Below are 72,089 nucleotides of genomic sequence, written 5' to 3'. Positions count from 1 at the left end.
ACTCAGTTAATGCATAAAAATGTCCAAACGAACACCGAAAAATCACAAAAATTGACACAACACTCCTGTTGTTCTATGTTGACATCAGAATTTTTTTGGAACCAATAAGAGGCAATGGATATTGTTTTGTCCCCAAAGGTTGGATGTTCCCTACCAAAACGATCATGCTTGTTGTGAGAAGCTGTGGTTTGCGAGAAGCATATACCCAAACCGGCCCCAAATGGGACAAAATTTTTACCATGACATGTTGACACTGCTCCATGATAGGATGCCAAGTTTCATGAATTTCAGACGAGTTTTGGATTTACTAGAATTTGAAAACCAGGCATCTCAACGTTTTGCCGGCAATCAACGGTGCCCTGGTGTTTGAAATTCATTCCCATTTCTTGCATGGGACCTAAGCATGCACCCGCGGACACAGATTTGATTTGTCAACCAATTTATATGCATTGGAGCATGTGCATGTAGTTCAAATTTGAATTATGCACATAAATGCATTGAAAACTCATTTAATGCATAAAAAATGCAAACAAACCCCGAAAAATCACAAAAATTGACACAACACTCCTGTTGTTCTATGTTGACACGAGAAAATTTTTTGGATGCAATAAGAGGCAATGAATATCGTTTCGTCCCCAAAGGTGGGAAGTTCCCTACCAAAACCATCATGCTTGTTGTGCGAAGCTCTGGTTTGTGAGAAGCATATACCCAAACCTGCCCCAAATGGGCAAAATTTTTATCATGGCATTTTGATGCCGCTCCACGATAGCATGCCAAGTTTCATGAATTTTAGACGAGTTTTGGATTTACTAGAATTTAAAAATCACGCATCTCAATGTTTTGCCAGCAATCAATGGTGCCCTGGTGTTTGAAATTCATTCCCATTTCTTGCTTGGGACCTAAGCATGCACCCAAGGACACATATTTGTTTTTAACCAATTTATATGCACTGGAGCATGTGCATGTCGTTCAAATTTGAATTATGCACATAAATGCATTGAAAACTCACTTAATGCATAAAAATGTCCAAACGAACCCCAAAAAATCACAAAAAATAACACAACACTCCTGTTGTTCGATGTTGACACGAGAATTTTTTTGAAAGCAATAAGAGGCAATGGATATTGTTTCATCCCCAAAGGTGGGGTGTTCCCTACCGAAACCATCATGCTTGTTGTGAGAAGCTCTGTTTTGTGAGAAGCATATACCCAAACCTGCCCCAAATGGGACAAACAATTTACCACGATATGTTAATGCCGCTCCATGATAGCATGCCAAGTTTCATGAATTTCAGATGATTTTTGGATTTACTAGAATTTTAAAACCATGCATCTCAATGTTTTGCCGGCAATCAACGGTGCCCTGGTGTTTGAAATTCATTCCCATTTCTTGCATGGGACCTAAGCATGCACCCAAGGACACATATTTGATTTTTCAACCAATTTATGTGCACTGGAGCATGTGCGTGTAGTTCAAATTTGAATTATGCACATAAATGCATTGAAAATTCACTTAATGCATAAAAATGTCCAAACGAACCCCGAAAAATCACAAAAAATAACACAACACACCTGTTGTTCTATGTTGACACGAGAAATTTTTGAAGCCAATAAGATGCAATGGATATCGCTTCATCCCCATAGGTGGGGCGTTCCCTACCGAAACAATCATGCTTGTTGTGAGAAGCTCTAGTTTGTGAGAAACATATACCCAAACCTGCCCCAAATGGGACAAAAAATTTACCACGACATGTTGATGCCGCTCCATGATAGCATGCCAAGTTTCATGAATTTCAGACAAGTTTTGGATTTACTAGAATTTTAAAACCAGGTATCTCAATGTTTGCGGCCGTGTGACGATGGCAGGGTGTTTCACATTCATTCCCATTTCTTGCATGGGACCTAAGCATGCACCCAAGGACAAAGATTTGATTTTTCAACCAATTTATATGCACTGGAGCATGTGCATGTAGTTCAAATTTGAATTATGCATGTAAATGCATTGAAAGCTCACTTAATGGAAAAAAATGTCCAAAGGAACCTTGAATAATTCCAATTCTTTGGGTGGAAGGTTTCGCGCTCGCGCCAGCGGTCGGGGCATGTGGGATGTGGAAGGAGGAGGAGGAGGATGGGGGTCGGGTGTGGATTACCTACCTAGATAGGCGAGGCCGAGCAGCGTGAAGGAGGGGCGCCGGCGATGAGGCGGCGCTACAAGCAAGGAGTGAAGGATTCAACTTGGAAAGAAAGGCAGAAATAGGGGAAATGTGGCTTTTGGTAAGGGGGAGGGGTGGGGAGGTAGATATTTCTGCGGAAGCCAAAAATTTGGAATCGCTTCAGCGAAAAAACTGGCGTGCGAAGTGTCATCACACACGGTCCCTTATTCAGAGCGGGCTGTGGACTATAGCCGTCGCACCAAGATATTTTGTGCTGCATCTCACACGGTTGGTTATAATAAACTATGTGGGATCTACTTGATTTTTCGTCTCTATTTGAATTACATAATGGGAGTTAGTTAGATGTAAGATGGCTCCCACCCCCTCCCTGGCGATCGCCACCACCTCCGGTGATCTCCTCCCCTAGCCACCAAAATTCCCCTTCTCTCCACTATATCTCTTCGGTGTCCTAAGATCTACGTCCTAATACCCATCTCCATGGGTTCTGATGATGGATCCACCCTTGGCTTGGACTTCTCCAAGGGTCTGGTTTTTGCAGATAAGGTGTTCCAATCTACAGGTTCCATGGTGCACCCCATGGATGACACAGACTTTTTCACCATGGTAATTTCTTTTGGACGACGTAATTTTTGTTTGAATGAGGACTCAGTGGCGGCAGCAATTGAGGCGGCCATTGGGGGCTCTGCCATTGAGTTTATGGTTTTCCTGGTCAAGGATAAAGTTTTTGGCTTTCAAGTTTCTTGTAAGGCTGTGGCTATGATCATTCTCAAGCTCCGTTCATTCTCTTGTGATCATTTTAAGTGTTTCTTTCATCTTTGGGGTAAGGAGGCCCGAATTGGGGCCGTGAGTTTAAACTTTGGAAGTTGGAATGTGATGCTGAATGGATAATCGTTAGTCCTTCCAAACGTTGAGCTGCTCTTGGCATGTTGGCCATGCATTCCAAACCCCCAAAGTCCTCGGTAAGATCATCACATGCCCAAGCCAAGAAGCTCTCATTTTCAAAGTTTCAGAATTATCCTGTTTGTCGGGGTTATTGTTATCCGGCCACACAGAATTGCATTCAAACTATTGAAGATGCGGGGTATACGCTTTCGGCACATGAGAGGGTGGTCATCCATCCCCCGCCGCCGGCTGAACTCCGGTGGACGTCAACCACCCCTCCATATCTTTTGGTACGGTTAGGAATCTTCCTCCTGCGGTGGCTTGGACGCCGTCTATCTCGGGCGGGAATTTTGGCTCTTTGAATGTAGACGTTCCCTCCCATGCTGGGCCGTCTTCTACACGTGCCACGGATGAAGTTGGGCCGGGGTCCTCTTCTGGGCCTCTTATTATTCCTTCCTCTCAGCAAGCTGCAGTTGAGTTTGATAATTTGGTTCAAGATATGGTGGACGAAATTTTAACTTGTCAGACATGTTTGCGAAAAGGCCATTTTGCTGCGGCGTGCACGTCCAGGTTGCATTGTAACTATTGTCTGTGGGTGGGGCATACTAGAAAAGATTGCAAAAGGTTTGCACGGATCTTGGGTTTGGTTTGGCAACCAAAACCCGGTAACGTTGCAACTTCCGAGGATCCCTCATCTCCTCCCGAGAATATCTCCCTGACACAACCTTTGCCAAACTTGGACTCCTCTTGCACTTCCGCATTAACTCTTTCGCCCTGTTCCATCAGTCCTGGTCCCAAAACACCATCGACTGCGCCGCCTGAAACCCCGCCTCCGTCGGAGTCTCCGCCGTCTGCTTCAATCCTGGGTTGTGCCCCTCCGATGGACAACTTTCACCTTGACCCTCTGCGCTATGTGCCGGCAGGGCACCACATTGTGGATGGCGGTGATGCTCGTGTGCCTCGGACCTATGTGACGCCACATACCCCAATTGTGCGTTGCCATGAGGAGTTCATGTTAGCCGAGGTAATGCCCATCCCTCCTCCTGATCAGATGGGTGTTGCTAGGGAGGAAGTTGTCCAGTGGCTGCAAGCTCATGGGGTTTTAGTGCGGTCTCCTCAACCTTGGATTAGATTGGTGGGTCTTTTTGAGCTCCGGGATGCTGTTGTCAGATTTTCTCTTCTTCAGATGCCGCCCCAACCTCTGGGTAATGATCGTTTTGTTCGATTTATGAAGCATGATGAGGGTTAATCTTTTAGAGGTGTTCAGGGTTTCCGTCAGGGTTTGCTTATGTTTTGGGGGATTCCGCTTGATCTTCGCAATGAGGATGGTCTTCGGGCAGCAGTTAACACCTTCGGGAAATTTCATCATTGGGTCAGTGAAGATCCATATCTTGTGCGTTCTTTAGTATTTGCCTCCTTTCCAGAAGATATTCTTGTGCCCAGAGATGTGGTGTTCATGGAGTTTGCAGCCTGGGGTGGTGCCAGGGTATCTTGGACGGCGCCACTGTATATTCTGGGTGCCAATTTTGCTGAACAGATGCCTCAAGATGAAGACTGGATGCCCATCAATGGCAATCCTCATCCTCTTCCTGGAGTGCCTTTTCTGGAGATGCCACCTTTTAATCTGCCTCCATTCCCTGCTTTGGGGTGGAACGATGTGCCGCCTCCTCCGCCTGCTCCAGCACATAATGAGGTTCAAGAGGACAATTGGGGCAACTGGGACGAGCCTACTGCGGAACCAGCTGTGGAAGATCAAGAATCCATGGTGTTGGCTGCCTCTGCACAACAAAGCTCTGCCCAACCAAGCTCCGATGTGCAGCCTCAGGAGCCCCCTGCAACTATTCTAATTGATGGATCTGAGTCTGAAAACCGAAATGATCTGGTGGACATTGCCCCGGACCTGGAAGATGCTAGCAATTGGGCAATTGTGGTTTATCAACCCCCAGTCATTGATGTTCAAGCCCTTGATCAACCTGCAATTCTCGTCCCTTTTGGGCCCCCTCTGCCCCCTGAAATGATATGGTGGCGATCTTTTGAGAATTTGCTAAATGCACCCATGGTGTTTGACATGCCCAAACCTTTGCTGCCTAAACCTATGTCGCCTGTCATTCTGCCAAAGAGAAGCTGGGACTTTGCTTTTCAGATTGATGATCTTCCTTTGCTGACGTGGAAAGAGCCCAAACCTGTTCGACCCGTGGCAAGAGCTCTCTTTGTGGATGACGCAGATAGGGCTACGCTTGATGTTGTCCCTTCTCCACCTGCGCGCGCAAGATCAAGGAGGCTTCGCAAAACTCTGGCGCCAACACCTCTGGTTGAAACATCTGTTCGTAGATGTACCAGAAGTTCGGCCTAGCGTGATGGGTTTAAGACCACTTTCCATGAGTTGGTTTTGCATCCCAAGAAGAAGAAGCCCAAGGCCAAGCCCATTTCTGCTGAGATGCCTAGCGATCCTGCATATGAAGATGTCCCTCCTCCCACTCCCGTCGGTCATCTGCAAGCTATTGGCAAGGAGCTGGAAATTGATGCAGCTCTGCTTACTGAGGATGCACTTATGGTGGACCCTACTGCTGCTGCCAACCAAGCCTCCAATGATTAGTGTGCTCCTCAAATGCTGGGTTTTGCAAGCCCCTAAATTTGCTTCCTGCATGTCTTTATTTTCTGAACTTTGGTTATGTAATAATGTTGGATCAGACCTTAATGTGGGTTTTGGACATATGGCATTGTGTGCCATGTGGTTTGGGGACTTATTTATGATCTTTATTTATGAATTATCAATGTAGAAACTGGAATGTCCTGTGCTAGAATGTCAGGGGTTTAAACTCTGAAACTAGGCAAAGAGCTGTCAGACAAAAGATCGACGAGAGTCATTGTGCAATTGCTTGTTTGCAAGAAACTAAATGTGCTTGTTTTGATTCCAGAACAATTAAAAGTTTTTGCCCTAAGAGATTTGACAGTTTTGCCTTTTCTCCTTCTTTGGGGGCCTCTGGTGGAATCATAGTTGTTTGGAACTCCTCTGTTTTTGAGGGGACCTTATTGGAAATCCAACAATTTGCTGTGGTGATTGAATTTGTTTCCAGGCAAAATAATGGGAGGTGGACTCTTGTTGTTGTTTATGGTCCTTGTCAGAGGGAAGCTAGGGATAACTTTGTTAATTGGCTATACCACCTGAATATTCCAGTGGATGAAAATTGGCTGCTTCTGGGGGACTTTAATTTCCTGCGTTCTGTCGATAACAGAAACTTGCCTGGTGGAGACCTGAATGACATGTTCATCTTTAATGAGATTATAGGGCACCTAGGCCTTTTGGAATTGCCCATCAAAGGAAGATCTTACACTTGGTCCAATATGCAAGATAATCCTCTCCTTGAGCAGCTAGACTGTTTTTTCACTTCTGTTGATTGGATATCTAACTATCCCATGACTGAGGTGCCGCCTCTGGCAAAAACTGCATCTGACCATGTGCCTTGTGTGGTTACAATTAAAACTTCTATTCCCAAGTCTAATATTTTTAGATTTGAGAATTTTTGGTTGGAGCTAGAGGGTTTTATGGATTTTGTTGACTCCTCATGGCAAAAACAATCCAGAAAGGGACACGTTACTGCTAGAATAGCTGACAAATTCAAATCCCTGAGGATGTGTCTCAAGAGATGGCATAAGAACATCTCCAAACTGAAAATTCTTGTCTGTAAATGTAATAAGGTTCTTCTGCTATTGGATGAGCTTGAGGAGCTCAGACCATTATACAGACATGAATCCAATTTTAGAAAAGTGGTCAAAAATCATGTGGAGAAGTTGCTCCACCTTCAATGTCTTTATTGGAAGAAAAGATGTACTATCAGATATATAAAAGTGGGTGGTGAAAACACCAAGTTCTTTCATGCTATGGCAACTGAGAGGCATCGAAGGAATTCTATTGCCAGCTTAAAACTACCTGATGGCACTGTGGTGACTGACCACTCTCAAATGGAGGGCATTATATGGAATTGTTTTAAAAATAGAATGGGCTCTTCAAGGGGAATCCACATGGGTTTTGACCTCTCCTCCTTAATTGTTCCAGTGGAGGGATTAGATATTCTTACAAAACCCTTTGAGAAGGAGGAAATGGACAAGATTGTCAAGCATATGCCAGTTGATAAAGCTCCAGGCCTAGATGGTTTTAATGGTCTTTTCTTCAAAAGGTGCTGGCACATTATCTCTCAAGATTTTTATGAACTGGCCCAGGCTTTATATGATGGTACTGCTCATCTGGAGAATATCAATGATTCATATATCACTCTAGTGCCTAAGAAGCCTTCACCTGAAGAGGTGGGAGACTTCAGTCCTATTTCTTTAACAGGAATGGGTCTTAAGTTCCTTTCCAAGATGGCAGCCAATAGGTTTCAAGAGGTGATAATGCAGTGTGTTCACAAGAATCAGTATGGGTTCATAAAAAGCAGAACTATTCAGGACTGTATTGGGTGGACTTTTGAGTATTTGCACCAGTGTCATCAGTCCAAAAGGCCAATTGTCATACTTAAATTGGATTTTGAGAAGGCTTTTGATTCTCTTGAGCATGAGGCAATTGTCCAAATCTTGAGATATAAGGGCTTCAATGAAGAGTGGATTCTTTGGATGAAACAGCTTTTGTCTACAGGTACCTCATCTGTTCTGCTTAATGGAGTTCCTGGTAGGAAATTCATATGTAAAAAGGGTGTTAGACAAGGTGATCCAGTCTCTCCCCTACTTTTTGTCCTAGCTACTGACCTCCTGCAGACTGTAATTAATGACATGTTCAGAAGGGGCATCCTTCATCTCCCAATACCCTGTCATGACCAAGACTATCTTGTGATTCAGTATGCTAATGATACTTTGATCATCTTGCCTGCTGACAAGGACCAACTAATTGCTCTGAAAGACATGCTCAAGGTTTTCTCTGTGTCTACTGGCCTTGATGTGAATTATCATAAATCATTTATCATTCCCATCAATGTAGACACTGCTGTCATGACAGAATTAGCTGCTGCTTTTGGATGCCAGATTGGGAAAATGCCTTTTACCTACCTTGGGTTGCCAGTAGGTACTACTAGGCCCAAAATGGTGGACTTTATGCCTCTGGTGGACTGCATGGAGAGAAGAATGATAGCTAGCTCCTCTTTTTTAAATCAGGGGAGAGATTGCAGTTTCTGAACTCTGCCTTGTCTTCTATGCCCATCTTCTTTCTTTGCAATTTGGCTGTCCCTGCTGGCATTTTAAAGCATTTGGAGAGAATTCAGAGACAATGCCTCTGGAGGAAGAATAGGGGTGAGCCTGCCCCTTCTCTTGCTGCTTGGGACCTTATTTGCAGGCCAAAAAACAAGGGAGGCCTTGGTATTCTTAACTTGGGCATTCAGAATATGGCTCTTCTGCTCAAGCATGCAAATAACTTCCTCAATAAAAAGGATCTCCCATGGGTGTCCTTAATTTGGGACTCATACTATCATGGCAGAGTGCCCCAAGGAACTTCTGATTGTGGCTCTTTCTGGTGGAAGGATATATGCAAGGTCATGCAGAACTTTAGAGACTGTGCTTGGATTCAGGTCAATGAAGGAGACACTGCCCTCATGTGGTCAGACAATTGGCAGCTTGATGATCAAGTCTCTAGTCTCCAATTCAGATTTCCTAGGCTTTTTTCTTATCTTAAGGACCCCTGGATTACTGTTAAAGAGTTTATGGACTCTCAGGACATGTATCAGCACTTCCATCTTCCTTTGTCCAGTCAGGCCTTTGATGATCTGATCACTCTTCAATCTTTGTTGGAGAGCCATGATAGAGTAACTGGATCCAAGGATATTTGGTTTTGGAGTGGCACTGCCAAGGGATATTCTCCAAAGCTGTTTTACTCACATGCTTTTGCATCATAGTCCTTCAACCCCTTGACAGCTTGGATCTGGAAGTCCTCATGCACAATGAAAATAAAAGTTTTTGCTTGGATGATTATTATGGATAGGCTGAATACCAAGGATATGGTGGAAAGAAGGCATTGGCATTTGGAGGATGGAGTAAATTGTGTTCTTTGCCCTTTGCAGACTAGGGAAACAAGAGATCATCTGTTCTTCAATTGCAATTTTAGTGTCAGAGTTTGGAACTATTTGCAAATTGACTGGTCTTCAGGTGACTCTATGGCTGAGCTGGTTATCAATGCTAACAGGAGCTTCAGGAAACCTTTCTTCACTGAAGTGGTCTTTATAGCTTGCTGGAATATCTGGATTGTCAGAAATGCTAAGGTCTTCAGACATGAGAGATCCGGATTTAATAAATGGAGAATAGCATTCATCCATGATATTGCTTTAATGCAATATAGGGTTAAGCCTACTTATAAGGATGATCTCCTTAGATGGATCTCATTTCTGCCACCTTGAGGCTTGTATTTTCAACTTCTCACTTACCTAGAGTAGCTTAATTACCCCTTGTAATCCCCCTATGTACTTGTACTTGCTCTCCCTATTAATAAAGTTTTGATATGCTGTGGGGGTTTTCCCCTACAGTTCCCAGTCAAAAAAAATTACATAATGGGGTGACAGTGGCCATGGACAGTGTTTGAATTGCTATACCTTTTATCTGCAGCGAACATGCAACTATATTTGTGTCATAAAAGAATTGGAATTATTCAAGGTTCGTTTGGACATTTTTATGCATTAACTGAGTTTTCAATGCATTTATGTGCATAATTAAAATTTGAACTACATGCACATGCCCCAGTGCATATAAATTGGTTGAAAAATCAAATCTTTTGTCGTTGGATGCATGCTTAGGTCCCATGCAAGAAATGAGAATGAATGTCAAACACCTTGCCACCGTCACTCGGCCGCAAACATTGAGATACCTGGTTTTTAAATTCTAGTAAATCCAAAACTCGTTTGAAATTCATGAAACTTGGCATGCTATCATGGAGCGGCATCAACATGCCGTGGTAATTTTTTTGTCCCATTTGGGGCACGTTTGGGTATATGCTTCTCACAAACCAGAGTTTCTCACAACAAGCATGATGGTTGCGGTAGGGAACGCCCCACCTTTGGGGACGAAACGTTATCCATTGCCTCTTATTGATTTCAAAAAAATTCTCGTGTCAACATAGAACAACAGGAGTGTTGTGTTATTTTTTTGTTATTTTTCGGGGTTCGTTTGGACATTTTTACGCATTAGGTTAGTTTTTAATGCATTTATGTGCATAATTCAAATTTTAACTACATGCACATGCTCCAGTGCATATAAATTGGTTGAAAAATAAAATCTGTGTCCTTGGGTGCATGCTTAGGTCACATGCAAGAAATGGGAATGAATGTCAAACACCCTGCCACCATCCCTCGGCCACAAACATTGAGATGCCTGGTTTTTAAATTCTAGTAAATTTAAAACTCGTATGAAATTCATGAAACTTGGCATGGTTGAAGGAAATATGCCCTAGAGGCAATAATAAAGTTGTTATTTATATTTCCTTATATCATGATAAATGTTCATTATTCATGCTAGAATTGTATTAACCAGAAACTTAATACATGTGTGCATACAAAGACAAACAGAGTGTCCCTAGTATGCCTCTACTTGACTAGCTTGTTGAATCAATGATGGTTATGTTTCCTAACCATAGACATGAGTTGTCATTTGATTAACGGGATCACATCATTAGAGAATGATGTGATTGACTTGACCCATCCATTAGCTTAGCACGATGATCGTTTAGTTTGTTGCTATTGCTTTCTCCATAACTTATACATGTTCCTATGACTATGAGATTATGCAACTCCCGAATACCATAGGAACACTTAGTGTGTTATCAAATGTCACAACGTAACTGGGTGACTATAAAGATGCTCTACATGTGTCTCCGATGGTGTTTGTTGAGTTGTCATAGATCGAGATTAGGATTTGTCACTCCGAGTATCGGAGAGGTATCTCTCGGCCCTCTCGGTAATGCACATCACTATAAGCCTTGCAAGCAATGTGACTAATGAGTTAGTTGCGGGATGATGCATTACGAAACGAGTAAAGAGACTTGCCGATAACGAGATTGAACTAGGTATTGAGATACCGACGATTGAATCTCGGGCAAATAACATACCGATGACAAAGGGAACAATGTATGTTATTATGCGGTTTGACCGATAAAGATCTTCATAGGATATGTGGGAGCCAATATGAACATCCAGGTTCCGCTATCGGTTATTTACCAGAGACGTGTCTCGATCATGTCTACATAGTTCTCGAACCCGTAGGGTCCGCACGCTTAATGTTCGGTGATGATCGGTATTATGAGTTTATGTGTTTTGATGTACCGAAGGTAGTCCGGAGTCCCGGATATGATCACGTACATGACGAGGAGTCTCGAAATGGTCGAGACATAAAGATTGATATATTGGACGGCTATATTAGGACACCGGAAGTGTTCCAGGTGATTTCGGAGAAAACCGGAGTGCCGGAGGATTACCAGACCCCCCCCCCCCCCCCCCCGGGGAAAGATTAGGCCTACATGGGCCACAGGGAAGAGGGGAGGCAGGCACAAGGGGCAGCCGCACCCCCTCCCTATAGGGAGTCCGAATTGGACTAGGGAGGGGGCGCCCCCCTTTCCCTTCTCCTCTTCCTCTCCTTTCCCTCTTTCCCCTTCTCCTCCTAGTAGGACTAGGAAAGGAGGAATCCTACTCCTACTAGGAGGAGGATTCCTCCTCCCTTGGTGCGCCCCTAGGGACGGCCGGCCTCCCCCTTGATCATTTATATACGGGGTCAAGGGGCACCCTAGGATACACAAGTTGATTACTTTTAGCCATGTGCGGTGCCCTCCTCCACCATAATCCAACTCAGTCATATCGTCGTAGTGCTTAGGCGAACCCCTGCGTCGGTAGCTTCATCATCACCATCATCACGCCGCCGTGCTGACGAAGCTCTCCCTCGACACTCAGCTGGTTCAAGAGTTAGCGGGACGTCACCAAGTTGAACGCGTGCAGATCGCGGAGGTGCTGTACTTTTGCTAGGATCGGTTGGATCGTGAAGACGTTCGACTACATCAACCGCATTGTCATAACGCTTCCGCCTACGGTCTATGAGGGTACATGGACAACACTCTTCCCTCTCGTTGCTATGTATCACCATGATAGATCTTGCGTGTGCGTAGGATTTTTTTTGAAATTACTGCGTTCCCCAACAGTGGCATCCGACCCAGGTCTATGCGTAGATGTTATATGCACGAGTAGAACACAAAGGAGTTGTGGGCGTGGGTATATACATATTGCTTTCTGTCACTAGTTGATTCTTAATTCAGCGGTATTGTTGGATGAAGCGGCTAAGACCGACATTACGCGTACGCTTACGCGAGACTGGTTCTACCGACGTGCTTCGCACACAGGTGGCTAGTGGGTGTCGGTTTCTCCAACTTTAGTTGAATCAGATTCAATGAACAGGGTTCTTTCTCAAGATCAAAAAGCAATCACTATACCACATTGTGGTTTTTTGATGCGTAGGTAAGAACAGTTCTTGCTCAGCCCGTAGCAGCCACGTAAAACTTGCAACAACAAACTAGAGGACATCTAACTTGTTTTTGTAGGGCATGTTGTAATGTGATATGGTCAAGACATGATGCTAAATTTTATTGTATGAGATGATCATGTTTTGTAACATAGTTATCGGCAACTGACAGGAGCCATATGGTTGTCGCTTTATTGTATGAAATGCAATCGCCATGTAATTGGTTTACTTTATCACTAAGTGGTAGCCATAGTCATCGAAGCAATAGTTGGCGAGACAACAACGATGCTTCGATGGAGATCAAGGTGTCAAGCCGGCGACGATGGTGATCATGACAGTGCTTTGGAGATGGAGATCAAAGGCACAAGATGATGATGGCCATATCATATCACTTATATTGAGTGCATGTGGTGTTTATCCTTTATGCATCTTATTTTTCTTAGTTCGACGGTAGCATTATAAGATGATCCCTCACTAAATTTCAAGGTACAAGTGTTCTCCCTGAGGATGCACCGTTGCTACAGTTTGTCGTGCCGAGACACCATGTGATGATCGGGTGTGATAAGCTCTACGTTCACATACAACGGGTGCAAGCCAGTTTTGCACACGCAGAATACTCGGGTTAAACTTGACGAGCCTAGCATATGCAGGTATGGCCTCAGAACACTGAGACCAAAAGGTCGAGCGTGAATCATATAGTAGATATGATCAACATAGTGATGTTCACAATTGAAAACTACTCCATCTCACGTGATGATCGGACATAGTTTAGTTGATATGGATCACATGATCACTTAGATGATTAGAGAGATGCCTATCTAAGTGGGAGTTCTTAAGTAATTTGATTAATTGAACTTTTATTTATCATGAACTTAGTACCTGATAGTATTTTGCATGTCTATGTTGTTGTAGATAGATGGCCCGTGCTGTTGTTCCATTGAATTTTAATGCGTACCTAGAGAAAGCTAAGTTGAAAGATGATGGTAGAAACTACATGGACTGGGTCCGTAACTTGAGGATTATCCTCATTGCTGCACAGAAGAATTACGTCCTAGAAGCACCGCTAGGTGACAAACCCGCTGCAGGAGCAACACCAGATGTTGTGAACACCTGCCAGAGCAAAGCTGATGACTACTCGATAGTTCAGTGCGCCATGCTTTATGGCTTAGAACCGGGACTTCAACTACGTTTTGAACGTCATGGAGCATATGAGATGTTCCAGGAGTTGAAGTTAATATTTCAAGCAAATGCCCGGATTGAGAGATATGAAGTCTCCAATAAGTTCTACAGCTGAAAAATGGAGGAGAATAGTTCTGTCAGTGAACATATACTCAGAATGTTTGGGTACCACAACCACTTGACTCAGCTAGGAGTTAATCTTCCTGATGATATTGTCATTGACAGAGTTCTTAAATCACTGCCACCAAGCTACAAGAGCTTCATGATGAACTATAATATGCATGGGATGGATAAGACTATTCCGAGCTCTTCGCAATGCTAAAGGCTGCGGAGGTAGAAATGGAGAAGGAGCATCAAGTGTTGATGGTCAACAAGACTGCTAGTTTCAAGAAAAAGGGTAAAGGGAAGAAGGGGAACTTCAAGAAGAACAGCAAGCCAGTTGCTGCTCAAGTGAAGAAACCCAAGTCTGGACCTAAGCCTGAAACTGAGTGCTTCTACTACAACGGGACTGGTCAGTGGAAGCGGAACTGTCCCAAGTATTTGGCGGAGAAGAAGGATGGCAAAGTGAAAGGTATATTTTATATACATGTTATTGATGTGTACCTTACTAATGCTCGTAGTAGCGCCTGGGTATTTGATACTGGTTCTATTGCTAATATTTGCAACTTGAAACAGGGGCTACAGATTAAGCGAAGATTGGCTAAGGACGAGGTGACGATGCGTGTGGGAAATGGTTCCAAAGTCGATGTGATCGCCATCGGCATGCTACCTCTACATCTACCTCCGGGATTAGTTTTAGACCTAAATAATTGTTATTTGGTGCCAGCGTTGAGCATGAACATTATATCTGGATCGTGTTTGATGCGAGACGGTTATTCATTTAAATCAGAGAATAATGGTTGTTCAATTTATATGAGTAATATCTTTTATGGTCGTGCACCCTTGATGAGTGGTCTATTTTTACTAAATCTTGATAGTAGTGATACACATGTTCATAGTATTGACGCCAAAATATGCAAAGTTGATAATGATAGTGCAACTTATTTGTGGCACTACCGTTTGGGTCATATTGGTGTAAAGCGCATGAAGAGACTCCATTCTGATGGACTTCCGGAATCACTTGATTATGAATCACTTGGTACTTGCGAACCATGCCTCATGGGCAAGATGACTAAAACTCCATTCTCCCGAACAATGGAGCGAGCAACAGAGTTATTGGAAATCATACATACTGATGTATGTGGTCCAATGAACATTGAGGCTCATGGCGGATATCGTTATTTTCTTACCTTCACAGATGATTTGAGCAGATATGGGTATATCTACTTAATGAAACATACGTTTGAAACATTTGAAAAGTTCAAAGAATTTCAGAGTGAAGTGGAAAATCATCGTAACAAGAAAATAAAGTTTCTACGATCTGATCATGAAGGAGAATATTTGAGCTATGAGTTTGGTCTTCATTTGAAACAATGCAGAATAGTTTCGCAACTCACGCTACCCAGAACACCACAACGTAATGGTGTGTCCGAACGTCATAATCGTACTTTACTAGATATGGTGCGATCTATGATGTCTCTTACTGATTTACCGCTATCGTTTTGGGGTTATGCTTTAGAGACGGCTGCATTCACATTAAATAGGGCACCATCTAAATCCGTTGAGACGACACCTTATGAACGGTGGTTTGGCAAGAAACCCAAGTTGTCGTTTCTTAAAGTTTGGGGCTGCGATGCTTATGTGAAAAAGCTTCAACCTGATAAGCTCGAACACAAATCGGAGAAATGTGTCTTCATAGGATACCCAAAGGAGACTGTTGGGTACACCTTCTATCACCGATCCGAAGGCAAGATATTCGTTGCTAAGAATGGATCCTTTCTAGGGAAGGAGTTTCTCTCAAAAGAAGTGAGTGGGAAGAAAGTAGAACTTGACAAGGTAATTGTACCTTCTCCCTTATTGGAAAGTACTTCATCATTGAAATCAGTTCCAGTGATTCCTACACCAGTAAGTGAGGAAGCTAATGATGATGATCATGAAACTTCTGATCAAGTTATTACCGAACCTCGTAGGTCAATCAGAGTAAGATCCGCACCAGAGTGGTACGGTAATCATGTTCTGGAGGTCATATTACTTGACCATGGCGAACCTACGAACTATGAGGAAGCGATGATGTGCCCAGATTCAGCAAAATGGCTTGAGGCCATGAAATCTGAGATGGGATCCATGTATGAGAACAAAGTGTGGACTTTGGTTGACTTGCCGGTTGATCAGCAGGCCATAGAGAATAAATGGATCTTCAAGAAGAATACTGACGCTGACGGTAATGTTACTGTCTACAAAGCTCGACTTGTTGCAAAAGGTTTTCGACAAGTTCAAGGAGTTGACTATGATGAGACCTTCTCACCCATAGCGATCCTTAAGTCCGTCCGAATCATGTTAGCAATTGCCGCATTTTATGATTACGAAATTTGGCAAATGGATGTCAAAACTACATTCCTTAATGGATACCTAAAAGAAGAGTTGTATATGATGCAACCAAAAGGTTTTGTCGATCCAAAAGGGGCTAACAAAGTGTGCAAGCTCCAGCGATCCATTTATGGACTGGTGCAAGCCTCTCGGAGTTGGAATATATGCTTTGATAGTGTGATCAAAGCATATGGTTTCATACAGACTTTTGGAGAAGCCTGTATTTACAGAAAGTGAGTGGGAGCTCTGTAGCATTTCTTATATTATATGTAGATGAGATATTGCTTGATTGGAAGACCTCGGTGAAGCTGCTTATATATTGGGAATCAAGATCTATAGAGATAGATCAAGACGCTTGATTGGACTTTCATAAAGCACATACCTTGATAAAGTGTTACAACATGTGAAGTTGAGTCAGACTTAATGCCCGACCACTGCAGAAGATAGAGACAAAATTAAAGTCATTCCCTATGCTTCAGCCATAGGTTCTATCATGTATGCATTGCTGTGTACCAGACCTGATCTGTGCCTTGCTATTAGTTTAGAAGGGATGTACCAAAGTAATCTAGGAGTGGATCACTGGACAACGGTCAAGAACATCCCGAAATACCTAAAAAGGACTAAGGATATGTTTCTCTTTTATGGAGGTGACAAAGAGCTCGTTGTAAACGGTTACGTTGATGCAAGCTTTGACACTCTTCCGGATGACTCTAAGTCACAAAGCGGATACATATTTTTATTAAATGGTGGAGCTGTCAGTTAGTGCAGTTCTAAGTAGAGCATCGTGGCAGGATCTACGTGTGAAGCGGACTACATAGCTGCTTCGGAAGCAGCAAATGAAGGAGTTCATATCCGATCTAGGTGCAATACCTAGTGCATCGGGTCCAATGAAAATCTTTTGTGACAATACTGGTGCAATTGCCTCGGCAAAGGAATCCAGATTTCACAAGAGAACCAAGAACATCAAGAGACGCTTCAATTCCATCCGCAATCAAGTCAAGGAGGGAGACGTAGAGATTTGCAAGATACATATGGATCTGAATGTTGCACACCCATTGACTAAGCCTCTCTCACGAGCAAAACATGATCAACACCAAAACTCCATGGGTGTTAGAATGATTACATTGTAATCTAGATTATTGACTCTAGTGTAAGTGGGAGACTGAAGGATATATGCCCTAGAGGTAATAATAAAGTTGTTATTTATATTTCCTTATATCATGATAAATGTTTATTATTCATGCTAGAATTGTATTAACCGGAAACATAGTACATGTGTGAATACATAGTCAAACAGAGTGTCACTAGTATGCCTCTACTTGACTAGCTCGTTGAATCAATGATGGTTATGTTTCCTAACCATAGACATGAGTTGTCATTTGATTAACGGGATCACATCATAAGAGAATGATGTGATTGACTTGACCCATCCATTAGCTTAGCACGATGATGGTTTAGTTTGTTGCTATTGCTTTCTCCATAACTTATACATGTTCCTATGACTATGAGATTATGCAACTCCCGAATATCGGAGGAACACTTAGTGTGCTATCAAACATCACAACGTAACTGGGTGACTATAAAGATGCACTACAGGTGTCTCCGATGGTGTTTGTTGAGTTGGCATAGATTGAGATTAGGATTTGTCACTCCGAGTGTCGGAGAGGTATCTCTAGGCCCTCTCGGTAATGCACATCACAATAAGCCTTGCAAGCAATGTGACAAATGAGTTAGTTGCAGGATGATGCATTACGGAACGAGTAAAGAGGCTTGCCGGTAACGAGACTGAACTAGGTATTGAGATACCGACGATCGAATCTCGGGCAAGTAACATACTGATGACAAAGGGAACAACGTATGTTGTTATGCGGTTTGACCGATAAAGATCTTCGTAGAATATGTCTCGGTCATGTCTACATAGGTTCCGCTATTGGTTATTGACTGGAGACATGTCTCGGTCATGTCTACATAGTTCTCGAACCCGTAGGGTCCGCACGCTTAACGTTCGGTGACGATCGATATTATGAGTTTATGTGTCTTGATGTACTAAAGGTAGTTCGGAGTCCCAGATATGATCACGGACATGATGAGGAGTCTCGAAATGGTCGAGACATAAAGATTGATATATTGGACGGCTATATTCGGACACCGAAAGTGTTCTGGGTGATTTCGGGGAAAACCGGAGTGCCAGAGGGTTACCGGACCCCTCCGGGGAAAGGTTGGTCCTACATGGGCCATAGGGAAGAGGGGAGGCAGCCCACAAGCGGCAGCCACGCCCCTCCCTATAGGGACTCCGAATTGGACTAGGGAGGGGGCGTGCCCCCCTTTCCTTCTCCTCTTCCGCTCCTTTCCCTCTTTCCCCTTCTCCTCCTAGTAGGACTAGGAAAGGAGGAATCCTACTCCTACTAGGAGGAGGATTCCTCCTCCCTTGGTGCACCCCTAGGGTCGGCCGGCCTCCCCCTTTGCTCCTTTATATACGGGGGCAGGGGGCACCCTAGGATACACAAGTTGATTACTTTTAGCCATGTGCGGTGCCCCCCTCCACCATAATCGACCTCGGTCATATCGTCGTAGTGCTTAGGCGAAGCCCTGCGCCGGTAGCTTCATCATCACCATCATCACACCTTCGTGCTGACGAAGCTCTCCCTCGACACTCAGCTGGATCAAGAGTTCGCAGGACATCTCTGAGCAGAACGTGTGCAGATCGCGGAGGTGCCGTACTTTCGGTGCTAGGATCGGTTGGATCGTGAAGACGTTCGACTACATCAACCGCCTTGTCATGACGCTTCCGCTTACGGTCTACGAGGGTACATGGACAACACTCTTCCCTCTCGTTGCTATGCATCACCATGATAGATCTTGCATGTGCGTAGGATTTTTTTGAAATTACTACGTTCCCCAACAATGCTATCATGGAGCAGCATCAACATTCCATGGTAAATTTTTTGTTCCATTTGGGGCTGGTTTGGGTATATGTTTCTCACAAACCAGAGCTTCTCGCAACAAGAATGATGGTTTCAGTAGGGAACGTCCCACCTTTGGGGATGAAACAATATCCATTGCCTCTTATTGCTTTCAAAAAAATTCTCGTGTCAACATCGAACAACAGGAGTGTTGTGTTATTTTTTGTGATTTTTTGGGGTTCGTTTGGACATTTTTATGCATTAAGTGAGTTTTCAATGCATTTATGAAATCGTCTGGAATTCATGAAACTTGGCATGCTATCATGGAAGGGTTCCCAACATGCTGTGGTATTTTTCATGTCCATTTTGAGAGAAGGCGCACTCGAATAATGACAGCCAACAAAAGCATTTTGAAAAAATAGCTGCCACTTCAATATCTCAAACGTTTGTATAATTCAAACCGTGTGCGTTCTGTTAACCATTCACGCGACGCCACGTGTCTTGCTTTTTAATGGTATAGGATGTGCCATGTGGACAGCTGCTTGACTGAGCGGGAGGCATGCGAGCGCAGTCCGGTGCGCAGGCTCACCAGGAAGCGTACAAGCTGTTCAATGCAGGATCTGTGCATCTCTTCAACGCAAACGGTTCAGATTACGGTATGCAAATTAAAGCCAAACTTCAGCGCTAAGATAAGAGACACTGTGATTTGTCAAAATATGCAGCTAAAAATCAATAGCACTATCTATTTTTTGCAACTAAATTCCAGTAATTAAGCATAGATTTCATTCATACTAGAGATTAAGCAGTCGTTCTCACCAGGAAGCGAGACAGCCTTGGACCACCGCCCTCCTCGCTCCCACTGGTCTATATTAATGGCGCCGTCGAGTGGCCGCACCCCCATCCTCGCCACACACACAATTCTTCTCTCTCCGCCCGCATCCTCGACGCCGCTCTGAGTCCTCAAAGCCGTCAGTGTACGAGGATGCCGCCGAAGCACCCCATCGGAGGGAGTGGCGACGCCAGGGCTACTGAAGCACCGGAGCATGGCGTGAATATGGAGATAGAGGTTTCCGTCGCCACTGACGAGGTGGAGAACGAGGCTGCCAACAAGCGGAGGCGGGTCGAGAAAGAACCGCAAGCGACTCCAGCAGGCCTAGACTTCATCAACAACCTCCCCGATGATATGTTGATAGTCATCATATCCCTCCTCCCAATCAAATGTTAGGCGAGGACAGCCGGCCTTTCCCGGCGGTGGAGCCCCCTATGGCTTCGCACCCCTGTAGACCTCCTCGACACCCACAAGCTCTGCTATGGCTATCGCCAAAGCTTGGATGTGTTCTTCCAGATCCTCGCCAGACATGATGGCCCAATCAAAAGCCTCTTCACGGGCAAGTTCCATTCCAATGGCAAGGACCGAGCCAAGCTTGACGAGTGGTTCTGATCCCCCCGCCATAGATCAGCTCGAGAAGCTAAGTTATAATGATGGGCATATGCGCTTGCTGCCAACGTCCGCGCTCCACTTCGCGCCCACATTGTGCCTCGCCAAGTTCATGAACTGCAACTCCTCCCCCCTTAATGATGCTCCCGCTCTTTTTCTACCATGATTGAAGCACCTCGAGCTCGTCGTCGTCCGCATCCCAAAGGATGACATGGAGCACGTGCTCCACGGCTGTACTACACTCGAGCTCCTTCGTCTTCAGGTGATGAATTGGTCGAGTACCTTGCACATCACCTCCAGGACTCTCTGGACTATTTATGTGTGTTGCTGGTGCTGCAACGAGAGATCACAAAAGGTGGACCACAATATGGTCATCCAGGACAAACCTTCACTTGAGAGATTACTTGTAGTTGATCAACAAGGTCCAACAAGAATCAATGTCATTTCTGCGCCGAAATTGAAAGTGGTGGGCTACTCATCTGTCAAATACTACAACTTTCAGGTACAATAGTCGCGTTATATACCTCTCCTTGATATCAACATTATTTCTAGTTTTGAAGATGTATGTTCTTTTGTCATCTAGCGAAGCTCACCCAGGCTCTGGGCACAGTGAAGGTCTTGGGACTAGAATCTGTCGGCCCCAACCTGGACCAAGTTGTCAGTTGCTTGAGATGCTTTCCGTGCCTGAAGAAGCTGTATATCGAGGTGATGTTCCTTTCCTGTTAAATATTAACCATAAGGGAGTTCAATTTTTTGCACCTTTTCCTAAGTTTACAATGACAATGTACTACGACTTCTGAAGGAATTTTGGAGGATTTTAGGACATACACCCCCACCCCATATTGGTTGTTTCATTCATATAGTTACAATCGTCCATAAGCATTTCTCCTTTGGATTCATCTATACTAGTTTTCTTAGGGATTTTTTCATCCAATGCAACCTCTTGTGAAGAAGGCTACATGTTTCTAGATTGTAATCAAATGCCCATGTTAATCATGCCAGATCGAAGATGGCACGTTGGTGCATTTTACAAATCCCGCAAACCAAATGGGCGTGTAGTAGTGTTCAAAACTGCATGTAGGCACTAACACGTTCTCTTCTTTTGCAGATAATAATAGGCCCGGAGGTGGATAATGCTAATAACGACAATCACATCGAATGCCTGGATCTGCATCTCTCAAATATTAATTTGAACTCCTACCGAGGGACCTTACCGGAGATTACACTCGCCAGGTTCTTTCTTGCCAGAGCAAAGGTGCTAAGGGTACTGAGATTGAACACGCATTTAATTAGGAAAGATGAATGGTATGATTATTAGAGCCGGCAGGTACTACGGAATGGAAGAGCCTCCAAAAATGCCAAACTTCGTATTAGAAGAGCATATGGCAAAGCAATTGGAAGTCATTGTTTCAAACCCATAAATGACTTGTCAGCGGCTGATCCCTTTTCAGAACTGACGCAGCTTGAAATCTTTGAATTTGGGCGTTGTAATCTTGGAATTTGAACCTTGCAATATTTATGGTATTTGTTATATTGAACCGTTTCTGTTCTCTTGTCTCGACGCAAACAGTTCATCCGAGTGAACCGCATGTCGTATATCGCACACACCTTGATCTGGCTGATCGTTTCTTTTGTGTTACCTAATCACAAACAGTTCATCTGAGTGAACTGTATGTTGTACATCGCACACACCTTGATCTGGCTGACCGTTTCTTTTGTGTTGCCTAATCACAAACAGTTCATCTGAGTGAATCGTATGTTGTACATCGCACACACCTTCATCTGGTTGCCCATTTCTTTTGTTCCTCCTCATAAAAAATGGTTAATTGAACTGAACCGTATGCCCTGAATCGCACACGCAACTAAAATTTGAACCGTGTTTGATGCATCTGTCATCGCAAACGTTTTGCACCTTTTTTGACGGTTTTTTACACCACTGTTTGCAATTATTGCATCGCACACAGTTTCGTCGAAGGGTCTCTGATCGTAGTGTCACGTTAGCAGCATCATGCAGTAGTGGCTTATGGATTGTAACCATATGAATCAAGCAACCAATATGGTGTGGGGTGTATGTCATGAAATCCTCCAAAATTCCATCAGAAATCGTAGTACATTGTCATTATATACATGGGAAAAGGTGCAAATAATTAAACTCCCTTAAGGTTAACATTTAACAAGAAAGGAACATCACCTCGATATACAGCTTCTTCAGGCACAGAAAGCTCTCAGAGAACCGACAACTTGGTCCAGGTTGGGGCCGACAGATTCTAGTGCCAAGACCTTCACTGTGTCCAGAATCTGGATGAAGCTTTGCTGGCTGCAGACGAACATACATATTCAAAACTATAAATAATGTTGATATCAAGAAGGAGAGGTATAAGGCGACTGTTGTACCTAAAAGTAGTAGTATTTGATAGACGAGTAGCCCACCGCTGTCAACATCGGCGCACAAATGACATTCATTCTTGTTGGACCTTGTTGATCAACTACAAGTAATCTCTCAGGTGAAGGTGTGTCCTCAATGACCATATTGTGGTCCATATTTTGTGATCTCTCGTTGCAGCACCAGCAACACACATAAATAGTCTGGAGAGTCCTGGAGGTGATGTGGAGGGTACTCGACCAATTCATCGCCTGAAGACGAAGGAACTTGATACGTCCATTTTGCATCATGTTTTCCTACTATTATTTTTGATGTTTTTATGCATAGTAATGCTTTTTGGAGTAATTCTAATGCCTTTCTCTCATAATTTGCAAGGTACACTCAAAGAGGGTGAATTCCGGAAGCTGGAAATCTGGACCTGGAAAAGCTACATCACGCTACCTATTCTGCACAACTCCAAACAAGCTGAAACTTCACAGAGAATTTTTATGGAATATTTGAAGAATATTGGAGCAAATAAGTCCCAGAGGGGGCCCACCAGGTGGGCACAACCCACCTGGGCACGCCAGGGAGCCCAAGTGTGCCCTGGCGGGTTGTGCTCACCCAGGCCCACCTCCGGTGCCCAGCTTCTGGTATATAAGTCATTTTGACCTAGAAAAAATAAGGAGAGGACTTGTGGGATGGAGCGCTGCCGTCTCGAGGTAAAACATGGGCAGGAGCACTTTTGCCCTTCGGCGGAGCGATTCTGCCAGGGGAACTTCCCTCCCGGAGGGGGAAATCATCGTCATCATCATCACCAACAACTCTCCCATCTTGGGGAGGGCAATATCCGTCAACATCTTCAACAGCACCATCTCATCTCAAACCCTAGTTCATCTCTTGTGTTCAATCTTGTTACCGGAACTATAGATTGGTGCTTGTGGGTGGCTAGTAGTGTTGATTACATCTTGTAGTTGATTACTATATGGTTCATTTGGTGGAACATTATATGTTCAGATCCATTATTCTATTTAATACCCCTCTGATCTTGAGCATGATTATCATTTTTGAGTAGTAACATTTGTTCTTGAGGTCACGGGAGAAATCATGTTGCAAGTAATCATGTGATCTTGATATGTGTTCGATATTTTGATAGTATGTATGTTGTGATTCCCTTAGTGTTGTCATGTGAACATCGACTACATGACACTTCACCATATTTGGGCCTAAGGGAATGCATTGTGGAGTAGTAATTAGATGATGGGTTCCGAGAGTGACAGAAGCTTATGTGACGCCCGGATAATTAGGCTACAGTGAACCTCTGCTAATGATGCCACGTCACCTCTGTTGCTGTTGCTAATCTCGTGTTAGTTGAAAGCCGATTCAAAATCCAAATACAAAAAACAAGTGAAACAATTAAAGTTTTCAAAAGTCGAAAATAAAATGTTCTTATTGTGGCAAATAATTCATAAGATATATCGGTGGAGAAACCAAGTCTTTATAAAATGTTTAAATGCACTAAACTAATTAAATCAGTAGGTAAAACCATTAATTAAATGCCTTCTATATTTTGTAAAATACTAAAGTATATTATTTTGGGATGAAACTTTTTATGGTTGTGACATAATTGTAACATCAATTCAGGTGCCACTTTTATTTTATTAAAACCAAAATAATTAAAAAAATAGAAAAGAATTGTAAAGAAAAATAAGAAAAAGCAAAACAAAACAAAACAAAAAGGGGACCCCCCTCGCTGGACTTCGGCTCAGCAGGCCACCAGGCCAGCCGGCCAGCGCACTGGCCCGACCGGCCCATCCCCAATCCCCTATCCCCTGAGGTGACCCAAACACTAACCGTCGGCACCCCACTTCCCCCCCCCACTCGCTCTCTCCTCCCCTGATCTGGATCGGGATCGACCCCGATCCCGTCGTCCCGGTTCGTCCCCGCCGCCTCGCCGGCGCTGGCCGCCGGACCACCCCGTCCTCTTCTCCTCTCTGTCGTTCCCCCCGTCACCGGGACGCAACCGCTCATCGTCGCCATGCGGCACCACCCCTGCCCGAAGACGTCGTCGTCGCTGCTCGTCGCCGTAGCCCGGAGCTCCTCCGCCTCGTCCGTCGCCCCGTCCTCGTCTCCCCCTCAACGGCTCCACCGAACCACGCCGACCCCCCTGCCCGCCAACGCCGGTGAGGGCCTCGCCCTCCCCTCTCCCCCTGTCCCGCACGCGCCCCGGCACCGTCCTTCGCCGTGCAAACGCGTGCTCGCCGCACCTTCGGCCTCGCCCAGCGACCCCCATCCTGTGCAGCTCTCCGCACCTCGCCGCACACGCTCCCCACAAGCCCCCGCACGCGGCACTGCACCCTCATCGCGCGTGCCCACAACCGCCCGCGCATGGTCGTCCCTGCCCGACCACGCTCCATGCCACACCGGCCTCGTCCAGCGCTCCCCTGCCCGCGGCTGTTTGCACCTCGCCGTGCCGAACCCCCTCCCCCCCACGGTGGCCTGGCCGCGCTCGCGCCATGGCACTGCTTGGCCGCCCCGCTACCTGCTGTGGTGCTGCTGCCTCCGCCCGTTTCCGGTGGCCGCTACCTCAATGTCCGCCCCTGCCTTGCTTCCTCCCAGTGTGGCCTCGCCGGGGTCCCGTGCCCCTTCCCTGCGTGCCCAGCCGTGGCGCCGGCTGACCTGTTGTCACAGCCCTAGCTCAGCCCCTGTTGCCTTTGCTTGTTTTTCATGTCATCATGTTTATAATTTAAATAAACTTGAAATGGGGATTGATCAAACCCTAGCACCTAAAAGAAAACAAATAGGTTCAAATAAAATATTTTTCGAAGAACCCAAAATGCCTTTGAAAATGTTCATGATTTTTGTTAAGGGTGAAAACCTCTACCAAAAATGATGCAAATATTTTCAGGCCATTCTGGATATTTGAATTAATTCATAAAGTATTTGAATTGGAGCCATTTAAATGCTATATATATTTTAAATGGTCCAAATATTCTGAAGTTATTTGTGGAGCCTGAAATAATTCAGTTAACCACCAAAATAATTTTCAAAATTATCTAAAATGATTTAGTTCCTAAACTAAATCAGAACAAAGAAAACAGAATAGAAAAAGAAAAACAGGAAAAGGAAAGGCTTACCTGGCCTTACCTGCAGCCCAGCTAGGCAAAGCTGGCCCGGCCCATCTGGCCGAGCCAGTCATCACCTACCTCTGCCAGTAGGCAGAGGAGGGACACCGCGATGCCGCCGAGCTCGCCATGCCACCTCCCTGCCTGCCTGCCCTCGCCCGCGCCACCGCAGCGCCTCGAAACGCTTCCTCGGTGCCGCCTCGACCTCACCGACCCCCTCACTTTCCCCCTACCTCCCTCTCGCCCTCTCCCCGCCATGGCCGACGCAGCCGCGTCCACGCCGCCGAGCACCACCGTATCCACTGCCGCCCCCTCGACCTCTCGAGCTTACCAAGAGATCCGCCGCTTCATCCTCGACCTCCACACCGAGCTGCGCGACGTTGGATGCCCCACAACGCCGCCTTTGCCCTCGTCTTCAACCTCGGGCACTGGAGATCGCCATCGTCAATTCACCGTCTCCGACGCATCCCTGAGCCCACTGATCTGCTGGTCGACCTCCCTGTGAGATCCTCTTCCGCTCCCCTCTCTCCCCATGCTCTGTTGCGCCGTGTACCCACCGTTTCCACCGGAGCCGAGAGCCGGCCGCCGCCGTTCTTGTCGCCGTCGTATCAGGAGCTAGCCAAGCTCGTTCCCGAGCACGGCTACGTGCTCAGAAGCTCCACAGCAAGATAACGCCGCCACCAGCTCATCTTCTCGTGCACCATAGCGCTGTGCCGCTCGAGCCCGAGCTCCGGCAACCGCCGCGGGCTCCACTCCAGCGAGCTCCGGCCTCCCCACGACCCAGCACCTGCACTGTTCGACGCGCGGGAGCAAGAGCTTTCCAACGCACCCAAACACGCTTCGAACGAGGCCCCGTAGCGCTTTTTCAAGCCGCACCGCCGTCTCGGCCCTCACCGGCGGCTAAACGCCGGCGGGTTGACCGCTTTGACCGGCAGGGTTTGACCCTGCTGGCCCGGGTAGACCCCGGTTTGACCTCCCCTGGGTCCTGACGTGTGGGCCCAGGCACCTGTTAATTACTGTTAGTTTAATTAGTGTTAATTAACTTAGTTAACCCACTGACTCGCTGACATGTGGGCCCAGCCCTGCTAACATTTTAGTTAGTGTTAGCTTAGGGCTAATTAACTCAGTCAATTAGCTGAGTCACTGACCTGCGGGTCCCAGGGGTCAGTTTGACCTGGACCATCTCAGTTGACCGCTGACGTCACACTGACGCCAGGTTGACGCAGTAAATCCTTTTCTGGATTTATTCTTATATAGGAAAATCCAGAAAATTGCCTAAACTTCTAAAAATCATAGAAATTCAACCGTAGCTCCAAATGAAATAATTTATATATGAAAAATGATCAGAAAAATCCAATCTATCCATCTGTACTAGTTTCATGCATGTTAGAGCAACCTAACCTTGCTGTTTAGGTGAAACATGATAATGCACTTATATGAGTTCATAGTTTAGGTTTGTATTTGAATCCTTGATTCAAATAAGCTCAAAACCTTCTGGTTGTAGTTGCATTAGCCCAACACACTCATTTTACCATGTCATGATCATGCATCATATTGTGCATTGCATTGATTGTGTTCTTTCTCTATGTTGCCGGTATTTGTTCCCTCTCGATAGACGTGGTTTCGACGATGAGATCGATGACACCGATGAAGAGCTATAATATCTTCAGAAGTGCCAGGCAAGCAAAACCCCCTTGTTCATTCCGATACAATCCCACTCTCTCTCGCTCCGGCTCTCTTTTACTGCATTAGGACAACAATGATTCATCTGTTACTTGCTGCGGTAGTTGAACCCCTTATCCTCTGCATGACCTGTCATTGCCACAGTAAATAGATGAAACCCACTAGCATGAGTAGGAGTTGTTTGAGCCCTGATGTGCCTACTCATTCATGCTTGTTTGTCATCCCTGCTATTGCATAGAGTTGTGTCGGGTCTGATTCATCGGGGATGAATCAGAGGTGTGTGAACATGTCCTACTGTGTGGGAGCTAAGTGTGTGAACACGATTTGGTAAAGGTAGCGGTGAGAGGCCATGTAGGAGTACATGGTGGGTTGTCTCATTGCAGCCGTCCTCAGGAACTGAGTTCTGTGTCTGTGATCCATGAACAGCTACTACCACTCATTGGGATCCTTAATTGACCCTCTCGGCTTCTTAATCACCCTAGTACTCTGTCCAGGAGTTGCAACTAGTTTCTGGTGTTTGTAGGTTATGTGTTGGCGGCCGTGCGTAGCGCTGACCCTAGGGGTGGGCTATGTTGTGGTAGATACACCGTGGCACAGTGTACCGGACACCCGTTTGGTGTCTCGGGAATCCTGTTCACATCGTTCGGGGCCGTATGTGGAAACCTCGGCCGGACTCCCTGCGGATGGAACCTGAATAGGCGATAAACCTGGACTAGAGACTTAGGTGTTTAGGTAGGCCGTGGCCGACACCCTCGTTGGGCTTCCGCTTGAAGGTTGCCGAGTACATATCGTGTAAACGACGGTAAGTGGTGGGAGCGTGTGTGAAGAAGTACACCCCTGCAGGGTTATCATTATCTATTCGAATAGCCGGATTCCTCGGATATGGAAACTTGGACCCCTTGCATAGTTCATAGACAATTGAAAGTGGATACTCTAAAACTCGCAAGATAAGCGTGAGTGCTATGGATGGCCTTCTCGTAGGGAGACGGGAGCGAATCCATAGTGATGTACTGGATGGTGAATATGTGGACTCGTGTGCGCCACCTCAAAAGAGTTGCTTGTAGTCGTAGTTCAGGTTAGCCACTGAGTCAAAGCTGGCTTGCTGCAGTTAAACTCCACCACCCCCTTTATTGATACCGATGCATATTTAGATAGTTCTAATGTATGTCTTGCTGGGTACATTTGTACTCACGTTTGCCTATTTTATGTTTTGCAGAGAGACGTCAGTCTCGCTAGTAGTTCCGTGTGGACTTCGATGTTTAGCTTGATACCTCAGCTACGATCTTGTGCCCTCGGCAGGATCTGGTAGATAGTCAGGCTTCTCAGCCATTTTCATTTATAGATGTCTGTACTCAGACATGTTAAGCTTCCGCATGTGCTTGATTGGTATGCTGTGATTGTTGGGTCATGAGACCCATGTTTGCAATATCTCGCTCCTCGGAGCCTAAGGAATAAATACTTGAGTTGTAGAGTTATGTTGTGATGCCATGTTGTATTTACACATATCGAGCATATTGTGTGTATGATTGAAATGCTTGGTATGTGTGGGATCCGACAATCTAGTTGTTTATCCTTGGCAGCCTTTCTTATGGGGAAATGTAGTCTAGTGCTTCCATGAGCCATAGTAGTCCGCTACAGCCCGGTTCACCGGAGTCCTGCTAGCCCAGCACTACTGCTTAGGACACTTGACTGGCCGGCATGTGTTTCACTTCGTTCCTGTGTCTGTCCCTTCGGGGAAATGTCACGCGGTGACCTCCGGAGTCCTGCCTAGCCTGCTACAGCTCGGGTTACCGGAGTCCTGTTAGCCGAGTGCTGCAGCCCGGATTCACACGCTGCTGACCGACATGTTTGAAGTTGATTCATGTATGCCTGTCCCCATAGGTTAGTGCCGCTTTGGGTTCACGACTAGCCATGTCGGCCCGGGTTCTCTGTCATATGGATGCTAGCGACAGTATCATATACGTGAGCCAAAAGGCGCAAACGGTCCCGGGCCATGGTAAGGCGACACCCGTGGGAATACCGTGCGTGAGGCCACAAAGTGATATGAGGTGTTACCGGCTAGATCGATGTGACTTGGAATCGGGGTCCTGACAGCTTTGGTATCAGAGCCTGACTCCCTGTAGGTTTACCAAGCCAACTGGTCGAAGTTGAATCTAGAAATGCTTTAGTTATATGTAGGGGAATTGATTGTGGGAGGGAACGTACGGCTCTTTTTACTCCTTTACCCTATGCCCTTCTGATCTGAGTCAACCTCTTCTTTTCTACGGGGATTAAGAATTAGGCCTTCTCATCTATCTATCAGGATGACGTGCTACTAATCCATAGACTTATAGAATTGATAGCTTCAAGCCTCAGTTCCGTTCCTACTACTTCCGTATGTTGACAGTTGATCTCAGAACCTTGACATTTTGTTGTTGAGTGGTTATGCCAACATTTTTGCAGGATGTCTCAAATAATTTTGAGCATTTACAGCCGTTATGCTGTCCGAGTCATCCCAGGTCTCTAAACAGTCTGATGCAGTTGCAAAGCCCTTCTTTCCATTACCGATGTCCCTTTGGGCCAGTTCAACCACACTAATCGATGAGTTGAGGTACTCTATTGCCTCAACATATATGTTGGAGCTATTTTTATGGCCTAGGTGTTTTAGGGAGTCACCTAGTGATCTAGCCATGTTTTTATCCCCAGTGTGTGATTCTGGCCATTATTCTTGAAAGCATCCCGTGATGCCATGTAGTAGTAGGTACTCTATTCATGGGTTCTTGAACCCGAGATTCACCCTACTTACCTCATGTTGATAGTGTTGCTAGTTCCTTTAGGATATTAGTAACCTTTGCGATAGTCCTCGAGGTTCGTGGTACATCCTTCTTCCAATTATCATGAGCCATTCTTGGCAGGAGTTCTTTTGAACCAAAAGGTCACGACAGAGTGCTCCCGATGAGTTCTCCATTCTATCTTGTGACTCTGCCAACCCTACCTTTCTGCATGGGTTATCCGGAAGAAATATGTTGAACTCGTTCGACATACTAATCTATGCATCCACAACGTAGAAAATTATATGTTCCTTTGAGTTGTCCCTCTTTAGTTGTATTCTGAACCTCGTCCATCAATTGTTGGTCAAGAGTAGTTGTGCATTGGTGTTATCGATGCCTATTATTCATGTGGTCCGTCAAGCCATTCTATTCCAGAATGACTAGGAGAAACAAACTCCAGTACCTCATCCATATCCAGGATTGGTTCAAAGTAGTTGTGTTCCGCAGATCAAATGTTAATCCAGCTTTTGTTCTGTTCTACCTTGGAGTATTACCCTATTTATGTCAAGAATATTATAGGAATTGCACCATCGCTTATGAATTCTTGATGCAGTGATACTTCTCACCATCATCATTCATTCATCGGTCCTCGTGTTGTTGTAACCGGAATGCCGACAAGTGAATTGTGATGTGTGAAATCAATACTCCGAGCAACTCGTTGCTTGGTAGTAAATGGACAATATCCTCATTCTTAGTGTGTTGGTTATTAAATCATCATCCTAAGATTGACCGTGCTACCTAGTCCTTATTTCTGGCGCACTCCTCGATCAATGAGTTAGGATTGTGTCAATCCCCCACTCTTTTGATCATATCATCTTGCCCTGAAAAGCAAGGTCGTTCTCGAGCTTAGTAACATATCGGTGGTTCGTGATTTTCCGAATGTCTTCTCGGAAGTGTTACCAGGTTGTCACCTGACCGCTATGTTGAGTTCGTGATCAAGTTGGTTTCTTGTAAACCACCCCTTCTCCAAGAATCTGTGTTGGATACCCCTGAGCTAGTTGGTTAAGCTAAACAACAACTTGAAGAGTTGGAAGATAAAAAGCTTTGCCGAATTTGGCTCTTTCTGAAGGGATATCTTTGTGTTTGTGTGTGTGTTGAAGAAAGATGATATCTTCACCAATTGGTCCTCGTGATCAGTTGTTGGATCTATTGTCTTGTCAAAACTTTGACTTGAGTATGGGCTATCGTCAAGCCAAATCAGAACCAACGATGTTCGTAATGTTGTCTTACTCGTGGTTGATCCCTCGAGCATACACCATTACATCTTTTGGTCTGACCAATGCTATCACCGTGTTCACATGATGGTGGAAGTCCGGTGATATGGAAATTCCGATGAGTTGTTGTTGAGCCCATCACCAGCATTTTGTCTCCCCCATGATTCATGTTGAACATCAACCTAGTGTTGAAAACTTTGTAAGCAATGCCTTCGTGTTCCGTTCATGAAGCTTATGCTTGGATGAAAGTAGTGACTTCCTCTAAGTTCACGTGCATTAGGTGCAACTTGCCGCCGTGAATTCGAGAAAGTTAGTTTTGCTTCCTCTGGAATCATCCCAAGTCAGTCATGCACGTGCAAAGTATACCATGGCTTGAGAGTTTAGCTACCTCCATTCCATCGGTATTTCCTAGCACACCAAGCCACTGATTGAATTGTTCAAGGTAAAGAAGCTCCTTCTTAAGAGCTAACCCGGGCTTACAGAAGGACTTCGATATCCTCAATTATGGTTCCCCACCTGAACTCGGTAGTGTTTTATTATAAGACTACTATGTGGTCGTGCTTGTCTGGGACAGCGTGTTCACATGCTTGTAGCAGAACCGGCTCATGTTTTGGAGCTTACTACCGTAGTTCATTCCCCCAGGATTCTCGCAACGTCATCTCATCGATTTGTGTTGCAAGCTTTCATTTTTCTTTTCCGAACCGATGAGTCTGGATTATCCTGACACCAACCAGATCTGAATCCTAGGCAGATATGATGGTTGGAACGTTTCTCAAGGACTATAATATTGGTCTCTCTGTACCCGGTAGAGTGGATGTTGTGGCCAACACACCCAACCGGAAGACTTATTATTGTAGTATCTTGATTGAGAAAGTTGGCCACCTCCCCATAAGGATCTCGTAGAATTTATTCCAATAGTTGTTCCTTATGGATTTTTGTGCTTCCGAAGTCTGACCTTTACTTGATGGCCATGTTGATGCTTTTAAGCACTGACCGTGGTACCTAGTACATCAAGGAGAACATTAGAAGCGGAGTGCTAAATGTCTCTCGGTCGATCATCCATATTTCGTTCCCTTGGCCTCGCTAAGGTGAAATCTGAGAAAGGGGTGTCTTTCTATGCATCTGCATCGTCTATCACTATTCGTCATGGTAGTAAGATGTGTTGCCAGGATCCTCGACACGGTTGTTGGTAGAACCTTGATGAATTTGGAAATGCTCAAGTTCTTGCGAGCACGCGCAAGCAAACCATCCCTTGCGTTGTCTTCAACAAGGTAGTCCACATCATCCATCCTAGTCCGAGTATGCCATTTCTTCGAGCTATTTCAAACGATCAATTATAAATTGCCTTAAGCTGGTATGAAGATTTTCAATGATCTATGGATCAAAAGTAATTCTTTTTGCCACTTAAGGGAATATTTCTGCGAGTCACCTTCCTTCAGGTGTCTCGTTGTGGTATCATGGCAACCCAACTCCTCGCTACGTTGACACCGTTCACCACCCTCCTAGGTGTGGGAATTCCGCTACTTATTTAAACCTTGTCATATGCTCATTTACATCATTCTTGATGTGTGTATCGTGTCTCATCTCGACAGATGCCGCTATGTCTCATTCTATGAGTTGATCGTCGGTTGCTCGATCTTCGAGAAGATTGATTCTTCGAGAGTTTCCTTTCTTTCCGTTATCGGATTGGATGGAGTTCTCAGAGAAAGACATCGAAACAAAGATGGTGATCGTGTCAACGTTCTTATGAAGTGCAACCTGGATCCTGAAGATCGTGTTAGTTTGTGCCCCCTCTGTCTTCTTACCTCACATCTTGAATCTCGGGACGAGATTCTTGTTTAGTGGGGGTGAGTTGTCACAGCCCTAGCTCAGCCCCTGTTGCCTTTGCTTGTTTTTCATGTCATCATGTTTATAATTTAAATAAACTTGAAATGGGGATTGATCAAACCCTAGCACCTAAAAGAAATCAAATAGGTTCAAATAAAATCTTTTTCAAAGAACCCAAAATGCCTTTGAAAATGTTCATGATTTTTGTTAAGGGTGAAAACCTCTACCAAAAATGATGCAAATTTTTTCAGGCCATTCTGGATATTTGAATTAATTCATAAAGTATTTGAATTGGAGCCGTTTAAATGCTATATATATTTTAAATGGTCCAAATATTCTGAAGTTATTTGTGGAGCCTGAAATAATTCAGTTAACCACCAAAATAATTTTCAGAATTATCTAAAATGATTTAGTTCCTAAACTAAATCAGAACAAAGAAAACAGAATAGAAAAAGAAAAACAGGAAAAGGAAAGGCTTACCTGGCCTTACCTGCAGCCCAGCTAGGCAAAGCTGGCCGCGACGCCGCCGAGCTCGCCATGCCACCTCCCTGCCTGCCTGCCCTCGCCCGCGCCACCGCAGCGCCTTGAAACGCTTCCTCGGTGCCGCCTCGACCTCACCGACCCCCTCACTTCCCCCCTACCTCCCTCTCGCCCTCTCCCCGCCATGGCCGACGCAGCCGCGTCCACGCCGCCGAGCACCACCGTAGCCACTGCCGCCCCCTCGACCTCTCGAGCTTACCAAGAGATCCGCCGCTTCATCCTCGACCTCCACACCGAGCTGCGCGACGTTGGATGCCCCACAACGCCGCCTTTGCCCTCGTCTTCAACCTCGGGCACTGGAGATCGCCATCGTCAATTCACCGTCTCCGACGCATCCCTGAGCCCACTGATCTGCTGGTCGACCTCCCTGTGAGATCCTCTTCCGCTCCCCTCTCTCCCCATGCTCCGTTGCGCCGTGTACCCGCCGTTTCCACCGGAGCCGAGAGCCGGCCGCCACCGTTCTTGTCGCCGCCGTATCAGGAGCTAGCCAAGCTTGTTCCCGAGCATGGCTACGTGCTCAGAAGCTCCACAGCAAGATAACGCTGCCACCAGCTCATCTTCTCGTGCACCATAGCGCTGCGCCGCTCGAGCCCCAGCTCCGGCAACCGCCGCGGGCTCCACTCCAGCGAGCTCCGGCCTCCCCACGACCCAGCACCTGCACTGTTCGACGCGTGGGAGCAAGAGCTTTCCAACGCACCCAGACACGCTTCGAACGAGGCCCCGTAGCGCTTTTCCGAGCCGCACCGCCGTCACGGCCCTCGCCGGCAGCTAAACGCCGGCGGGTTGACCGCTTTGACCGGCAGGGTTTGACCCTGTTGGCCCGGGTAGACCCCGGTTTGACCTCCCCTGGGTCCTAACGTGTGGGCCCAGGCACCTGTTTAATTACTATTAGTTTAATTAGTGTTAATTAACTTAGTTAACCCACTGACTCGCTGACATGTGGGCCCAGCCCAGCTGACATTTTAGTTAGTGTTAGCTTAGGGCTAATTAACTCAGTCAATTAGCTGAGTCACTGACCTGCGGGTCCCAGGGGTCAGTTTGACCTGGACCATCTTAGTTGACCGCTGACGTCACACTGACGCCAGGTTGACGCAGTAAATCCTTTTCTGGATTTATTCTTATATAGGAAAATCCAGAAAATTGCCTAAACTTCTAAAAATCATAGAAATTCAACCGTAGCTCCAAATGAAATAATTTATATATGAAAAATGATCAGAAAAATCCAATCTATCCATCTGTACTAGTTTCATGAATGTTAGAGCAACCTAACCTTGCTGTTTAGGTGAAACATGATAATGCACTTATATGAGTTCATAGTTTAGGTTTGTATTTGAATCCTTGATTCAAATAAGCTCAAAACCTTCTGGTTGTAGTTGCATTAGCCCAACACACTCATTTTACCATGTCATGATCATGCATCATATTGTGCATTGCATTGATTGTGTTCTTTCTCTATGTTGCCGGTATTTGTCCGCTCTCGATAGACATGGTTTCGACGATGAGATCGATGACACCGATGAAGAGCTATAATATCTTCAGAAGTGCCAGGCAAGCAAAACCCCTTGTTCATTCCGATACAATCCCACTCTCTCGCTCCGGCTCTCTTTTACTGCATTAGGACAACAACAATTCATCTGTTACTTGCTGCGGTAGTTGAACCCCTTATCCTCTGCATGGCCTGTCATTGCCACAGTAAATAGATGAAACCCACTAGCATGAGTAGGAGTTGTTTGATCCCTGATGTGCCTACTCATTCATGCTTGTTTGTCATGCCTGCTATTGCATAGAGTTGTGTCGGGTCTAATTCATCGGGGATGAATCAGAGGTGTGTGAACATGTCCTACTGTGTGGGAGCTAAGTGTGTGAACACGATTTGGTAAAGGTAGCGGTGAGAGGCCATGTAGGAGTACATGGTGGGTTGTCTCATTGCAGCCGTCCTCAGGAACTGAGTTCTATGTCTGTGATCCATGAACAGCTACTACCACTCATTGGGATCCTTAATTGACCCTCTCAGCTTCTTAATCACCCTAGTACTCTGTCCAGGAGTTGCAACTAGTTTCTGGTGTTTGTAGGTTATGTGTTGGCGGCCGTGCGTAGCGCTGACCCTAGGGGTGGGCTATGTTGCGGTAGATACACCGTGGCACGGTGTACCGGGCACCCGTTTGGTGTCTCGGGAACCCTGTTCACATCGTTCGGGGCCGTATGTGGAAACCTCGGCCGGAGTCCCTGCGGATGGAACCTGAATAGGCGATAAACCTGGACTAGAGACTTAGGTGTTTAGGTAGGCCGTGGCCGACACCCTCGTTGGGCTTCCGCTTGAAGGTTGCCGAGTACATATCGTGTAAACGACGGTAAGTGGTGGGAGCGTGTGTGAAGAAGTACACCCCTGCAGGGTTATCATTATCTATTCAAATAGCCGGATTCCTCGGATATGGACACTCGGACCCCTTGCATAGTTCATAGACAATTGAAAGTGGATACTCTAAAACTCGCAAGATAAGCGTGAGTGCTATGGATGGCCTTCTCGTAGGGAGACGGGAGCGGATCCATAGTGATGTACTGGATGGTGAATATGTGGACTCGTGTGCGCCACCTCAAAAGAGTTGCTTGTAGTCGTAGTTCAGGTTAGCCACTGAGTCAAAGCTGGCTTGCTGCAGTTAAACTCCACCACCCCCTTTATTGATACCGATGCATATTCAGATAGTTCTAATGTATGTCTTGCTGGGTACATTTGTACTCACGTTTGCCTATTTTATGTTTTGCAGAGAGACGTCAGTCTCGCTAGTAGTTCCGTGTGGACTTCGACGTTTAGCTTGATACCTCAGCTACGATCTTGTGCCCTCGGCAGGATCTGGTAGATAGTCAGGCTTCTCAGCCTTTTTCATTTATAGATGTCTGTACTCAGACATGTTAAGCTTCCGCGTGTGCTTGATTTGTATGTTGTGATTGTTGGGTCATGAGACCCATGTTTGTAATATCTCGCTCCTCGGAGCCTAAGGAATAAATACTTGAGTTGTAGAGTTATGTTGTGATGCCATGTTGTATTTACACATATCGAGCATATTGTGTGTATGATTGAAATGCTTGGTATGTGTGGGATCCGACAATCTAGTTGTTTATCCTTGGCAGCATCTCTTATGGGAGATGTAGTCTAGTGCTTCCATGAGCCATAGTAGTCGTAGTCCGCTACAGCCCGGTTCACCGGAGTCCTGCTAGCCCAGCACTACTGCTTAGGACACTTGACTGGCCGGCATGTGTTTCACTTCGTTCCTGTGTCTGTCCCTTCGGGGAAATGTCACGCGGTGACCTCCGGAGTCCTGCCTAGCCTACTACAGCCCGGGTTACTGGCGTCCTGTTAGGCCAGTGCTGCAGTCCAGATTCACACGCTGCTGACCGACATGTTTGAAGTTGATTCATGTATGCGTGTCCCCATAGTTAGTGCCGCTTTGGGTTCACGACTAGCCATGTCGGCCCGGGTTCTCTGTCATATGGATTCTAGCGACGCTATCATATACGTGAGCCAAAAGGCGCAAACGGTCCCGGGCCATGGTAAGGCGACACCCGTGGGAATACCGTGCGTGAGGCCGCAAAGTGATATGAGGTGTTACCAGCTAGATCGATGTGACTTGGAATCAGGGTCCTGACAGCTTTGGTATCAGAGCCTGACTGCCTGTAGGTTTACCAAGCCAACTGGTCGAAGTTGAGTCTAGAAATGCTTTAGTTATATGTAGGGGAATTTATTGTGGGAGGGAACGTAAGGCTCTTCTTACTCCTTTACCCTATGCCCTTCTGATCTGAGTCAACCTCTTCTTTTCTACAGGGATTAAGAATTAGGCCTTCTCATCTATCTATCCGGATGACGTGCTACTAATCCATAGACTTATAGAATTGATAGTTTCAAGCCTCAGTTCCGTTCCTACTACTTCCGTATGTTGACAGTTGATCTCAGAACCTTGACATTTTGTTGTTGAGTGGTTATGCCACCATTTTTGCAGGATGTCTCAAATAATTTTGAGCATTTACAGCCGTTATGCTGTCCGAGTCATCCCAGGTCTCTAAACAGTCTGATGCAGTTGCAAAGCCCTTCTTTCCATTCCCGATGTCCCTTTGGGCCAGTTCAACCACACTAATCGATGAGTTGAGGTACTCTATTGCCTCAACATATATGTTGGAGCTATTTTTATGGCCTAGGTGTTTTAGGGAGTCACCTAGTGATCTAGCCATGTTTTTATCCCCAGTGTGTGATTCTGGCCATTATTCTTGAAAGCATCCCGTGATGCCATGTAGTAGTAGGTACTCTATTCATGGGTTCTTGAACCCGAGATTCACCCTACTTACCTCATGTTGATAGTGTTGCTAGTTCCTTTAGGATATTAGTAACCTTTGCGATAGTCCTCGAGGTTCGTGGTACATCCTTCTTCCAATTATCATGAGCCATTCTTGGCAGGAGTTCTTTTGAACCAAAAGGTCACGACAGAGTGCTCCCGATGAGTTCTCCATTCTATCTTGTGACTCTGCCAACCCTACCTTTCTGCATGGGTTATCCGGAAGAAATATGTTGAACTCGTTCGACATACTAATCTATGCATCCACAACGTAGAAAATTATATGTTCCTTTGAGTTGTCCCTCTTTAGTTGTATTCTGAACCTCGTCCATCAATTGTTGGTCAAGAGTAGTTGTGCATTGGTGTTATCGATGCCTATTATTCATGTGGTCCGTCAAGCCATTCTATTCCAGAATGACTAGGAGAAACAAACTCCAGTACCTCATCCATATCCAGGATTGGTTCAAAGTAGTTGTGTTCCGCAGATCAAATGTTAATCCAGCTTTTGTTCTGTTCTACCTTGGAGTATTACCCTATTTATGTCAAGAATATTATAGGAATTGCACCATCGCTTATGAATTCTTGATGCAGTGATACTTCTCACCATCATCATTCATTCATCGGTCCTCGTGTTGTTGTAACCGGAATGCCGACAAGTGAATTGTGATGTGTGAAATCAATACTCCGAGCAACTCGTTGCTTGGTAGTAAATGGACAATATCCTCATTCTTAGTGTGTTGGTTATTAAATCATCATCCTAAGATTGACCGTGCTACCTAGTCCTTATTTCTGGCGCACTCCTCGATCAATGAGTTAGGATTGTGTCAATCCCCCACTCTTTTGATCATATCATCTTGCCCTGAAAAGCAAGGTCGTTCTCGAGCTTAGTAACATATCGGTGGTTCGTGATTTTCCGAATGTCTTCTCGGAAGTGTTACCAGGTTGTCACCTGACCGCTATGTTGAGTTCGTGATCAAGTTGGTTTCTTGTAAACCACCCCTTCTCCAAGAATCTGTGTTGGATACCCCTGAGCTAGTTGGTTAAGCTAAACAACAACTTGAAGAGTTGGAAGATAAAAAGCTTTGCCGAATTTGGCTCTTTCTGAAGGGATATCTTTGTGTTTGTGTGTGTGTTGAAGAAAGATGATATCTTCACCAATTGGTCCTCGTGATCAGTTGTTGGATCTATTGTCTTGTCAAAACTTTGACTTGAGTATGGGCTATCGTCAAGCCAAATCAGAACCAACGATGTTCGTAATGTTGTCTTACTCGTGGTTGATCCCTCGAGCATACACCATTACATCTTTTGGTCTGACCAATGCTATCACCGTGTTCACATGATGGTGGAAGTCCGGTGATATGGAAATTCCGATGAGTTGTTGTTGAGCCCATCACCAGCATTTTGTCTCCCCCATGATTCATGTTGAACATCAACCTAGTGTTGAAAACTTTGTAAGCAATGCCTTCGTGTTCCGTTCATGAAGCTTATGCTTGGATGAAAGTAGTGACTTCCTCTAAGTTCACGTGCATTAGGTGCAACTTGCCGCCGTGAATTCGAGAAAGTTAGTTTTGCTTCCTCTGGAATCATCCCAAGTCAGTCATGCACGTGCAAAGTATACCATGGCTTGAGAGTTTAGCTACCTCCATTCCATCGGTATTTCCTAGCACACCAAGCCACTGATTGAATTGTTCAAGGTAAAGAAGCTCCTTCTTAAGAGCTAACCCGGGCTTACAGAAGGACTTCGATATCCTCAATTATGGTTCCCCACCTGAACTCGGTAGTGTTTTATTATAAGACTACTATGTGGTCGTGCTTGTCTGGGACAGCGTGTTCACATGCTTGTAGCAGAACCGGCTCATGTTTTGGAGCTTACTACCGTAGTTCATTCCCCCAGGATTCTCGCAACGTCATCTCATCGATTTGTGTTGCAAGCTTTCATTTTTCTTTTCCGAACCGATGAGTCTGGATTATCCTGACACCAACCAGATCTGAATCCTAGGCAGATATGATGGTTGGAACGTTTCTCAAGGACTATAATATTGGTCTCTCTGTACCCGGTAGAGTGGATGTTGTGGCCAACACACCCAACCGGAAGACTTATTATTGTAGTATCTTGATTGAGAAAGTTGGCCACCTCCCCATAAGGATCTCGTAGAATTTATTCCAATAGTTGTTCCTTATGGATTTTTGTGCTTCCGAAGTCTGACCTTTACTTGATGGCCATGTTGATGCTTTTAAGCACTGACCGTGGTACCTAGTACATCAAGGAGAACATTAGAAGCGGAGTGCTAAATGTCTCTCGGTCGATCATCCATATTTCGTTCCCTTGGCCTCGCTAAGGTGAAATCTGAGAAAGGGGTGTCTTTCTATGCATCTGCATCGTCTATCACTATTCGTCATGGTAGTAAGATGTGTTGCCAGGATCCTCGACACGGTTGTTGGTAGAACCTTGATGAATTTGGAAATGCTCAAGTTCTTGCGAGCACGCGCAAGCAAACCATCCCTTGCGTTGTCTTCAACAAGGTAGTCCACATCATCCATCCTAGTCCGAGTATGCCATTTCTTCGAGCTATTTCAAACGATCAATTATAAATTGCCTTAAGCTGGTATGAAGATTTTCAATGATCTATGGATCAAAAGTAATTCTTTTTGCCACTTAAGGGAATATTTCTGCGAGTCACCTTCCTTCAGGTGTCTCGTTGTGGTATCATGGCAACCCAACTCCTCGCTACGTTGACACCGTTCACCACCCTCCTAGGTGTGGGAATTCCGCTACTTATTTAAACCTTGTCATATGCTCATTTACATCATTCTTGATGTGTGTATCGTGTCTCATCTCGACAGATGCCGCTATGTCTCATTCTGTGAGTTGATCGTCGGTTGCTCGATCTTCGAGAAGATTGATTCTTCGAGAGTTTCCTTTCTTTCCGTTATCGGATTGGATGGAGTTCTCAGAGAAAGACATCGAAACAAAGATGGTGATCGTGTCAACGTTCTTATGAAGTGCAACCTGGATCCTGAAGATCGTGTTAGTTTGTGCCCCCTCTGTCTTCTTACCTCACATCTTGAATCTCGGGACGAGATTCTTGTTTAGTGGGGGTGAGTTGTCACAGCCCTAGCTCAGCCCCTGTTGCCTTTGCTTGTTTTTCATGTCATCATGTTTATAATTTAAATAAACTTGAAATGGGGATTGATCAAACCCTAGCACCTAAAAGAAATCAAATAGGTTCAAATAAAATCTTTTTCAAAGAACCCAAAATGCCTTTGAAAATGTTCATGATTTTTGTTAAGGGTGAAAACCTCTACCAAAAATGATGCAAATTTTTTCAGGCCATTCTGGATATTTGAATTAATTCATAAAGTATTTGAATTGGAGCCGTTTAAATGCTATATATATTTTAAATGGTCCAAATATTCTGAAGTTATTTGTGGAGCCTGAAATAATTCAGTTAACCACCAAAATAATTTTCAGAATTATCTAAAATGATTTAGTTCCTAAACTAAATCAGAACAAAGAAAACAGAATAGAAAAAGAAAAACAGGAAAAGGAAAGGCTTACCTGGCCTTACCTGCAGCCCAGCTAGGCAAAGCTGGCCGCGACGCCGCCGAGCTCGCCATGCCACCTCCCTGCCTGCCTGCCCTCGCCCGCGCCACCGCAGCGCCTTGAAACGCTTCCTCGGTGCCGCCTCGACCTCACCGACCCCCTCACTTTCCCCCTACCTCCCTCTCGCCCTCTCCCCGCCATGGCCGACGCAGCCGCGTCCACGCCGCCGAGCACCACCGTAGCCACTGCCGCCCCCTCGACCTCTCGAGCTTACCAAGAGATCCGCCGCTTCATCCTCGACCTCCACACCGAGCTGCGCGACGTTGGATGCCCCACAACGCCGCCTTTGCCCTCGTCTTCAACCTCGGGCACTGGAGATCGCCATCGTCAATTCACCGTCTCCGACGCATCCCTGAGCCCACTGATCTGCTGGTCGACCTCCCTGTGAGATCCTCTTCCGCTCCCCTCTCTCCCCATGCTCCGTTGCGCCGTGTACCCGCCGTTTCCACCGGAGCCGAGAGCCGGCCGCCACCGTTCTTGTCGCCGCCGTATCAGGAGCTAGCCAAGCTTGTTCCCGAGCATGGCTACGTGCTCAGAAGCTCCACAGCAAGATAACGCTGCCACCAGCTCATCTTCTCGTGCACCATAGCGCTGCGCCGCTCGAGCCCCAGCTCCGGCAACCGCCGCGGGCTCCACTCCAGCGAGCTCCGGCCTCCCCACGACCCAGCACCTGCACTGTTCGACGCGTGGGAGCAAGAGCTTTCCAACGCACCCAGACACGCTTCGAACGAGGCCCCGTAGCGCTTTTCCGAGCCGCACCGCCGTCACGGCCCTCGCCGGCAGCTAAACGCCGGCGGGTTGACCGCTTTGACCGGCAGGGTTTGACCCTGTTGGCCCGGGTAGACCCCGGTTTGACCTCCCCTGGGTCCTAACGTGTGGGCCCAGGCACCTGTTTAATTACTATTAGTTTAATTAGTGTTAATTAACTTAGTTAACCCACTGACTCGCTGACATGTGGGCCCAGCCCAGCTGACATTTTAGTTAGTGTTAGCTTAGGGCTAATTAACTCAGTCAATTAGCTGAGTCACTGACCTGCGGGTCCCAGGGGTCAGTTTGACCTGGACCATCTTAGTTGACCGCTGACGTCACACTGACGCCAGGTTGACGCAGTAAATCCTTTTCTGGATTTATTCTTATATAGGAAAATCCAGAAAATTGCCTAAACTTCTAAAAATCATAGAAATTCAACCGTAGCTCCAAATGAAATAATTTATATATGAAAAATGATCAGAAAAATCCAATCTATCCATCTGTACTAGTTTCATGAATGTTAGAGCAACCTAACCTTGCTGTTTAGGTGAAACATGATAATGCACTTATATGAGTTCATAGTTTAGGTTTGTATTTGAATCCTTGATTCAAATAAGCTCAAAACCTTCTGGTTGTAGTTGCATTAGCCCAACACACTCATTTTACCATGTCATGATCATGCATCATATTGTGCATTGCATTGATTGTGTTCTTTCTCTATGTTGCCGGTATTTGTCCGCTCTCGATAGACATGGTTTCGACGATGAGATCGATGACACCGATGAAGAGCTATAATATCTTCAGAAGTGCCAGGCAAGCAAAACCCCTTGTTCATTCCGATACAATCCCACTCTCTCGCTCCGGCTCTCTTTTACTGCATTAGGACAACAACAATTCATCTGTTACTTGCTGCGGTAGTTGAACCCCTTATCCTCTGCATGGCCTGTCATTGCCACAGTAAATAGATGAAACCCACTAGCATGAGTAGGAGTTGTTTGATCCCTGATGTGCCTACTCATTCATGCTTGTTTGTCATGCCTGCTATTGCATAGAGTTGTGTCGGGTCTAATTCATCGGGGATGAATCAGAGGTGTGTGAACATGTCCTACTGTGTGGGAGCTAAGTGTGTGAACACGATTTGGTAAAGGTAGCGGTGAGAGGCCATGTAGGAGTACATGGTGGGTTGTCTCATTGCAGCCGTCCTCAGGAACTGAGTTCTGTGTCTGTGATCCATGAACAGCTACTACCACTCATTGGGATCCTTAATTGACCCTCTCAGCTTCTTAATCACCCTAGTACTCTGTCCAGGAGTTGCAACTAGTTTCTGGTGTTTGTAGGTTATGTGTTGGCGGCCGTGCGTAGCGCTGACCCTAGGGGTGGGCTATGTTGCGGTAGATACACCGTGGCACGGTGTACCGGGCACCCGTTTGGTGTCTCGGGAACCCTGTTCACATCGTTCGGGGCCGTATGTGGAAACCTCGGCCGGAGTCCCTGCGGATGGAACCTGAATAGGCGATAAACCTGGACTAGAGACTTAGGTGTTTAGGTAGGCCGTGGCCGACACCCTCGTTGGGCTTCCGCTTGAAGGTTGCCGAGTACATATCGTGTAAACGACGGTAAGTGGTGGGAGCGTGTGTGAAGAAGTACACCCCTGCAGGGTTATCATTATCTATTCAAATAGCCGGATTCCTCGGATATGGACACTCGGACCCCTTGCATAGTTCATAGACAATTGAAAGTGGATACTCTAAAACTCGCAAGATAAGCGTGAGTGCTATGGATGGCCTTCTCGTAGGGAGACGGGAGCGGATCCATAGTGATGTACTGGATGGTGAATATGTGGACTCGTGTGCGCCACCTCAAAAGAGTTGCTTGTAGTCGTAGTTCAGGTTAGCCACTGAGTCAAAGCTGGCTTGCTGCAGTTAAACTCCACCACCCCCTTTATTGATACCGATGCATATTCAGATAGTTCTAATGTATGTCTTGCTGGGTACATTTGTACTCACGTTTGCCTATTTTATGTTTTGCAGAGAGACGTCAGTCTCGCTAGTAGTTCCGTGTGGACTTCGACGTTTAGCTTGATACCTCAGCTACGATCTTGTGCCCTCGGTAGGATCTGGTAGATAGTCAGGCTTCTCAGCCTTTTTCATTTATAGATGTCTGTACTCAGACATGTTAAGCTTCCGCGTGTGCTTGATTTGTATGTTGTGATTGTTGGGTCATGAGACCCATGTTTGTAATATCTCGCTCCTCGGAGCCTAAGGAATAAATACTTGAGTTGTAGAGTTATGTTGTGATGCCATGTTGTATTTACACATATCGAGCATATTGTGTGTATGATTGAAATGCTTGGTATGTGTGGGATCCGACAATCTAGTTGTTTATCCTTGGCAGCATCTCTTATGGGAGATGTAGTCTAGTGCTTCCATGAGCCATAGTAGTCGTAGTCCGCTACAGCCCGGTTCACCGGAGTCCTGCTAGCCCAGCACTACTGCTTAGGACACTTGACTGGCCGGCATGTGTTTCACTTCGTTCCTGTGTCTGTCCCTTCGGGGAAATGTCACGCGGTGACCTCCGGAGTCCTGCCTAGCCTACTACAGCCCGGGTTACTGGCGTCCTGTTAGGCCAGTGCTGCAGTCCAGATTCACACGCTGCTGACCGACATGTTTGAAGTTGATTCATGTATGCGTGTCCCCATAGTTAGTGCCGCTTTGGGTTCACGACTAGCCATGTCGGCCCGGGTTCTCTGTCATATGGATTCTAGCGACGCTATCATATACGTGAGCCAAAAGGCGCAAACGGTCCCGGGCCATGGTAAGGCGACACCCGTGGGAATACCGTGCGTGAGGCCGCAAAGTGATATGAGGTGTTACCAGCTAGATCGATGTGACTTGGAATCAGGGTCCTGACAGCTTTGGTATCAGAGCCTGACTGCCTGTAGGTTTACCAAGCCAACTGGTCGAAGTTGAGTCTAGAAATGCTTTAGTTATATGTAGGGGAATTTATTGTGGGAGGGAACGTAAGGCTCTTCTTACTCCTTTACCCTATGCCCTTCTGATCTGAGTCAACCTCTTCTTTTCTACAGGGATTAAGAATTAGGCCTTCTCATCTATCTATCCGGATGACGTGCTACTAATCCATAGACTTATAGAATTGATAGTTTCAAGCCTCAGTTCCGTTCCTACTACTTCCGTATGTTGACAGTTGATCTCAGAACCTTGACATTTTGTTGTTGAGTGGTTATGCCACCATTTTTGCAGGATGTCTCAAATAATTTTGAGCATTTACAGCCGTTATGCTGTCCGAGTCATCCCAGGTCTCTAAACAGTCTGATGCAGTTGCAAAGCCCTTCTTTCCATTCCCGATGTCCCTTTGGGCCAGTTCAACCACACTAATCGATGAGTTGAGGTACTCTATTGCCTCAACATATATGTTGGAGCTATTTTTATGGCCTAGGTGTTTTAGGGAGTCACCTAGTGATCTAGCCATGTTTTTATCCCCAGTGTGTGATTCTGGCCATTATTCTTGAAAGCATCCCGTGATGCCATGTAGTAGTAGGTACTCTATTCATGGGTTCTTGAACCCGAGATTCACCCTACTTACCTCATGTTGATAGTGTTGCTAGTTCCTTTAGGATATTAGTAACCTTTGCGATAGTCCTCGAGGTTCGTGGTACATCCTTCTTCCAATTATCATGAGCCATTCTTGGCAGGAGTTCTTTTGAACCAAAAGGTCACGACAGAGTGCTCCCGATGAGTTCTCCATTCTATCTTGTGACTCTGCCAACCCTACCTTTCTGCATGGGTTATCCGGAAGAAATATGTTGAACTCGTTCGACATACTAATCTATGCATCCACAACGTAGAAAATTATATGTTCCTTTGAGTTGTCCCTCTTTAGTTGTATTCTGAACCTCGTCCATCAATTGTTGGTCAAGAGTAGTTGTGCATTGGTGTTATCGATGCCTATTATTCATGTGGTCCGTCAAGCCATTCTATTCCAGAATGACTAGGAGAAACAAACTCCAGTACCTCATCCATATCCAGGATTGGTTCAAAGTAGTTGTGTTCCGCAGATCAAATGTTAATCCAGCTTTTGTTCTGTTCTACCTTGGAGTATTACCCTATTTATGTCAAGAATATTATAGGAATTGCACCATCGCTTATGAATTCTTGATGCAGTGATACTTCTCACCATCATCATTCATTCATCGGTCCTCGTGTTGTTGTAACCGGAATGCCGACAAGTGAATTGTGATGTGTGAAATCAATACTCCGAGCAACTCGTTGCTTGGTAGTAAATGGACAATATCCTCATTCTTAGTGTGTTGGTTATTAAATCATCATCCTAAGATTGACCGTGCTACCTAGTCCTTATTTCTGGCGCACTCCTCGATCAATGAGTTAGGATTGTGTCAATCCCCCACTCTTTTGATCATATCATCTTGCCCTGAAAAGCAAGGTCGTTCTCGAGCTTAGTAACATATCGGTGGTTCGTGATTTTCCGAATGTCTTCTCGGAAGTGTTACCAGGTTGTCACCTGACCGCTATGTTGAGTTCGTGATCAAGTTGGTTTCTTGTAAACCACCCCTTCTCCAAGAATCTGTGTTGGATACCCCTGAGCTAGTTGGTTAAGCTAAACAACAACTTGAAGAGTTGGAAGATAAAAAGCTTTGCCGAATTTGGCTCTTTCTGAAGGGATATCTTTGTGTTTGTGTGTGTGTTGAAGAAAGATGATATCTTCACCAATTGGTCCTCGTGATCAGTTGTTGGATCTATTGTCTTGTCAAAACTTTGACTTGAGTATGGGCTATCGTCAAGCCAAATCAGAACCAACGATGTTCGTAATGTTGTCTTACTCGTGGTTGATCCCTCGAGCATACACCATTACATCTTTTGGTCTGACCAATGCTATCACCGTGTTCACATGATGGTGGAAGTCCGGTGATATGGAAATTCCGATGAGTTGTTGTTGAGCCCATCACCAGCATTTTGTCTCCCCCATGATTCATGTTGAACATCAACCTAGTGTTGAAAACTTTGTAAGCAATGCCTTCGTGTTCCGTTCATGAAGCTTATGCTTGGATGAAAGTAGTGACTTCCTCTAAGTTCACGTGCATTAGGTGCAACTTGCCGCCGTGAATTCGAGAAAGTTAGTTTTGCTTCCTCTGGAATCATCCCAAGTCAGTCATGCACGTGCAAAGTATACCATGGCTTGAGAGTTTAGCTACCTCCATTCCATCGGTATTTCCTAGCACACCAAGCCACTGATTGAATTGTTCAAGGTAAAGAAGCTCCTTCTTAAGAGCTAACCCGGGCTTACAGAAGGACTTCGATATCCTCAATTATGGTTCCCCACCTGAACTCGGTAGTGTTTTATTATAAGACTACTATGTGGTCGTGCTTGTCTGGGACAGCGTGTTCACATGCTTGTAGCAGAACCGGCTCATGTTTTGGAGCTTACTACCGTAGTTCATTCCCCCAGGATTCTCGCAACGTCATCTCATCGATTTGTGTTGCAAGCTTTCATTTTTCTTTTCCGAACCGATGAGTCTGGATTATCCTGACACCAACCAGATCTGAATCCTAGGCAGATATGATGGTTGGAACGTTTCTCAAGGACTATAATATTGGTCTCTCTGTACCCGGTAGAGTGGATGTTGTGGCCAACACACCCAACCGGAAGACTTATTATTGTAGTATCTTGATTGAGAAAGTTGGCCACCTCCCCATAAGGATCTCGTAGAATTTATTCCAATAGTTGTTCCTTATGGATTTTTGTGCTTCCGAAGTCTGACCTTTACTTGATGGCCATGTTGATGCTTTTAAGCACTGACCGTGGTACCTAGTACATCAAGGAGAACATTAGAAGCGGAGTGCTAAATGTCTCTCGGTCGATCATCCATATTTCGTTCCCTTGGCCTCGCTAAGGTGAAATCTGAGAAAGGGGTGTCTTTCTATGCATCTGCATCGTCTATCACTATTCGTCATGGTAGTAAGATGTGTTGCCAGGATCCTCGACACGGTTGTTGGTAGAACCTTGATGAATTTGGAAATGCTCAAGTTCTTGCGAGCACGCGCAAGCAAACCATCCCTTGCGTTGTCTTCAACAAGGTAGTCCACATCATCCATCCTAGTCCGAGTATGCCATTTCTTCGAGCTATTTCAAACGATCAATTATAAATTGCCTTAAGCTGGTATGAAGATTTTCAATGATCTATGGATCAAAAGTAATTCTTTTTGCCACTTAAGGGAATATTTCTGCGAGTCACCTTCCTTCAGGTGTCTCGTTGTGGTATCATGGCAACCCAACTCCTCGCTACGTTGACACCGTTCACCACCCTCCTAGGTGTGGGAATTCCGCTACTTATTTAAACCTTGTCATATGCTCATTTACATCATTCTTGATGTGTGTATCGTGTCTCATCTCGACAGATGCCGCTATGTCTCATTCTGTGAGTTGATCGTCGGTTGCTCGATCTTCGAGAAGATTGATTCTTCGAGAGTTTCCTTTCTTTCCGTTATCGGATTGGATGGAGTTCTCAGAGAAAGACATCGAAACAAAGATGGTGATCGTGTCAACGTTCTTATGAAGTGCAACCTGGATCCTGAAGATCGTGTTAGTTTGTGCCCCCTCTGTCTTCTTACCTCACATCTTGAATCTCGGGACGAGATTCTTGTTTAGTGGGGGTGAGTTGTCACAGCCCTAGCTCAGCCCCTGTTGCCTTTGCTTGTTTTTCATGTCATCATGTTTATAATTTAAATAAACTTGAAATGGGGATTGATCAAACCCTAGCACCTAAAAGAAATCAAATAGGTTCAAATAAAATCTTTTTCAAAGAACCCAAAATGCCTTTGAAAATGTTCATGATTTTTGTTAAGGGTGAAAACCTCTACCAAAAATGATGCAAATTTTTTCAGGCCATTCTGGATATTTGAATTAATTCATAAAGTATTTGAATTGGAGCCGTTTAAATGCTATATATATTTTAAATGGTCCAAATATTCTGAAGTTATTTGTGGAGCCTGAAATAATTCAGTTAACCACCAAAATAATTTTCAGAATTATCTAAAATGATTTAGTTCCTAAACTAAATCAGAACAAAGAAAACAGAATAGAAAAAGAAAAACAGGAAAAGGAAAGGCTTACCTGGCCTTACCTGCAGCCCAGCTAGGCAAAGCTGGCCCGGCCCATCTGGCCGAGCCAGTCATCACCTACCTCTGCCAGTAGGCAGAGGAGGGACACCGCGACGCCGCCGAGCTCGCCATGCCACCTCCCTGCCTGCCTGCCCTCGCCCGCGCCACCGCAGCGCCTCGAAACGCTTCCTCGGTGCCGCCTCGACCTCACCGACCCCCTCACTTTCCCCCTACCTCCCTCTCGCCCTCTCCCCGCCATGGCCGACGCAGCCGCGTCCACGCCGCCGAGCACCACCGTAGCCACTGCCGCCCCCTCGACCTCTCGAGCTTACCAAGAGATCCGCCGCTTCATCCTCGACCTCCACACCGAGCTGCGCGACGTTGGATGCCCCACAACGCCGCCTTTGCCCTCGTCTTCAACCTCGGGCACTGGAGATCGCCATCGTCAATTCACCGTCTCCGACGCATCCCTGAGCCCACTGATCTGCTGGTCGACCTCCCTGTGAGATCCTCTTCCGCTCCCCTCTCTCCCCATGCTCCGTTGCGCCGTGTACCCGCCGTTTCCACCGGAGCCGAGAGCCGGCCGCCACCGTTCTTGTCGCCGCCGTATCAGGAGCTAGCCAAGCTTGTTCCCGAGCATGGCTACGTGCTCAGAAGCTCCACAGCAAGATAACGCTGCCACCAGCTCATCTTCTCGTGCACCATAGCACTGCGCCGCTCGAGCCCGAGCTCCGGAAACCGCCGCGGGCTCCACTCCAGCGAGCTCCGGCCTCCCCACGACCCAGCACCTGCACTGTTCGACGCGTGGGAGCAAGAGCTTTCCAACGCACCCAGACACGCTTCGAACGAGGCCCCGTAGCGCTTTTCCGAGCCGCACCGCCGTCACGGCCCTCGCCGGCAGCTAAACGCCGGCGGGTTGACCGCTTTGACCGGCAGGGTTTGACCCTGTTGGCCTGGGTAGACCCCGGTTTGACCTCCCCTGGGTCCTGATGTGTGGGCCCAGGCACCTGTTTAATTACTGTTAGTTTAATTAGTGTTAATTAACTTAGTTAACCCACTGACTCGCTGACATGTGGGCCCAGCCCAGCTGACATTTTAGTTAGTGTTAGCTTAGGGCTAATTAACTCAGTCAATTAGCTGAGTCATTGACCTGCGGGTCCCAGGGGTCAATTTGACCTGGACCATCTTAGTTGACCGCTGACGTCACACTGACGCCAGGTTGACACAGTAAATCCTTTTCTGGATTTATTCTTATATAGGAAAATCCAGAAAATTGCCTAAACTTCTAAAAATCATAGAAATTCAACCGTAGCTCCAAATGAAATAATTTATATATGAAAAATGATCAGAAAAATCCAATCTATCCATCTATACTAGTTTCATGCATGTTAGAGCAACCTAACCTTGCTGTTTAGGTGAAACATGATAATGCACTTATATGAGTTCATAGTTTAGGTTTGTATTTGAATCCTTGATTCAAATAAGCTCAAAACCTTCTGGTTGTAGTTGCATTAGCCCAACACACTCATTTTACCATGTCATGATCATGCATCATATTGTGCATTGCATTGATTGTGTTCTTTCTCTATGTTGCCGGTATTTGTCCGCTCTCGATAGACGTGGTTTCGACGATGAGATCGATGACACCGATGAAGAGCTATAATATCTTCAGAAGTGCCAGGCAAGCAAAACCCCTTGTTCATTTCGATACAATCCCACTCTCTCGCTCCGGCTCTCTTTTACTGCATGAGGACAACAACGATTCATCTGTTACTTGCTGCGGTAGTTGAACCCCTTATCCTCTGCATGACCTGTCATTGCCACAGTAAATAGATGAAACCCACTAGCATGAGTAGGAGTTGTTTGATCCCTGATGTGCCTACTCATTCATGCTTGTTTGTCATGCCTGCTATTGCATAGAGTTGTGTCGGGTCTGATTCATCGGGGATGAATCGGAGGTGTGTGAACATGTCCTACTGTGTGGGAGCTAAGTGTGTGAACACGATTTGGTAAAGGTAGCGGTGAGAGGCCATGTAGGAGTACATGGTGGGTTGTCTCATTGCAGCCGTCCTCAGGAACTGAGTTCTGTGTCTGTGATCCATGAACAGCTACTACCACTCATTGGGATCCTTAATTGACCCTCTCGGCTTCTTAATCACCCTAGTACTCTGTCCAGGAGTTGCAACTAGTTTCTGGTGTTTGTAGGTTATGTGTTGGCGGCCGTGCGTAGCGCTGACCCTAGGGGTGGGCTATGTTGCGGTAGATACACCGTGGCACGGTGTACCGGGCACCCGTTTGGTGTCTCGGGAACCCTGTTCACATCGTTCGGGGCCGTATGTGGAAACCTCGGCCGGACTCCCTGCGGATGGAACCTGAATAGGCGATAAACCTGGACTAGAGACTTAGGTGTTTAGGTAGGCCGTGGCCGACACCCTCGTTGGGCTTCCGCTTGAAGGTTGCCGAGTACATATCGTGTAAACGACGGTAAGTGGTGGGAGCGTGTGTGAAGACGTACACCCCTGCAGGGTTATCATTATCTATTCAAATAGCCAGATTCCTCGGATATGGAAAGTCGGACCCCTTGCATAGTTCATAGACAATTGAGAGTGGATACTCTAAAACTCGCAAGATAAGCGTGAGTGCTATGGATGGCCTTCTCGTAGGGAGACGGGAGCGGATCCATAGTGATGCACTGGATGGTGAATATGTGGACTCGTGTGCGCCACCTCAAAAGAGTTGCTTGTAGTCGTAGTTCAGGTTAGCCACTGAGTCAAAGCTGGCTTGCTGCAGTTAAACTCCACCACCCCCTTTATTGATACCGAGGCATATTTAGATAGTTCTAATGTATGTCTTGCTGGGTACATTTGTACTCACGTTTGCCTATTTTATGTTTTGCAGAGAGACGTCAGTCTCGCTAGTAGTTCCGTGTGGACTTCGACGTTTAGCTTGATACCTCAGCTACGATCTTGTGCCCTCGGCAGGATCTGGTAGATAGTCAGGCTTCTCAGCCTTTTTCATTTATAGATGTCTGTACTCAGACATGTTAAGCTTCCGTGTGTGCTTGATTTGTATGCTGTGATTGTTGGGTCATGAGACCCATGTTTGTAATATCTCGCTCCTCGGAGCCTAAGGAATAAATACTTGAGTTGTAGAGTTATGTTGTGATGCCATGTTGTATTTACACATATCGAGCATATTGTGTGTATGATTGAAATGCTTGGTATGTGTGGGATCCGACAATCTAGTTGTTTATCCTTGGCAGCCTCTCTTATGGGGAAATGTAGTCTAGTGCTTCCATGAGCCATAGTAGTCCGCTACAGCCCGGTTCACCGGAGTCCTGCTAGCCCAGCACTACTGCTTAGGACACTTGACTGGCCGGCATGTGTTTCACTTCGTTCCTGTGTCTGTCCCTTCGGGGAAATGTCACGCGGTGACCTCCGGAGTCCTGCCTAGCCTGCTACAGCCCGGGTTACCGGAGTCCTGTTAGCCCAGTGCTGCAGCCCGGATTCACACGCTGCTGACCGACATGTTTGAAGTTGATTCATGTATGCCTATCCCCATAGTTAGTGCCGCTTTGGGTTCACGACTAGCCATGTCGGCCCGGGTTCTCTGTCATATGGATGCTAGCGACGCTATCATATACGTGAGCCAAAAGGCGCAAACGGTCCCGGGCCATGGTAAGGCGACACCCGTGGGAATACCATGCGTGAGGCCGCAAAGTGATATGAGGTGTTACCGGCTAGATCGATGTGACTTGGAATCGGGGTCCTAACACCTGTGCCATTGACCCAAGGGGCCCACGCCCCAGAACGTTATAAAAAATGAAAATGAATTAAAAAACAATAATTAAATAAATTGTAATAAAATTAATTAATTAAAGAATTAATTAAGTTAATTAATTCGTAATTAATTAATCTAATCAACTAATTAGTTTAGATAAACAGTAATTAGTTTAGCCAAATCTTAGTTAACCTAAACAGAGTATGACAGGTGGGTCCCACACGTCAGTTTGACCGAGTCAACACCCTGTTGACTGCTGACGTCATGATGATGTCAGCATGCATTGTTCTGGAAAATGTTGAATTAAATTAATTAAACAAATGCTAAAATTAATCTAAATCTTTTTAAATTAATATAAAATAAACCGTAGCTCGGATGGAAAAACTTTGTACATGAAAGTTGCTCAAAACGACGAGACGAATCCGAATACGCAGCTCGTTCATTCGCCACGCATCCCTAGCATAGCAAACACGCAACTTTCCCCCTCTGGTTCATTTGTACGATAACACGAAACACCGAGGATATTTTTCCGGATGTTCCCCCCCTTCACCGGTACCACCTCATACCATGTTAGGGCACCCCTAGCACCGCTACTTGTCATGTCATGCATCGCTATGCATCTATTTGCTTAATATTTATTGTTTCTTCCCCCTCTTCTCTCGCTAGACACCGAGACCGAGGCCGCTGCTACCTAGTACGACTACGGTGTTGACGACCCCTCTCTCTTGCCAGAGCAACCAGGCAAGCCCCCCCTTGATCACCAGATATCGCCTACTCTTTTCTTTACTGCTTGCATTTGAGTAGTGTAGCATGTTACTGCTTTCCGTTAATCCTATTCTGATGCATAGCCTGTCATTGTTGCTACAGTTGTTGATACCTTACCTCCAATCCTAAATGCTTAGTATAGGATGCTAGTTTATCATAAATGTCCCTACATTCTTGTTCGTCCGCCATGCTATACTATCGGGTCATGATCACTCGGGAGGTGATCACGGGTATATATTTATACATGTAATATGATACCTGTGGTGACTAAAGTCGGGTCGGCTTGTAGAGTACCCGCGAGTGATTCACGGATTGGGTCCGAAAGGTCGTTTGTCCCGACGGCCCTCTGAGTGGACCTTTGTGGCAGAGCGACACGGCAGGTTGAGACCACCAAGGAGAGAGGTGGGCCTGGCCCTGTCGGTGTCCGCGGTTATTTCACAATGACATGCTTAACGAGATCTGGGTATTTGATCTGAGTCTGGCCATTGGCCTATATGCACTAACCAACTACACGGGAACAGTTATGGGCACTCGATGTCATGGTATCAGCCAAAGCCTTCATGATGTCAGCGACTGAGCGGCGCGCGCTGGGTTGGACTGGAACACCTGCTCTTATATAAGGGAGGCTAGGTCTGCTCGCCGGCCGCGTAGGCAACGTGCAGGTCTGCAATGGGCGATGGGCCCAGACCTTTGCGCCATAGGATTTAGACCGGCGTGCTGACATCTCTATTGTGCCTAGGTAGGGCTGCGACGTGTTGATCTTCCGAGGCCGGGCATGACCCAGGAAAGTGTGTCCGGACAAAGGGGATCGAGCGTGTTGGGAAATGTGGTGCACCCCTGCAGGGAAGTTTATCTATTCAAATAGCCATGTCCCTCGGTAAAAGGATGACCCGGAGTTGTACCTTGACCTTATGACAACTAGAACCGGATACTAAATAAAATACACCCTTCCAAGTGCCAGATATAACCCAGTGATCGCTCTCTCATAGGGCGATGAGGAGAGGATCGCCGGGTAGGATTATGCTATGCGATGATACTTGGTGAACTTACCATCTACTCTCTTCTTCTGCTGCAAGATGGAGGTTACCAGAAGCGTAGTCTTCGATAGGACGAGCTATCCCCCTCTTATTCTGGCATTCTGCAGTTCAGTCCACATATGCTACCCCTTTTCCATTTGATACCAATGCATGTATATGTAGTGTAGCTCCTGGCTTGCGAGTACTTTGGATGTGTACTCACGGTTGCTTTGCTCCCCCTTTTCCCCCTTTCTATACCCGATTGCTGCGACCAGACAATGGAGTCCAGGAGCGAGACGCCACTATCGATGACGACTGCTACTACTCGGGAGGTGCCTACTACTACGTGCAGGCCGCTGACGACGACCAGGAGTAGTTTAGGAGGATCCCAGGCAGGAGGCCTGCGCCTCTTCGATTTGTATCCCAGTTTGTGCTAGCCTTCTTAAGGAAAACTTGTTTAACTTATGTCTGTACTCAGATATTGTTGCTTCTGCTGAATCGTCTATGATCGAGCTCTTGTACTCGAGCCCTCGAGGCCCCTGGCTTGTAATATGATGCTTGTATCACTTATTTTATTTGAAGAGTTGTGTCGATATCTTCCCATGAGTCCCTGATCTTGATCATACATGTTTGCGTGTATGATTAGTGTACGGTCAAATCGGGGGCGTCACAAGTTGGTATCAGAGCCGACTTCCTGTAGGAATCCCCCTTCCACACTCCTTGGCCGAAGTTGAGTCTAGTCAATGAAAACTGTTTTACTCACATGGTTGTGTGGCCCATGGGCCTACGTAGCCATTTGGTGGTATTACATCTTTTATTCCTCGTCTATACTGTGGGACACTGACTCTCTTCTACTCGGTTTGCTAACTCTAACTCTAGGTTCTCGTAATCACTTCCTTCCGGAGAGCCCCATATTACAGATGATCGCCTGCTGCATCAGAAGATTCAAAAGATACTCTCCGATGTTATCCCAAGAACTTGTGCTCACTGCGTTTGCAATTCCCTTCCACCGTCAACCCCTATAGATAACTACATGCACTTGCCATTCTTGCCTTAGTCCCCAGTTGCTCTTGTTATTACAAGATACCCCGAAATACTCGTTGATGTTCCGAGAATCCTTGTGCCTACTGCCTTGCAGTTCCTTGTCACCTGAATACACCTACAAATTAATCCTCACACACACCAAGGATTTGTTTCTTCCCAGTTGTTCATGTGTTTCACAGAAGTCTTCGACATCCCATTTGATCTTCCGAAAATCCTGAGCAGCCTATTGATCATAAAATTCTTGTTGGTTGCACTATGGTTAAACCCGTAAGTCTCGTAATTTTATTGACATCCCTTGTCATTATCATTTTGAGTCTGTTGTTTCAATATGTTGCGAATGCTCGCAATCCTCAATCAGATCCTAGAAGTCATCCTTCTGGCTCAGACGTCGTTTTAAACATGAGCTGGATCTCGGCCAATCAAATTGCCATCGATAGTAACCCTAAGGCTATTCCACTTATCCATCCCTAATCAGAGCATTGCTTCTGATCCCTTGTCTTGGAATTCATAATTCCTTTGCATTTGAGCTTTGAGTTAGTTAGTTCTTTCTATAATCTGACCTCCTTGCATTCTTTCTTCCTCTGGTTGAGTACCGATGCTTACATCAGATCCCTTGAGGACCATCGGATCCTTTGTTAGATTTTATCCGGCAACGTCCTTCATATTCAATCACTTTGGAAGTTCTTCCTGTGATATATAATGCCATTGGTAAATCCTATTCTCTGATTGTCCAACCATGCTCTGCTTTTGAGCTGGAGATATTTACTCTTGAAACTTGTGGTATATGTTTCTAAGAAGGCCCTATGGGTTGAACCTATGCCTTCCTTAATCTGCGTGATCCTGAAAGATTTCACGTGTCATACTTATCTGGTATTGCACCAGGAAAAAGCTTTCAACAACTAATGTCATTTTCGAAATACGAGAGGTGAATGAAAGGTTATGCATTGAACAAGTGGGAGTCGACCTTGAACCCTGTGTTCATGCCCATGGACATGATGTATACCTTATCATGGAAGCTTCTCGTAATAATAACTATTTCCTTGAAATAATATCCCTTGGTATCGATGAATTTATCCGTTGCAACCGTGTTTCCAACCATATGTTCTCTCTGATCCCATTTCACAGGCAAGTTTAAGCACTTGTCTTCTGTGGATAAATACACGAGTCCAACCTTTACTTTGATCTACCGTCTAGCATCACACCCTGGTATCTCGAGAATATGGAACTCCATAACTCCTTATGAGTTCTTCATCTACTATTAATTCTCACCGATTCCAATATTTCCTCGGGTTATTAGTTATTAGAAACTCGAGAACACCGATGATTGAATCGAGTCCGCACTACGATTCAAGAACTCTTATTAACCATCATTGCTTACGGGTTTGAACTCGATCACATCATTCCTAGCAAGATTGGCTATATCATTTTTGTGCTGATTTTAACTATGCTACCTGGTCCTTATTCTCGAAGCACCAATTTGCAACGATAGCTAAGCTTACGTCAATCTTCCTCGCCATACCCTTTAACCTTATACAACAAGCTTGATTTCGAGTTTGTGTCATAACTGTGGTTCCAATAACCTTTCGCTTCATAATTCCTTTGACTTGATGTCATCGCCTATCGATTACACCTTCATGAAATCTCTCGACCATTATGACATGATCATCATCAACATTCTGAGCTCTTCCAGGATATTAATCGAATTCATGCTCGGAAATACCATCCTTGCCCCTCGATGATTTGTGTTATCATCGACAACATTCTTGCCTTCCCCCAACACAAACTTGTTCATGTTTTGTGTTGTACCTTGATTTCCTTGCTATGTAGCTTATGTTATGTGCTACCTTGTCGTATTACTATCTTCTATATCAAGGATGTTGTGAGGATTGCTCCACCTCTTAAGAATTCTTGGTATAGTGATACTTCTCACCATCGCCATTCTTTCTTGGTCTCCGTGTTGATTTTAACTGGGATACCAACAAGTGAATGGTGTTGTTTGGATTCTGTACTTCTAGCAACCCTATTGCTTTGAAGTTAATGGTCGACAGTTCATTCTTAGACTATTGAATAATGAATCACCATTCTAACCTTGATCGTGCTACCTAATCCCATATTTCGGGTGCACCTTTCAACCAATGTTTAATTGTGCATTATTTCCTCGAGCATACCTCATTACATCATTTGTTCTGACAAATGTTATCTCCTTGTTCACATAAGTGTGGAAATCCATCTTTTGAAAATCTCAATGAATTGTCGCTGAGTTCATCAGCCACCTCCTCATCCTCTCCTTGGTTGAATGATGAACTCATGATTCGGAACTTGCTTCCATAGTTCATTTACCTAGAATCTTACAATGACATCTCGTCAAATTGTGTCACACCTTTTCTTCTGAGGCATCCTGAGTCTGAGGTATCCTGACACCAATCAGATCTGAATCTCGGTCAGATATGATGGTTGTAACATATTTCCAAGAGTTATAACATTGTTATTATGTGACCCGGTAAGGTGATGTCATGCCTAGCACACCTGGCCGGAGGCCCTATTGTTATAGATTCCTTTTCAACAAGGTTATCCATTCTTCCATGAGGAAATTGTAAGACTTATTCTACAAGTTATTCTTGATGGATCCTTTGTGTTTCCAAAGTTTGATATTTACCCATTGCCATGTCAATGCTATCTCGAAGCATGTATGTGGTACTCTGATTTTCAACAAGAACATTTGAAGCCCAATGCTAAACGTTTCATGCTCAATTACCCGAACACCACTGTATGGGTAATGTCATGAAATTTCTCTCACCTTACCTAAAGAATTTTCTACATTATATCCGGTCATGGATATCATACTCTGCTTGTCCTTGGGAAGGATATACCCTCGAAATCTGATAATCATATTTTCCTTTCCATTGTTTGGTTTAACCTTTCTTGTGATCTATATGATCTAAGCAGTAATATTCTCCTGCTTATGTAAACACCTCGGTGTACCACTCTGTCAGTAAGACCCTGTTACTTTTGTTGATGACATTCCGGTAACCACCGATGGACGAGGACTTTGCCTATTGGTCCGCCTCGTTCAACGAGCAGGAAAATGGTTCTCTTCGTCCCTCGCCCTTGGTACTGACGTTGTTGCCAACATAACTGACAGGCTAAGCTCTGGTCTGCATTGCTATCATAACCATGCAAGATGTCATCGCCCTTCCTACTTTATCCCACATGGTGGGCCCATAACCCATAGGTCCCAGGATCGAAACCTGACTCTCTTGTACATCCCTGTCCCAAAGTTTATTCCTCACGATTGGCTTTGTATGTAATTCATGAGCCACCTTCCTTGCGATCTGTCCTGGTATCAGATGCAAAACTTATTCTCAATGCGCTGAACCCCTTTCACCCTCTGTTTCAGACAACGAATGATTGCCTACCTGGTTGAAGCTTCTTATTGCACCTCCTTACCTTGCTCTCGATGACTTTATTGAATTCCAACTCGAGAGATGCCTCTATGCCACATTCACTGAGATAGCCCCCAGGTACCTATATTGTGTTGAGCTCCGTCCTTCCTTAGTCTTTCCCCTTACTCCACCTCCTAAATCTCGGGACGAGATTTCTTGTAGTGGAGGAGAATTGTGACGCCTGGATAATTAAGCTATAGTAAACCTCTGTTAATGATGCCACGTCATCTCCGTTACTGTTGCTAATCTCGTGTTAGTTCAAAACCGATTCAAAATCCAAATTCAAAAAACAAGTGAAACAATTAAAGTTTTCAAAAGTCAAAAGTAAAATGTTCTTATTGTGGCAAATAATTCATAAGATATATTGGTGGAGAAACCAAGTCTTTATAAAATGTTTAAATGCACTAAACTAATTAAATCAGTAGGTAAAACCATTAATTAAATGCCTTTATATTTTGTAAAATACTAAAGTATATTATTTTGGGATGAAACTTTTTGTGGTTGTGACATAATTATAACATCAATTCAGGTGCCACTTTGTATTTTATTAAAACCAAAATAATTAGGAAAAAACAGAAAATAATTGTAAAGAAAAATAAGAAAAAGCAAAGCAAAACAAAACAAAAAAGGGACCCCCCCTAGCTGGACTTCGGCCTAGCAGGCCACCAGGCCACCAGGCCAGCCGGCCAGCGCACTGGCCCGACCGGCCCATCCCCACTCCCCTATCCCCTAAGATGACCCAAACACTAACCACCGGCACCCCACTTCCCCCCCACTCGCTCTCTCCTCCCCCAATATGGATCGGGATCGACCCCGATCCCGTCGCCTCGGTTTGTCCCCGCCGCCTCGCCGACGCTGGCCGCCGGACCGCCCCTTCCTGTTCTCCTCTCCGTCGTTCCCCCTGTCACCGAGCCGCAACCTCTCATCGTCGCCATGCGGCACCACCCCTGCCCGAAGACCTCGTCGTCGCTGCTCGTCGCCGCAGCCCGGAGCTCCTCCACCTCGTCTGTCGCCCCGTCCTTGTCTCCCCCTCGACGGCTCCACCGAACCACGCTGACCCCCTGCCCGCCAACCTCGGTGAGGGCCTCGCCCTCCCCTCTCCCCCTCTCCCGCACGCGCCCGGCACCGTCCTTCGCCGTGCCAATGCATGCTTGCCGCGCCTTCGACCGCACCCAGTGACCCCCCACCCCGTGCGGCTCTCCGCACCTCGCCGCACACGCTCCCCGCGAGCCCCCGCCCGCGGCACTGCACCCTCATCGCGCGCGCCCGCAACTGCCCCCGCATGGTCGTCCCTGCCTGACCGTGCTCCATGCCTCACCGGCCTCGTCCGGCGCTCCCCTGCCTGCGGCTGTTTGCACCTCGCCGTGCCGAACCCCCTCCCCCCACGGTGGCCTGGCCGCGCTCTCGCCATGGCGCTGCTTGGCTGCCCCGCTGCCTGCCGTGGTGCTGCTGCCTCCGCCCGTTTCCGGTGACCGCCACCTCCCTGTCTGCCCCTGCCTTGCTTCCTCCCAGCGAGCGCGGCTCGCGCGCCCACCCATGGCCTCGCCGGGGTCCCGTGCCCCTTCCCCGCGTGCCCAGCCGTGGCGCTGGCTGACCTGTGCCACTGACCCAAGGGGCCCACGCCCCAGAACGTTATAAAAAATGAAAATGAATTAAAAAACAATAATTAAAATAATAATAATTAAAATAATTAATTAATTAATTAATTTTAATTAATTAATCTAATCAACTAATTAGTTTAGCCAAATCCTAGTTAACCTAAACAGAGTATGACAGGTGGGTCCCACACGTCAGTTTGACCCAGTCAACGTCTTGTTGACTCCCGACGTCATGCTGACATCATGATGATGCCAGCATGATCTTTTCTGGATAATGTTGAACTAAATTAATTAAACAAATGCTAAAATTAATCTAAATCTTTTAAAATTAATATAAAATAAACCGTAGCTCGGATGGAAAAACTTTGTACATGAAAGTTGCTCAAAACAATGAGACGAATCTGGATACGCAGCCCGTTCATCCGCCACGCATCCCTAGGATAGCGAACACGCAATTTTACCCCTCCGGTTCATCTATTCGAAAACGCGAAACACTGGGGATATTTTCCCGGATGTTTCCCCCCTTCACCGGTACCACCTCATACCGCATTAGGGCACCCCTAGCACCGCGACTTGTCATGTCATGCATCGCTATGCATCTTTTTGCTTAATATTTATTGTTTCTTTCCCCTCTACTCTCGCTAGACACCGAGACCGACGCCACTGCTACCCAGTACGACTACGGTGTTGACGATCCCTCTCTCTTGCCAGAGCAACCAGGCAAGCCCCCCCTTGATCACCAGATATTGCCTACTCTTCTCTCTACTGCTTGCATTAGAGTAGTGTAGCATGTTACTGCTTTCCGTTAATCCTATTTTGATGCATAGCCTGTCATTGTTGCTACAGTTGTTGATACCTTACCTGCAATCCTAAATGCTTATTATAGGATGTTAGTTTATCATCAATGGCCCTACATTCTTGTCCGTCTGCCATGCTATACTATCGGGCCATGATCACTCAGGAGGTGATCACGGGTATATATTTATACATATAATATGATACCTGTGGTGACTAAAGTCGGCTCAGCTCGTAGAGTACCCGCGAGTGATTCACGGATTGGGTCCGAAAGGACGTTTGTCCCGACGGCCCTCTGAGTGGACCTTTGTGGCGGGTCGACAGGGCAGGTTGAGACCGCCTAGGAGAGAGGTGGGCCTGGCCCTGGTCGGCGTCCAAGGTTATTTCAAAATAACACACTTAACGAGATCTGGGTATTTGATCTGAGTCTGGCCATTGGCCTATACGCACTAACCAACTACGGGGGAACAGTTATGGGCACTCGATGTCGTGGTATCAGCTGAAGCCTTCGTGACATCAGCGATTGAGCGGCGCGCGCCGGGTTGGACTGGAACGCCTGCTCTTGTATAAGGGAGGCTAGGTCTGCTCGCCGGCCGCGTACGCAACATGCAGGTGTGCAATGGGCGATGAGCCCAGACCCCTGCGCCATAGGATTTAGACCGGCGTGCTGACGTCTCTGTTTTGCCTAGGTAGGGCTGCGACGTGTTGATCTTCCGAGGCCGGGCATGACCCAGGAAAGTGTGTCTGGACAAAGGGGATCGAGCGTGTTGGGAAATGTGGTGCACCCCTGCAGGGAAGTTTATCTATTCGAATAGCCGTGTCCCTCGGTAAAAGGACGACCCGGAGTTGTACCTTGACCTTATGACAACTAGAACCGGATACTTAATAAAACACACCGTTCCAAGTGTCAGATATAATCCGATGATCGCTCTCTCACAGGGAGACGAGGAGAGGATCGCCGGGTAGGATTATGCTATGCGATGATACTTGGTGAACTTACCATCTACTCTCTTCTTCTGCTGCAAGATGGAGGTTACCAGAAGCGTAGTGTTTGATAGGACTAGCTATCCCCCTCTTATTCCGGCATTCTGCAGTTCAGTCCACATATGCTACCCTTTTCCATTTAATACCAATGCATGCATATGTAGTGTAGCTCCTTGCTTGGGAATACTTTGGATGAGTACTCACGGTTGCTTTGCTCCCCCTTTTCCCCCTTTCTATACCTGATTGCTGCAACCAGACGATGGAGTCCAGGAGCGAGACGCCACTGTCGATGACGACTGCTACTACTCGGGAGGTGCCTACTACTACGTGCAGGCCGCTCAAGGCAACCAGGAGTAGTCTAGGAGGATCCCAGGAAGGAGGCCCGCGCCTCTTCGATTTGTATCCCAGTTTGTGCTAGCCTTCTTTAGGCAAACCTGTTTAACTTATGTCTATACTCAGATATTGTTGCTTCCGCTGACTCGTCTATGATCGAGCTCTTGTATTCGAGCCCTCGAGGCCCCTGGCTTGTAATATGATGCTTGTATGACTTATTTGATTTGTAGAGTTGTGTTGTGATATCTTCCCGTGAGTCCCTGATCTTGATCGTACACGTTTGCGTGTATGACTAGTGTACGGTCAAATCAGGGGCGTCACAGCTTAAACCCTAGTTTATGCGCTATTCTGTAAGGGACCAATTGGATCCAAAAGTTTAATGCTATGGTTAGAATTTATTCTTAATAGTTTCTCGTAGTTGCGGATGCTTGCGAGGGGGTTAATCATAAGTAGGAGGTTTGTTCAAGTAAGAACGGCACCTAAGCACCGGTCCACCCACATATCAAATTATCAAAGTAGCGAACACGAATCGAACCAACATGATGAAAGTGACTAGATGGAATTCCCGTGTACCCTCAAGAATGCTTTGCCTATTATAAGAGACCTTTTTGGAATGTCCTTTGCCTCAAAACGATTAGGCTATACTGCTGCACTTTTGCTACCATTATTGTTACTTGCTCATTACAAATTATCTTGCTATCAAACTACTTTGTTACTTACAATTTTAGCACTTGTAGACATTACCTTGCTGAAAACTACTTGTCATTTCCTTATGCTCCTCATTGGGTTCGACACTCTTACTTATCGAAAAGAGCTACAATTGATCCCATATACGTGTGGGTCATCAGAACTCGAGTGCAGTACAGTCGCGGACCAGGCACTCCATGTCATCCTTTGGGATGCAGACGACGACGAGCTCGAGGTGCTTCAGTCGTGGTAGAAAAAGAGCGGGCACGCCATTAAGGGGGGATGGCAGTTCATGAACTTGGTGAGGCGCAGAATGGGCGCGAAGCGGAGCGCGGGCGGATATCATTTCGTCCCCAAAGGTGGCAGGTTCCCTACCGAAACCATTAGGCTTGTTGTGAGAAGCTTATACCCAAACCTGCCCCAAATGGGACAAATTTTTTACGACGGCATGTTGATGGCGCTCCATGATAGCATGCCAAGTTTCATGAATTTCACATGAGTTTTGGATTTACTAGAATTTAAAAACTAGGTATCTCAATGTTTGCGGCCAAGTGACAGTAGCAGGGTGTTTGACATTCATTCTCATTTCTTGCATGAGACCTAAGCATGCAACCAAGGACATATATTTGAATTTTCAACCAATTTATATGCATTAGAGCATGTGCCTGTAGTTTAAATTTGAATTATGCACATAAATGCATTGAAAACTCAATTAATGTATAAAAATGTCCAAACAAACCCCCAAAAATTCGAAAATTTAACAGAACACTAGTGTTGTTCTATGTTGAAACTAGAGAAAAAAATTGAAATCAAGAAGAGGCAAAAGATATCGTTTCGTCCAGAAAGGTGAAACGTTCCCTACCGAAACCATCAAGCTTGTTGTGAGAAGCTCTGGTTTGTGAGAAGCTTATACGCAAACCTGCCCCAAATGGGACAAAAATTTTACCACGACATGTTGATGGCGCTCCATGATAGCATGCCAAGTTTCATGAATTTCAGACGAGTTTTGGATTTACTAGAATTTAAAAACCAGGTATCTCAACGTTTGTGGCCGAGTGCGGTGGCAGGGTGTTTGACATTCATTCCCATTTCTTGTATGGGACCTAAGCATGCAACCAAGGACACATATTTGAATTTTCAACCAATTTATATGCATTAGAGCATGTGCCTATAGTTCGAATTTGAATTATGCACATAAATGCATAGAAAACTCAGTTAATGTATAAAATTGTCCAAACGAGCCCCGAAAAATTCCTAAAATTAACACAACACTCGTGTTGTTTTATGTTGACACTAGAAAAAAATTGAAATCAAGAAGAGGCAACGGATATCGTTTCATCCTGAAAGGTGAAACGTTCCCTACCATAACCATGAGGCTTGTTGCGAGAAGCTTTGGTTTGTGAGAAGCTTATATCCAACCTGCCCCAAATGGGACAATATTTTTACCACTGCATGTTGATGTCGTTCCATGCTAGCATGTCAAGTTTCATAAATTTCATACGCATTTTTGATTTACTAGGATTTAAAAACCATGTATCTCAAAGTTAGCAGCCGAGCGACGGTGGCAAGTTGTTTGACATTCATTCTCATTTCTTGCATGGGACTTAAGCATGTAACCAAGGACACACATTTCTATTTAGAACCAATTTATATGAAGTGGAGCATGTGCATGTAGTTCAAATTTGAATTATGCACATGAATGCACACAAAACTCAGTTAATGTATAAAAATGTCCAAGCGAACCCCAAAAAAACCCAAAAATTGACAAAACACTCGTGTTGTTCTCTGTTGACATGAGAAAAAATTTGAAAGTAAGAAGAGGCAACATATATCGTTTCGTCCCCCAAGGTGGCACGTTCCCAACCGAAACCATCAGGCTTATTGTGAGAGAAGGTCTGGTTTGCGAGAACCTTATTGATACATCTCCAACGTATCTATAATTTATGAAGTATTCATGCTATTATATTATCAACCTTGGATGTTTTATATGCATTTATATGCTATTTTATATGGTTTTTGGGACTAACCTATTAACCTAGAGCCCAGTGCCAGTGCCAGTTTCTGTTTTTTCCTTGTTTTAGAGTATCGCAGAAAAGGAAAACCAAACGGAGTCCAATTGACCTGAAACTTGACGGAGCTTATTTTTGGACCAGAAGAAGGCCATGGAGTAAAAGAGTTGGACCAGAAGAGTCCCGGGCTGCCCACAAGGGTGGGAGGCGCGCCCACCCCCCTGGGTGCGCCCCCTACCTCGTGGATAGCCCAGAGACCCCCTGACCTGTCCTCGACGCCAAAACCTCTTATATATACAGAAACCTCCAAAAATTAACCTAGATCGGAAGTTCTATCGCCGCAAACCTCTGTAACCACGAGAAATCAATCTAGGCCCTCTGTGGCACCCTACCGGAGGGGGCCATCATCACCAAAGGGAATGGATGAGGATGCTGGAGGCGCCATCATCATCATGAAGGCCAAGGACCAGAGGGAGAACCTCTCCCCATCCAGGGGGAGGCCATGGAGGAGGAAGCACAAGGGGGAGAACCTCTCCTCCTCTCTCTCGGTAGCACCGGAGAGCCATCGGGAGGGGAATCATCGCCGCGGTGATCGTCTTCATCAACATCACCATCATCATCTCTTTTACGCGGTCCACTCTCCCGCACCATGCTGTAATCCCTTCTTGAACATGGTGCTTTATGCCACATATTATGATCCAATGATGTGTTGCCATCCTATGATGTTTTGAGTAGATATCCTTTGTCTTTGGGTTGATTGATGATCTAGATTTCTATGAGTTGTATGTTTTACTTTGGTGCTGTCTTATGGTGCCCTCCGTGTCGCGCAAGCGTGAGGGATTCCCACTGTAGGGTGTTGCAATATGTCCATGGTTTTCTTATTGTCTGCGTTGCGTGAGTGACTGAAACACAAACACGGATAAGCGGGACATGGCGTCTCGGAATAAAGAGGACCTGATACTTTAATGCTATGGTTGGGTTTTTCCTTAATGATCTTTAGTAGTTGTGGATGCTTGCTAGAGTTCCAATCATAAGTGCATATCATCCAAGATGAGAAAGTATGTTAGCTTATGACTCTCCCTCATATGAAACTGTAATAGTGATTACCGGTCTTGTTAACAATTTCCTAGGACAATTCCGCACACCGATCCACCATTATTCCACACTCGCTATTTATAATATTTAGTAATATATTCTAACTTTATGATAATAGCACCTACTTTAATATTTTGGCTCTCCGATATAATACAAAATTATCCACTTCATACCCACAATGTAGTTTTATTTCTCGTTTCTAGTTGGAAGCAAACGTTCGGCGTAAGTAGAGTCGTATCAGTGGCGGATAGGGCTTGAGAGAATATCGATCTTACCTTTATCTCCTTATGGGTTTGACACTCCATACTTTTCACTTCCACCTTTGGAAATTGCTACGATGATTCCCTGCGCTTGGGGATTATCAAGCTCTTTTCTGGCGCCGTTGCCGGGGAGCAATAGCGTGGGGTTGTGTAAGTGCATCTAGTGCCACCCCTAGTTGGTTTTGGAGTATTGATGACAAACCTGGTTGAGGGACTAATGTGTTTGTGAGAATTGCAGGATAACACAGGTAGAAGTCCCTCATTGATTCAGTTTTCCTACCAGAGATGACCCCTAAAAATGTATGAAGACATTGAAGTCAAAGGTGGTATGTGAAGACATTCAAATTGAAGACTATGACAAGAGAAGACATCGCGTGAAGACTATGGAGCGCGAAGACTTAGCAGTTTTGCCGTTCTTTGTTTTTCTTTGATGAGTCATAGGAACTACCGTACTGTTAAGTGGGGTCCAAGAGAACCAGTCAGAATGACTGAAGTGATGCTTAACCAAAATCCTATGTCTTCGAGTGAAGACTATGAGAGGAAATCTTATTCAGAGTTGGATAAGTCAGCTTTGCTTGTAGCCCAAGTAAAGTTGCCGTGTGTGTTTGAAATCTGACCGTTGGAACACGTGTCAGTTCCTTAGTGACCCAGGGTCATTTCAGACAAATCTGGCCGGGTTGCCTAGTGGCTATAAATAGCCCACCCCCTACAACCATAAACGGTTGGATGCTCAGAGTTAGTGCACGGCTTTTGTCATTTGAGAGCAACCCACCTCGAAGCCTTTGAGAGAGAATTCCTTGGGAGGATAAAGCCCTAAACACCCAGAGCCAAAGAGTGTTAGGCATCACTTAAGTCTTCCTGTCTGTGTGATCTGAAGACTTATTACACTTGAGGACTGTGAATCCTCCAGCCGGTTAGGCGTCGCGTTCTGAGCATCCAAGAGTCATTGTGGATCGCCGGTGAACGAAGTCTGTGAAGGTTTGGAAGTCTACCTTGAAGACTTACCAGAGTGATTGGGCGAGGACTTGGTGTCCTTAGCTCAAGGGGAATAAGGTGAAGACGTGGTCTTCTGAGTTGAATCTCAGCCTCCCTAACTAGACGTACAGTTGTCACAACAACTGGAACTGGTCCAACAAATCATTGTCTTCAACGAGTCACTAGTTTCATCCTTCCCATTCCTTTACTTATTGTTGGCTCTGGTGAAGTCATTGTATGATTGCATTATCTTTTGTCTTCACCGAGTGACTGCTTGTTCTGATTGGCTTCACACTATCTTCCTACCTGATCTATACTGCCTAGCTGCTATTAGTCATTGTGCTTTCACTTCATTGAATATTTGACTATGGCTTGCTTAGTGTAGTCTACCTTCCGCTGCAATGCAATAGGTTTATTTCTATCGTTTGTCTTCATGTCTTGAAGATTTCATAAAAATCGCCTATTCACCCCCCTCTAGTCGATCACTAGCACTTTCAATTGGTATCAGAGCAAGGTACTCCCTTGTTTTGTGTGATTCGGTTTAACTACCTGGAGTTTTAGCTATGTCGACTGCAGGGATAATCAAAGTCTCCGCTGCGTGCCCAGTCTTCGATGGAACTGAATATCCCTACTGGAACAATAAGATGCACATGCATCTTGAAGCCATTGATGTCGACCTATGGTATGTCGTCAAGAATGGTGTTCCCAAGGCTGGTGAAGGTGTCAGCGCTGCTGATGTCAAGAAGTTCGTTCAACTGGACTCCACTACCAAGAACATCATCTGTGGTCATCTGACCAAAGGACAATATGGCCGTGTGAGTGCTTTGGAAACATGTAAGCTAGTCTGGGACAGGCTCTCCAAGGTCAACGAAGGCGTCTCAACCCAGAGAGATCAAAGAATTAGTGTCCTTCGCAACCTCTTCAACCGCTTGAAGAGAAATGACAATGAGAATGTCCAGCTCACGTTTGATCGACTCACTGACATCACAAATGAGCTTCAAGCCCTCGGCGCCACTGAGATCACCAAGCATGAAGTCGTCAAGACACTCCTGAGATCACTTGACAGCTTGTTTGACACCCTAGCCCTGATGATTCAAGAACTTCCTGACTTCAAGACACTCGATCCGTCTGACATACTTGAGAGGCTCAACACACACGAGTTTTAGCTTTCTGAGAAAAGAGACATCTACGGTCCCAACTATGGGCGAACTCGTGCCTTGAAGGAAAAAGCTGTCTCCTCATCTAAAGAAGAATCTAACAACAGTTCTGATGATCCTGAAGACATTGGAAAGGAGCTTGCTATGCTTGTGAAGAAGTTCCAAAAATTCACCAAGAAGAAAGGCTTCAGAAAGTCTTCACGATCAAGCTCAAGGAATGATGAAGCTTCTACTCATGACTACAAGAAGAGAACATGCCACAAGTGCAAGAAACCTGGCCACTACATCTCTGAGTGTCCACCGTGGGACAATGAGAACAAGAAGAAGAAGAAGAAGAAGAAGAAGAGCAAGGAGTATGACTCCGACGACTAGAAGAAGAAGAAATACTCAAAGTCTTCTTCCAAGTCTTCCTCAAAGTCTTCATCACACAAGAAGAGCTCATCTGGAAAGGCACGTGCGTTTGTTGGCAAGGAAATGGATTTAGAGGAGGAGTTCGCTTCCGAGGAGGCGGAGGTGGAGGCTGAGGAGGAGTCCGATTCTGGCGTTGCGAGTCTGGCTACAGCATACGTTGCCAAGTCCATCTTCAACACTGAAGACAATGACTTCATCACCGACACCGATGCAAATGACAAGGACTATCAAACATCTAGTGAAGATGACTCTGATTATGGTTCCAAACCCAGCTACAAAACAGTTGCTAAAATTGCAACTGAACAACAGAAAGTTATGGAACATATTCAAAAACTGTTAGACACAAGCGATGACCTGTTAGACGCTGAAATGACTCGATCTCAGTCCTTAATTGAAGACATAAAAAATATTCACGTTAAGTATGAGGAAGTTGAAAGTCGTCATGAAACGCTCTCAACAACTCATGAAAAGCTTTCCTATGATTATCTTCAAAGGAAGCAAGATCTTGAGAAATTGAGAGCGGCTCATGAAGATCTTCAAAAGGAAAACGAGTCACTTCGCGCCTAATAGATCAGTTCCACTCAGGAAGGATTTGAACCACGATGTCTTAAATGCATTGAGCGTGACAACACTACTTCTGTTGCTGGGTGTTCTACTGCTGCTAATATTGCAATATCTTCAACTGTTGATGTGGTAACTAACCCCTCCGCTGAGGATAGCACTGCTATTGCTGATGAGAATGCTAGGTTGCAGACATTGCTTGAAACAGGGATGTACAAAAGTCTCAAAGGGCATCAGACACTATGCGATGTTCTTAAAAGGCAGATCCTGAACCGAAACCCTAGGAAAGAGGGTCTTGGGTTCGAAAGGAAAATGAATGCTGATGGCTCTTACTAGAAACCTGAGCAGTACCCCAAAACCACATGGGTTGCTGCAAAGGAACCCTCAGTGGATCCATCCACCCTGTCAGGCTTCAATTGTGCAAATCCCATTGTTGTTGATGAATCCTTTGATGCAAACTATAAACTGTTTAAGAACCAGGATGGTGAAGTGTTTGCCAGGTATATTGGTACTAACTGCAGGAACGGGCCACCTATGAAGAAAGTCTGGGTGCCGAAAAGGTTGTTGGAGAATCTTCCTGTGAATGTTGTCATGACACCACAAGTGAAGAAGACAAACCCCAGACCACAGGCTTCATATGGTCCAAAGGCTTCATATCGACAAAGGACTCACCTGAGTCGCACTAATGCAAATGTTTTGCAGGGAAGCCATACTCAGGCCTATGAATATGAGCGCGTTTTATCAAACCACCATGTTCATAAGACCAAGAACTATTCTGCTTATTCTTATGAGTACTATTGTCCACCTGCAAGACTTTTTGCTAGGGCTCCAAAGCCAAAGTTCTCAGATGCTGCACTTAGACTCATTGCTTCGAAGCCACCCTTGAAGATGTGGGTGGCTAAGAAAACTTAACTCTCTTTTGCAGGGAAAGGTCTCCAGCCGAAAACCAAAATCGTCTGAAGCTATTGCTGGGGACCTTAAACATCTTGTAGGGCGCAAGATCAAATGCCCAAATGGTCTTATTATGTATTTTGTTCCTAAGTCGGTTGCTACTTGCCCTATCAGTCCTAACCTCGATCTAAGCTTTCATAATCCACTTGCTCATCAAATGTTTATGCTTCACAATTATTTTCGTGAAGCCTATCCCCCTAACTGCACTATAGGGTACGACACCAGCTGCTTCAGAATGGATTATTGACAGTGGGTGTACTAATCACATGACTGGCAAGAGAAGTCTTCTCATGGACTCAACCTTACGTCCATCTGACAAAAGTCACATCACATT

This window comes from Triticum urartu, chromosome 6A, assembly GCF_056163025.1.
Source record: "Triticum urartu cultivar PI428250 chromosome 6A, HENAU_Tu73, whole genome shotgun sequence".
Classification (NCBI taxonomy): domain Eukaryota; kingdom Viridiplantae; phylum Streptophyta; class Magnoliopsida; order Poales; family Poaceae; genus Triticum; species Triticum urartu.
This window is presented reverse-complemented; position numbering follows the sequence as displayed.